The sequence below is a fragment of the Arachis ipaensis genome, chromosome B3 (assembly GCF_059453495.1).
Source record: "Arachis ipaensis isolate K30076 ecotype BB chromosome B3, ASM5945349v1, whole genome shotgun sequence".
In the NCBI taxonomy this organism is placed as follows: Eukaryota; Viridiplantae; Streptophyta; class Magnoliopsida; order Fabales; family Fabaceae; genus Arachis; species Arachis ipaensis.
The window spans coordinates 9,268,664-9,326,798 of record NC_142438.1 but is presented as its reverse complement, the minus strand read 5'-3'; the positions used below and the strand labels follow the sequence as shown (position 1 = coordinate 9,326,798).

Below are 58,135 nucleotides of genomic sequence, written 5' to 3'. Positions count from 1 at the left end.
TACTGTCATTATTGCTACCAGCATTCAGCACCGCCACTACCACACCACACTTTTTGCACTACAAGAAACACCGTTAAAATTGATGGCCAAATCGACGGCTTTGCTGTCAATAATATTAAAAATTGACGGTAAAATCGACGATTTTAGCCGTCGCTTTAAAACGTGTCGATTTTTCAAAAAATTAATAAAATTGATGGCTTTTCATGCTATCAATAAACTTTCAATAAAATCGACGGCTACCGTATTGATAATATATGTAAACCCTATTAAATTAGTATATAATTAGTCAATAAATTAACTTTTAATAAAGAAAATTAGAAATGTGAATATTATATTAAATTAGAATAGAGCTAATTAAAACGAAAATTTTAACACTAATTTTAAAGAATTTAGCCTAAGGCCCAACCCACAACCCATTAACCAAATGAGCTTCAGCTCATTTCATCCCAAACCAAGGAAACACGTTCCTGGAAAGGGAGAGCAAGGAAGAAGGTTCCAAACCCTTGAATCCATTCCAACCTCCATAACTTCCCGCTCCGAGTTCTGATCGCTGCACCGTTTACGGTCACGCGACCACCGCGTCGAGCTCTACGATTCTACCGAAACAATTTCATAGGTAAGCCACTCTATCATCCCAGTTCTTCTACCCCTTAAATTTCAAAAATCTTGAATATATACCCATGTTGAGATTTTATTGAATTTGGTACTTTAGGTTCGATCTAGCTTGCGAGGATTAGTGGACTTGGTTCGTTTGATGAGTGTGGGTATGGTAAGGATCACTAACCCTAGTTAATTTCTTGGTTTTAGTGTGTTGGATATTAAAATTGAGTGTGTATGTGTGATATATGTGCATTAGGCTTGTATATGTGTATGTTGGAGCTTGCTTGAGTACATTGGAGGCTTGGTGGAGTTTGGGAGACCTTGCCCTGGAGATTTTGAACCCTGAGGGTTGTGTTTGGTGCCTTGGTAGTATCTCGGGAAATACGTGGAAATCGGCTAAGGTATGATTTAGGTTTCGCATATTTAATATGTAATGTTCTGTGAAACCTTAGACTAGAGGACTATAGGATAGGTTGGAACGATTAAACATGTTGAATGTTAGTGTTTGTGATAATGGTTGACGACATAGATTGAGTATATGTTAGTGATTATAATTATGTTGAAATTAAAAGCCAAAGTGGTATTTGAACAAAAATTGGTTTCTTGGTAAGATTGTTTGTGCATAATTGGTGGTTGTTTATAGTCTTAATATTTAAACTGAGAATTTAGGTGTAAAATTATGTAATGTGGATGTATAATGGATGATAGAAGGGTGTAGAATTATGTTGCTGTGATATTGCATGTTAATGACTCATTTTTAAGTGTGGAATGGTTGATACTTGTATGGTGAATCAATGAAATAGGGGTTGGAAGGTTTTTGTAAAAATTTGGTTTTTGGATGAACTTCGGCAAGTCATAACTTAGCTTCTGGACCTTCGAATGATTTCAAACTTGTTTTATATGAAAATTGGATCCGTGAAGTTTATGCCGTTTGAAGAACAGATAAAAAATGTTTTAAAACGAAAAAGTTATGTGCGTCGAAAGTTTGGAGGGTAAAACTGAAAATTCTGCAGCATTCAGCACTTTGCTGATCCTGCTCAGCTTGCGTACGCGACCACTGCACACAATGCAACCAAACTCTTCGGGTTTGGGTGCTTGCGTACGCGAACATTGATTTTAAGGGGTTGCGTACACGACCACCTGCACACGACGCGACCAACCTCTTCGAGTTGGGATACTCGCATACGCGAGCAAGATTTTTTGCACGCCTACGCATACGCGTGGCCCCTGTTCCAACAAAAATAAATTTTGTGTTTTTAAGTCAATTTTCAAACTTCTAAACCTCTATTTTCATTCTTTTAGCCTTAAATTATAGTGTGAGCTCTAGTAGTTAGATGGAGATAGGGAATTGAGGTAACTTGGGGGCGAAGTAAAGTAGGAAAACTGGTGAAGTAAATATGAAAATGAGTATATTTGGAGTGTATATGATACTATGGCCTATATGATATGATTATGCAAAGATTACAATGATTATGAACATTATTTGGCATTATACACTCAATTAATCTGAGATACGAGTTTCTCTGGGTAAAGTACCGTGGCTTGCCACCACGTGTTCCAGGTCGAAACTCGATACTCTGTTGACCCTACGACATAAGATGTGACCGGGCACTCTAAATTCCCGGGAAGGTTGACCTCCATTGAGCAATTTTATATATTTGAGAAAAAGTCATGCATAGACTCTTGGGGATGCGCGTCGGGGGACAGTCCATGGTTTAGCAAATCGGACTTGTCGGGTTGGCTTGATATCCGACAGATAAGCCTCATCAGCTATAGGACAGGCATTCATCATATGCATTATGTTTGCTTTGTTTGCTATGCATTACTTGGGAGTGCCTAATTAAATACATTATGTTAACTATTATATTTACTACTTGCACTACTTGTTCTCTATTTGTGCTTGAAATTGTCTGTTTATCTGTCTTTGTAAACTCACCGGAGATGGAGGTACGGAGGAAAGGTGAAAGGGGCGCAGTAATAAATCTAAGTTAAGCTAGGCTTAGAACTCTCTAGATGACCACCCTTTTTATGGATTCTATTTAGTATTTTAAACTTTATAATTTGAGTATCGACGTTCTAAGATTGCCTTCGGCATTCCCATGACCTTATATCTTATATACGTGGCACCTTTACCATGTTGAGAATCTCCGGTTCTCATCCCATATTGTGTTGTTGTTTTTCAGATGCAGGTCGAGAGGCACCTCGCGCTAGGTGTCTGGACTTCTGAAGCGGAGTAGTTTTTGGGTTTAGTTTGATGTATAGCTTATATATAACTTAACTCTCTCCAAACAATTTGTTTATTTTGTACCTCTTAGAGGATTATGGAGAACTAGGGTTTTGCTTATATTTTGGGTTTTAATTAGGGTTATGTATATATGTATATAAATATTCTCCGACCAGCTTTAGCTTCGCAGGCTGAGTTAGGAGCTTGTTATTTTGTATCCTTGACCCTCTATTCCTACTTTCTATTTATTTACTTTAGTTTTCTTCACACGCAAGTAATCTCGTTGTCTGAGTGTTGCGCTTTTATTTTCGCGATTTTTGTTTTACCTGTTTTTCAAGGCTCCTCGTATATTATTCCTTTTCAATACTGTTATATATAAATTTTACTTTTAGAGGTCGTAATACCACACCACCTCTGATTTATGGCTTAAGCGTAAAGCTCTGTGTAGTAGTGTGTTACAATATATGTTTAAGATTTTCACATATTTAATAAAAATGACACCTTGGTTGTCGATAATATTATCTAAAATCGACGATGCTTGTGTTGATATTTGATTTATTAAAATTGAGAAATTAGCGGTCGATTTAATTATTTAATTACCGACATATTTTGTCTATTATTACATTAAAAATTGATAACATTGCCGTCGATTTTAATAGTCATATCTAGTTTCTCCTTTTACAAGATCTCCAATATATTTTTCTTCTACTTACAAATCCAATATATTTTGCTTCTACTATTAATATTTGGATCCACTCCTTGCTTCACTAGCGGAAATGTTTGGTAACCAAAGAAAATCAGCCAAAAACAGCAATACCTTGTCTTATTTAGCATTCATTAATTGTTGCGACAATTAATTAATGCTAAATAACAGGGGCAGAGCTACATACTGCGAAAGGGGGCAACGGCCCCCCTAATTTTAAGTTTTTACATGTAAATTATATGTAAATTTCAGTTTAGTCCCCCTCAAAAATTTATTTTAATATTATTTTATTGTGTAAATATTTTTAGCCCTCTCTAATGTTTCTTCTAACTCTGCTCTTGCTAAATAAGGTAAGTTCTGACTGTTTTTTTTTTTTTTTTTTGTCTAACTAGCATTACCCCTTCACTAATAACCAAAGATGCAAATGATAAGATCAGGGCTATATATATAAAACCACAAATTGAAATCTACATTCTTTAATTTCATATCGTAACAAATTAATAAGCATATACTAATTATGACACTACCAAAGTAATGCTTATAGAAATAAAAAAAGTCTTATAAGATGCAAATGAACTACTCACAATATATGCTTTTATAAATAATTTAGAATAATAATACGACAATACATTGCATTTGAACAAAGGCTTCTGGCATATCACGTAATTGTGCTAAGTTAGGGATAATACCTCGTATATATGCCTCCATTTCCTGTAGAGAATAGTAAATGACATTCAAGGTTAACCTAATCATCTTATATAAGAAACTGTTTAACATGCTCAAAGCTATTGTGGAGGAAAGCGAAATGGAAAAAATAGATCGCAAGCTTCTAAGAGACAATGCAATTAGTCTCTTATTAGCAGGAAGGGATACAATTAGTTCAGGTCTCAGTTGGTTTTTCTGGCTAGTTTCAACCCACCCTTTTGTCGAAGCCAAGATCCTTGAAGAAATCAGAGCAAACTTCATAACCAATGAAGAAAATTGGCTCATCACTTCAAGATTGGAAAATCTTAACAAGCTAGTTTACCTGCATGGAGCTTTGTGTGAAGCATTGAGACTTTTCCCTCCGGTTCCTTTCGAGCACAAATCTGCAGTTAAATCAGATATACTCCCCAGTGGGCATCGTGTTAATGCAAATACTATGGGGATTTACTCTTTATACTCAATGGGAAGAATGGAACAAATATGGGGAGAAGATTGCTTGGAGTTTAAGCCAGAAAGGTGGATTTCTGAAAAGGGAAGCATCATACACATACCATCTTACAAGTTCATAGCTTTCAATGCAGGCCCAAGAAGTTGTTTGGGTAAAAATATAACCTTTATTCAGATGAAGATCGTCGCCATTGCTTTGCTCTGCAATTTTCAGTTTGAGGTGGTGGAAGGGCATAATAATGTGTATCCATGTGTTTCTATTATTCTTCACATGAAACATGGCTTGAAGGTCAAGGTTACTAAAAGAGGTATTAATTAGATTTAGGGGAATCTACATGTTATGGATTCCATTATTGTACGGACATTATATTATCATCTTGTCATCTGTATAAGACAAATAATTGAAGAAGTAATAAGCGTATCATTTAGCTGATGTAGTTTTTCATCATGGATCTTCACAAAGTTTGTACTTATTGAATTTGAAAAACTAATTCAGGTGGAACAAACATTATTATGTAATTCAATTCAACTAGGTATTCTTTAAAAGTGGTACAATATTCAGCTTTTTATTACAATAATTTAAAAAAAATTAAAACAAACACATTTAAAAATTATGAATAAATTTATTGTCTTTTTAAAATTAAATACACATTTAAATACAATCTAAAAAAAATAAATTTTAAATTTTAAATTTTAAATTTCTGTTTGAGATTTAATATATTTAATTATTAATATATTATAATTTAAATACATATCTAAAAATCAAATTATTCAAAATTCAAAAATTTGATTTTAAAATTATAAAATAAACCTTAAACCATCAAATTATTAATTAAACCCGTACAAAACACTCAAAGAAGCAGAAAAGTCACGTTGCCAATGAGTTATACCTCAAATGGCATAGTCTCCCCATATTCAATTAAGAGGTTGTGGGTTCGAGTCTCATATCTTCAGTAAAAAAAGATTAAAAAAATAAAAAAGTAGAGAAGTCACGTTTGCCCCATGTCAAAACACTTGAAGCTGTCTTCCTCCTTCTTGGCGCTCACGCCGCCTTTCTTCTCCTCGTCGCCGTTCGTCCACGCCGAAAACTTACCTGAGGTTTGGATGGGTCTCTGACACCATTACTTTTTTTTATTATTCTGTATAAATTTTGATTTTTTTGAAATAAAAATCGAATAAAATGGCCTAAAGAGATTTTCATATATATTGCAATGTTAAATTATTTTTGCATGTGTAATTTCTGTATTTTGAAAGTGTTTTAAAAATATTTTCTATATAACTTTATAATTTTAGATGTGTTACAATTATTTTTTAATGTTTAAATTTAGATTTTAGATTTATGATTTTGGATGTATTTCAAAAATATTTTCTGTATAACTTCATAATTTTAGATGTGTTATAATTATTTTTTAATGTTTAAATTTAAATTTTAGATTTATGATTTTGGATGTGTTTTAAAAATATTTTCTGTATAACTTAATAATTTTAGATGTGTTACAATTATTTTTTAATATTTAAATTTAGATTTTAGATTTATGATTTTGGATGTGTTTCAAAAATATTTTCCGTATAACTTCATAATTTTAGATGTGTTACAATTATTTTTTAATGTTTAAATTTAAATTTTAGATTTATGATTTTGGATGTGTTTTAAAAATATTTTTTATATAACTTAATAATTTTAGATGTTTTACAATTGAAAAAAAACTACAATTAAAAATATTTTAGTTTGTGAATATAATTATATTCGACCATTTATCACTAAAAATTCGTAAAACAGATCCTCACCAATACAAAATGAGAGAGTGCTTCAGTTGGAAGGTGGTGATAGTCTTCACCAATGAAGACGAAACGGAGAATTCAGCTGTCAGCGTCCTTTTTGGTTTGGGATTCACTAATGCGTGTGAATGTTCCGTACAATAAGGAATTTAAAAAACTGTATCTGTTACGTGAAGTTACGAAAGTAAAGCAAAGTCATTGTAACCACCAATAAAGTGGGTAGGTTTTAAAATTTAAATTAAAATCTAATTATAGATATGTATGTACAAAATAGGAACATGTTACAATAAAAAATAATTAAATATTATTTAAATTTGATTAAAGGCTGATTAGTATTGTACAACTAGTATTTTTCTATGTAATTATCAATTGTTTGTTTAATATATTTGGTTTAACGTGCAGAGAGAAAAATAAAACAATTTGTCTAAAATAGAAATTATTAAGTCCACACAAATATAGACCTTGATCCATCACAACTAAGCCAAATTTTATAACAAGCCTCTAAACCAAATAAGAGAAAAGGAAGAAAAGTGGCCCAAAATCCCTTCTAGTCTATTTGGTAACCTACACTCATCACTAACAGAAACTTGATGCCTAAGCTCAAATTCAATTTAATTTATCTTGACTTTTACCGAAAGTCAAATTCTCTTTTTTCTCTTCTATTCGGTCACGTCATTCAATAAAAAAGAAAGAAGAAAATGGAAAGGACAGAAGTTATGATGTGTTGAAGAATAAAAAACTTGTTTCAAAATAAAAAAAAAAAGACTACAACTAAGAAGCTAATCACACTTCGATCAGAGCTCATAAAAAACATCTTTCCTCATTTGTACTACATACATCAAGAAACCAAGAAGAAATTCACAAAATCACAAGTATAAATCAAACAACCATGGAGAAATCAAAGTCAATTTTGGATAGCAGAAGATTCACGATTCAAATCAAAACTTGAAGACAAAGCAAAGTTCTACGATCAAGATTAAAGAAGCTTGAAGAAAAAGGATGAGAGAGAATGAGTAAGTTGCATGCAATAGATTCGGACTTCTCTCTCATCACCGACGAAGTCGCTGCAAGCTCAGAGGAAGAAGAAGAAGACAGGATGGACCTTGAACTAGCTTCAACCTTGAAAACTTCACTCTTCTATAATAAAGGTGAACGGCCAAGGATTGAAGGTAAGAGAGTAAGAACTAAGCACAGAGTTCGGTTCTCATAGCTTTCTAAGCTTGTTGAGTTCTTCTCCTTCATGGTTCTCATTTAGTAGTTTATTTTTTTCAGTTTTGTCTGTCTGAGTCTCATTGAAAAAGACAAACATAGTGAGATTTGTAAGAAAAAGTTAATAAGAGGTAAAATGCAGTAAGTTAAATTTGGAGAAAAAGCCTTAAGATGTCTCAGTTTTCTTTGTACATCTTTCTGTTTTGTTTTATGATCATGTGGAAATTTTCTTATAAGTTGGGTTAGCACTTGGCTGTTGAAAGCTAGATTGAGATCTAGTCAAATTCAAATTGGGTTAGAATCTGGATTTGTCCCATATATGATTGGGTAGATTTTAGGAAAAGATTGGTATATGTACCTTGTGAAAAAGATAGTAAAAAATTTCATCATAATTATAATGGAGACTAGATGTAGGTTATATTGCACTGAGTAGTTGAATTAGGATATTTCTGAGTGTCACTCTCTCTTCTTTGCTCTTTTACTATTTCTGTAATTCAGGAGACAAAAAGAAAAGTATCTCCTAACTCAACAGGAGCCAAAAACAAAAATATCTCCTGAATTCTCTTTATTAAAAACGAAAGTTAAACTCAGCAGAAAAGAAGACTAAGATTTAACTCCCCTTCTCTTAGTCACCGATAACAATTAGTATTTGATATTGATCATATGTAATACGAAAAATACAACTAAGTGCATCCTAAAATCAATCATAAAAATCATTCATCATTATATATAATACACACTAAAAATAAATTAAACTACACTTATATTTATATACAAATATATAAGAACAAATCTTAATAAATAATTTTAGTGTAACATATTTATAAAAAATGACTATATTATATAATTCACGTAACTGTCTACTTGTGTTGTAGTAACAATGCGAGAGACTTTAACTAGCTAATAGATTAAATAACAAAAAATATTTTAGAAGTAAAACATCAGTTTAAATAACTATCTGTTAGACATCACATTTTAACCAAAAGTTTTAAATTAATGAGTTTTATGATTTTTTTTATTATTTAATAATTCATTTTGAACTATTGTGAGACTTTATTTTTTATACTTGATATTTTAATATTCTATTGTGGTAAGTTTTTTTTTTATATATATATTTGGATAGATATATAACATTCTAAATTCATAGAATATTTAATCTATCTCATTTAAGGTATCAAGGGAATAAAATACTCTATAAATAACAAATCATCAAATCAATTACTAATAAATATTTGTATATATTTATATATACTTTTACACATTTTCAAAAGAATGTGGCAATAAGATCAAGATATATGTCAAAATTTATAAGCGTCACTACATGTGATATTATTGAGAAGTCGTCAATTATTTAATTAAATTGCGAAACAGAAGAGTTTAAGCTGTCATGCAACAATTTGGGATGTGCAGATCAGTTAATTTACCGATCCGTTATATGGGAATTCCATTAGGAACAAATTCGAAGAGGGTGGGAACATGGGATCCGATTATTAAAAAAGTGGAGGAGAGACTTAAGGATTGGAAGGAGAGGTACTTGACAAAAGCAAGAAAACTAGTGCTGATGATTAAATTGGTTCTCATCAATAATTTGTCGATGTATTGCTTGAACATGTTTAAAATTACAAAGGTAGTGGCGGCAAAGCTTATGGCATTGTGATCAAGGTTCTTTTGACTAAGTCAACCCGTGGGAGGGGAATACCAACTATGAGGTGATCTGTTGTACAAAGGCCGAAGAACTTAAGGGGTTTAGTAGTGGGAGATGTAACGCTAGAAAATATTGGTCATTTGTTTAAGTGGTGGTAGAGGTTTAATAAAGAAGAGTGTCCGTTAGGAAAGAAAGTAGTGTGTTTGTGTAATGACTTTGATGGAAGTAGTAGGCCTATTAAAAATTAATTAATAAGAAAGAATGGGGTGTATGACAGATATTGGTGGCTTGAAGCATAAGGAACCAGAGTTGTTTGAGTTATATAAAGAGGGTTTGTAGATTCAGGTTGGGGATGGGACGAAGGCTAAATTTTGGCACGATTTGTTGATGAAAGTGAAAAAACGAGAGAGATATCCAAGACTATATAGAGCAACTTCATATGGTAATTGTTCCATTTGTGACGGTGGTGTTTGGGATGGTTTCTTGTAGAGATGGAGTTAGGAGTGGAACCTAATATGTTTAATTTTATCAAAAAGTTATGATAGAGGTTAATTCCTCCTCGTGTGTTGAGTTTCTTGTGTAGTTTGTTATTTTGATAAAATTTCACACTAGAAAAAGCTAAGACTTGCTAGATTTGAAATTGTTTCTTTGGATGAATCAAAATGTGTACTGTATGGATTGGAATCAAAATCGGTGTACAAAACCTATGCAGTAGGGTGACCGCCATTATGTATGTAAGTCTATTTTGGTTTATGATTTGTAAGTGTCATTCATATAAGAATTTGTTATTATTACCAGTATCATCTAACATAAATTACATTTTATACTAATCTTATTTATTCTGTTGGTAATTAAATATAATTTCATTTAGATTATCATCATCATTTACTTCAACAACAACCTATGAAATAATCTAATCTAGTGAGATAAATATGATGAAAATGCTTAAAATAAAAAAAAATATCCAACTAACATCTTCGTTTTTGAAACCTGCCACATGAACAAGAACAACAATGAATCTAGCTAAATGGATGCATGCTTTAGGGTGTTAGTGATGATAAATTGCTACCACCTTTAGGGTTTTAGTGAGTTAAATATGTCTCTTACTATATTGTTGCAGGCTTCTACAATTTAGTTGTTTGGCCTTTTATGCTAAATGATGGTGTATGTCTTTAATTAGTAGGCTAATACAGTAATACCCAATAATCTGTATGTACTGCATAGCTCGCGGTTTAGTATAGTGTAATCCCTTAAAACATCAGAATGTAAAAAATGTTGTAGGTAACAACTATATATGCAGTCATTTACATAAATAAAAAAAAGGATAAATTTATAATAAAAATTCTTTTGGAATAATCTAAAAAAGTTTGTTTTCCAATTATTTTATATACATACAAATTTCTAAATTTCACTATTTTATTTAATAATTTTCATTAATATACACAAATAAAATTTATTATGTGAGTTGTGAGAGGCGAGTTTCAACTACTTGATTTTAAGTATTTTCTTTTACAGCATTAATGCCTATAATAATGAAGTAGGCAAAAGTTAGAATGTGTCAGTGTCACTATCTTATTGCAATTCCACATGTGTTGGAATAACATTTGGATATTAGTTAAATTAGAATTTATATTTAAATTTAAATTAGATAATTATTTTTGTGATTTTATTTTTATTTGTTTGACATCTATAAATAAGTAGTACTTTTTATTATATGCCACACACACTAAATACATAGTAAATACATAAATCCTTTTTTCTAACATGGCATATGTTATTTAAAACTATTTTGTAGATAATAAAAAATAATTTAAAATAGTTTAAAATTATTTTATTTTATATATCTTTTAATTATTATCAAAATAATTGAATAATAATAATAATAAGAGTAATAAATAAATAATTGAAAATATTATATATATAAAATTATAGATAATATTAAATTAAATAATATAACTTTAAATTATTATTGGGCATGTTCGTTATTAACTTACTATTATTAGTTCTAGACTTCTAGCATTATACAACTTTCTAATTGCTAGGTAGTATTAGGTGGTTTTTCACCTACACAATTTTTTATGCCATAATCATAATTAAGATATAAATATATATTATATTAATTATATTAAGTTATGTGTAATATGAATTATTATTTTTATATAAAAATATTTTTATATAAATAATTACCTTATTATTAATAATATTCAAGATATACGGGCGCTAAAAGTTATTCGTTATTAAAAGTGAACTTTAGAGGGTACTACTAATATACCAAATAGACTAATTATTGCTTATTGAACAGCTTCAATATAATACCTTATATGTTTGTATAAATTTATGAAAAAGTGATATTATCAAAATAAGAACAATAATATCCACTTTCTATTCATATATCTAATAAAAAAATATTATGTATATATTTTTTAAATAAGTTTAGTCTTTAAATTTTTTGTCTAAAATTAACATCATTTTTAATTTCTTTTTCAAAATTGTCTCTAATTTTATAATAAATTTTTAAAATGATCTTTCTATTAAGAAACATAATTTTTTAACAAACTTATTCCAATAAAAATAATAAGAGAAAATGACATTATCTTCTATTGTGTTAAAATAATAAAATACTAAATAATAAGAGTCACACTTTCATCTTCTATATTTTTAAAATATACACTCTCTTTACATACATACAAGAATTAATATAACATACACCTTAATCCATTTGACTAAAATATGGTTCAATTTAATAATTATAATCATATATAGACAAATAAGTAATAATTATTTGATAATTTAAAAAAAAAATACTAGCATAAAATATATATTTTTATTAATTATGGTAGTAAATTTCATTTATTTTTTAATATTTAACTTATTAAAAATATATTATTATCATAGAAAAATAATAATATAAAAATATAAAAGTATTAAAATGTAATATATTTTATTTATTTTTAGTATTTTAACATTAATAATCAAATATATTGAAAATTTTAAATTAAGCATTTTTATAACAAGTTAAAATATTGTATATTATGAAATAGTAGTAATAAATATATATATTAAAGTGATAAATAATTTTATTTTAAAAATGTTATTCGTACACCAAAATCAACTACTAAAACCAGTTACCAATGTATTTATATATAAATATATATGTGATTTAATTTATTTTTAATGTGTATTTGTATTCCAACATGTATTTTATACTGAGAGCTGATTTTAATGTATATGTAGCATAGTCATATTTTATTCAAGGCAATTCACACATTTAAAAAAATAATAGTAAACATATATATTTCAAATATGTATCCATATTATAATTTTTCATTTTTCCAAGGGCAATTGACATATTTGGAAAATACATGCTTATTATTTTTATCTTTTTATAATATAAATTATTGATCTCATTAAATAGAGTAAATTAAATAAAAAATTAATAATAATAATAATAATAATAATAATAATAATAATAATAATAATAATAATAATAAATAATAACGTACTAAAAAGAGTATTACAAAAAAGAATACTAGAAAAAAATTAAACATACTTAAAAAAATAACATATTTGATGATATATATATGTGTGTGTGTGTGTAACTAAAATTTATATATTTTTAATAGAAATAATAGTGTGTTCATATACTAATTTTGTATAGCTAGCGTTTATATGTTTTATTAGAGTTTTATAATTTAATTTAATACTCATTTATGTTAATATCTTAAACTATTAGTTTATTTGTATATTATTTTCAATTTTTTACTTACAACATATTTTGTCATTTTCTATATGTTATTTTTATTATTTTAAATAATCAGTCTCTAATAATTATAAAAAAAATGACAAATTATAAAAGTAACATATTTTTATCACGTAGGTACGGTAGTTTACATAAAAATGTGTAAAACCTACAGGATATGGCGATTTATATAAATTAGAATTAGAACCAAGATATAAATTCTTTTAGAATATTGTAATTGTATAAATATGCTTTCTAATTATTTTTAATGTGTAAATTATCCTTTTATTTATTTAAAATATTTGACCATTAATCATAAAATATGTAAAAATTTCAAATTAAATATTTTTGTAACAAGTTAAAATATTAAAATATATAAAATCTATTATAATAATGTATTTTATATTATTATTACTATTATATATAATTACAATAATTATTGAAAAGTATTTTAGTCGATTTTATTAAAGTATATGTTAGTTAATTTATATAGAAGATGAGTGTGTATATTTTAAAAATAAAAAATATTATGTATATAACAAAAAAAATTATAAAAATATATATTAATTTATTTATTTTTAATATATAATTAATTAATATATTTTTTATACTAATAATTAATGATCATACCCAACCTCCAACAACCCACTCCCTCAAAGTGACCGTACGCGTCAACCCCCAACTCCCAACCGTGGAATCCTACTCTTGGAGCTTTTGGAGAAACTTTAACAGCATCAAGGCCAGATTTACTCAGAGTCCGATCATGATATGCATGAAACCATCTTTGCATTTTGAACATGCTAGCATAACAAACTATCACATATTTACATATAAATAATAATACTCTAAAATTAAGTTAATTATCCAACTAAATATAACTAAATTAGTATAACTTAATTGATATTCATGCGCCATTAAAGAAGCCACTACTGGCAGATCTTTTCATAGACCATGAAGGCTATGGCCCCTCTAAAAATTTCATTATACAAATAATTATATATCATAGCCTATCACTAGTTTTTTTTTTTTTTTGTCAGTGACTATCACTAGTTTAGTTAGCTCAAGTTTTTTTAACTAATTTAGAAACACTATTTTCGACTCATAAGTCATATCTCTCTATTCACTCGATATATTTTATCATATTTTACTAATGATAACTAATCTATTTTATTACATATTTTATTAATTGGTTTTTGAAAATTATACACTAATAGATTTTTGAAAATTATAATAATTTTGTAGAATACAACAAGACTTGCCATCATCATAATCATTAGAATAATTGATTTGTTTTTAACTATTATTTTGTGTTTTATTAGTTTTTCAATTTAACTTTTTAGATAAAAAATATTAAAATATTCAATAAATATTAGTTTTATTGTATTTATATAAATTGATAAAAAATTTGTAAGTCACAATTTATATAATTTAAATCTTTCAAATTAAATTTTATACAATTATATTTTCTTATATCATCTTTAAGAAATTAAATAATTTTTTATCTAATTTAATTTAATATTATTTTACTGGTTTCTTTAATTGAATTTTTCTTTTGTAAGAAAAATATTCAATAAGTATTATATCAATTTTTATCATTATAATTATAATTTATTTTACATATGTTACCGTTTATATATTTAAAGAATTGCATCTAATGAGTTTGATCTTAATTTTTTAGAATTAGACAATAAAAATAATGAAAATACTAAAAATTTAGTTCTAATTCAATTAATAAATATTTTAAGTTACTCAAAACTCAAAAAATACTACTCTAAAATATTTTATAAAATTTATTTATAAAATTATTTATTTATTATCAAACTTTAAAAATAATGATATTTATAAATTTTGTTTCTATATAAATGTTATTATGTATTTCTTATATGAAAATTTTTTGCCCCCTCAGAATTTTTAAGCTCCATCACTGCACGCCACTATATTATAACTGTCTTTTGATCGACGACTTCTTTCTTCTTCTTCTTTCCACCTTAATTGTTTGTTTCGTCTCCTCCTTTTTCTCCACTTTTCTCATATTTTTCTTTTATTATTGTCGTTGTCACCAGTCACCACCACCACGCCACCACCTCCATCTCCTCTTCCTCCTCTTTCAATTCTTTTCTCATTTGTTTCTTCAATCTCCTCATTCATTTTCCTCCTCCTCCATCATCATTATTATCATCATCGTTTTTATTATTGTTATTGTTATTATCATCATCGTCTTATATATATAACAATTCAAATCCAGAATGCACCGAAATTTCTTAATGACGACGACATACAAACAAACTCAGTTCAAAACAAGTTCAGATAAAAATGTACCAAAATTAAATCCAAAATGCACTAAAATTACTAAATGATAACTCAACTTCTCATCCTTTTTTTTCATTATCATCATCATCATCATCTTCTTTTCATCCTCCTCTTTTTTTTCATCTTTCTCCTTTATTATTGTCGTCACCACCACCACCTCCTCCTCCTCCTCCTCCTCCTCCTCCTCCTCCTCCTTTCATTTGAATTTCTTCCATCTCCTCCTTCCTTTTTCTTCTCTTCCTCCTCCTCCTCCGTCATCATTATTATCATTATCGTTATCGTTATTGTCATTATCGTTGTCTTCTTTTTATATGTATAACAGTTCAAATCCAGAATGCACCGAAATTCCTTAATGATGATGACAAACAAACGAACTCAGTTTAAAACAAGTTAAGACCAGAATGTACCAAAATTCAAATTCAGAATGCACTGAACTCAAAACTCCTTCTCCTCATTCTTCTTCATTATTATCATCATCTTCTTATTTTCTTGCTCATCATCTTTTTTTTATTTTACCTTCTTATTATTCTTTTGATTTTACTCTATTAACAAGAATAAAAACAAAAAAATCAAACAAAGAAGAAGAAAAAATACAAAATGATGTCAAAACACTATGAAGAGGAGGAGAAAAAGAAAAAAAAAACGCAGCAGCAATAAAAGACGATAAAAAAATACGCGAAGAAAAAGAAAGAACACAAAAAAGAAGGAAGAGAAACACATAGCAACAACAATAAGAATAAAATACAATGAGAAGAAAACACACGAAAAAGAAGAAGGAACGCAAAAAAAAAAAAAAAAGAAACACAAAGAGGAAGAAGGAGACAGAAGAAGAAGAGAAGAACACGAGAACATTTCTGTTGTTGGAACGTGTATTTATATTCTCACCAATAAAATTAATTTTTATTAAACTTAAACTAACTTAATTAAACTTAATTACTAAAAACTTGGATATATAATATGACTGTTTTTTTTTCATATATCAATACATTATTGTACGTGGGTACTTAAAAGTGTAAGTGGAACATGAAAATGCAAAACAAAGAAAACCCACCATTTCTTCTTTCTAGAATCAATCCTATGTTTTGTCATTTCGATGCAAATTCTTGGATGGGAATGTTCCTGTTGATACCTTTAAGCTAATAACATCATTTTAGCAAATTAGTTAGGTTAGCTATGCTGAGTTAACTTTACTATATAACAGTAATCTTCCACTCCTGATTTGTAAGGTTCACCACTTAAATTTGTGTACCAAACCTTTTCTTTAATCTAAATCTCTTCTTTTTCTTTGAACTCGAGTCACAAGTTTCCCGAGTTTGAACATGGTGGGTGAGCGTCTTGTGACTCCGTTCGTGTTCCTTCATCTTCTTGACCCTAAATTCTTTCTTCTCTTTTCTTAAACAACCATGGCACACCATTAAGAGCCTCCAATTGTGGTGAATTCAGGGTCCAACAATAAAAATCCGAATTCAAATTTTTCAGTTTCTGATCTTCAAAACCTAGCTCGTTTATTATCTCAGATATCCAACCTTCAATCACATATGCCAAGAACTCAAGTCAATTCCATCTCTGACCCATCAATCCCTTATGTCTTGCATCATGGAGAAAATCCTGGCATCTCCATCATTAACGTTGTGTTAACCACTCATAATTACAACTCATGATCAAGAGTCATGACATTGGCGCTGAAAGGAAAGAACAAGCTCTGTTTTGTGGAAGTCTCCCGAAACCTCAAGAAAATGACCCCAATTTCATGGCTTGGGAGGAGTGCAATACCCATGTAGTGTCTTGGCTAACTTCCTGGATCAGTGAAGAAATTCTTCATAGTGTAATATAGAATGACAATGTTGCTGATATTTGGCGTGATCTCCAACATCGATACTATTAGGGGGACGTGTTTAGAATAGCTGAACTTGAGGAAGAGTTGTTCTCCATCAAACAAGTTGAGTTGAGCATTACTTCATACTTCACTAAATTGAAAGCTGTATGGCAAAAATTAGACATCTTTCGGCCAATTCCTCATTGTAATTGTGGAGAATCTTGTACTTGTGGACTCAGTGTTTTAGAAATTATAGAAAAGACAGCTACTTAGTTCGATTTTTAAGGGGTCTCAATGAACAATATGCTGTAGCGAAATCACAAATCATGTTAATGAACCCACTCCCAACAATTAATGATGCATTTGCACTCTTGACCCAGCAAGAACGACAATTAACCACCCTTGACATTCTTGAATCAAAAACAATTCTAGCTGCTCAATCCAGTTTTGACACCTCTCTTGGATTTCAGCATCTGGCTACTCGAGGACGAGGTAGAGGGGTTAGAGGAAAAGGTGGCCGATTTGGAAGGCCACCATCCAAAACTTGCTCCTACTGTCACAAGACTTGTCATCTTGTAGACACCTGCTACAAAAAGCATGGTTTACCACCCCATCTCAAGCAACAACAAAAGCACAACACATTAACAATGAATGTGATGATCACTGTAGAACCTAATGAAACTAGAGGTCAAATCCTTGTTCCACAATAAGAAGGTAGAAGTGCTGAGCTCTCTTTCACTCAAGATAAAAAACAAGCACTCATAGCTTTACTGCAACAATCTCCTTCTCAGTCTCTTGGTGCCACAATTAATTCTTCAGAGTCAGGTATTCTTACTCACACCCTACACATGAGCACACACATATCACACCTCTTGTCATTGAAATCATTTTATTCCAACTCTTGGATACTTGATTCAGGAGCCACTGATCATGTATGTCACACACTTACTAATTTTATCAACTACACTCATATAAAACCAATTTTGGTCAAATTACCTAATGGTTCTCATACTATCACTTCTATTTCCAAAACCATTCTTTTTTCAAATGATCTTTATCTTACAAACGTTTTATACATTACTAATTTCAATTTCAATCTTATTTCAATTTCTCAAATAACTAAAAACTTACACTGCAAAGCTTCTTTCACTGACAAGAGCTGTGAGATACAGGATTTGAATACATGGAGGACGATTGGCACAGCTGAGGAAAATGGAGGATTATACTCTTTGACTATTCAACCCAACACTAAACTGGTTCAAAATTCTGCCTCATCTCTCATTCAACAATCACAAATTCCACATACTACACATGATGGAGCATGCCGCAATGACACTTCTCTTTCCAATAGCACAATAAGTTACACTAGCAATATTAATAATCTGTGGTACCTTAGACTAGGTCATATACCAAAAGATACATTACAATTGATGCATGACATTTATCCATTTGTAGATGGTAAAGAATTTAAACAACCATGTGATGTTTGCCATTTCTCTAAACAAAAGAGACTGCCCTTTCCTGTTAGTTCTACTACATCTAATGAATTTTTTGACTTAGTGCACTTTGATATATGGGGACCAATTTCTATTCCTTCAAACAACGATTTCAAATATTTTTTTACAATAGTTGAAGATAAGAGTAGATATACATGGGTATACTTCCTCAAACTGAAATATGAAGTTTTAAATTTGGTTAAAAATTTTATTTTCTTGATAGAAACTCAATTCGGCAAAACAATAAAGGCCATTTGATCCGACAATGGTCCAGAATTTAATCTCACCTCTTTTTACCAATCTAAAGGTATCATTCATCAAACTTCATGTGTGGAAACTCCACAACAAAATGGCGTTATGGAAAGGAAGCACCAGCACATTCTTAACATTACTAGAGGTCTTATTTTTCAATCAAACCTTCACGAATGTCTTTGGCCTCATGCAATAAATCATGTTGTGCACTTGATGAATAGAATACCTAGCATTAAGCTAAAGAAGAACTCACCATTTAGCATTTTATATGGAAGGGTACCTGACATTAGCTCCTTAAAAGTGTTTGGCTGCGTTGCTTTTGCTTGTACATTGATAGCAAATAGGAAGAAGCTTGACAGTAGGGCCAGGAAATGTCTATTCCTCAGATTCAAATCAAACGCTAAAGGATACATTTTGATGGATTTAACAAATAAAAAGGTTTTCATTTCAAGGAACGTTGTGTTTTATGAGTCTAATTTTCCTCTTATCACAAAGAGCACTAACACTCAAATTGAGAACCCAAGACTTTTGAAGTCATCTTTAACCGTTTTTAACGAGATAGATCCTTTTACTATTACATCTCATGCATCACATATATATCATACACTAGACAATCTCACTCATAATCACGCACCACCACATATATAGTTCATCATCTCATGATCAAACATTAGCATCTAATACACAGTCCAATCACACACCCACACCAAATTCCTCAAATTCACTAAATCAACAAACTTTTGATCATGCATCATCATCTCCTCCTTCACAAACACCATTACCTCACACAAATACACATACAATCACAATTGAATGAGAGACTATGCAGAACAAGAAAGCCACCAAATTACTTAAAGGACTATCATTGCATGCAAACTTCATCTTCTAAAGCTACTACCAATAGTCCTTGCAGGTATCCAATTTCTGCTCACTTATCATATGATGCACTCTCACTATCTCAGAGACATTTTTCCCTCACCATATCATCTAACACTGAACCCAAGTCTTTTAAAGAAGCTGTGAAGGAAGATTGTTGGAAGAAAGCTATCAGTGATGAACTTTTGGCTCTTGAAAGCAATAGAACTTGGTCTCTCACAACTCTCCCTATTGGGAAAAAGGCAATAGGTTGCAAATGAATTTGGATCCTCTAAATTTTAAATTTTTACTTTAGAGGGTAAAGTGTGATCTTCTATTATTGAATGATTTCTCTCTCATATTTACTTTTATTCCCACTTATGAAATAAATGGTGAGAGATCACACTTTAATCTCTAAAGTGAAATTCAAAATTTAGAGAATTCAAATCCGTTGCAAATGGATCTTCAAAACAAAGTACAAGTATGATGGGACCATTGAAAGACATAAAGCAAGACTTGTTGCAAAAGGATTTACTCAAACCGCGGGTTTGACTACTTCGAGACATTCAGTCCGGTGGTTAAAATGACAACATTCAGACTCATCTTGGCTCTTGCAGCAGTAAAAGGCTGGCACCTCCACCAATTGGATGTCAATACAACATTTTTACATGGCGATTTACCCGAAGAAGTCTATATGAAAGCACCACCAGGACTACAAGTCCCTTCCAATACTGTTTGCAAACTTGAAAGGTCTCTTTATGGACTCAAACAAGCGAGCAGGCAGTGGAATTCGAAGCTCAGCTCTGTCTTCACAGCAGCGGGTTATGTGCAGTCTAGGCATGACTATTCATTGTTTACTAAACAAACTAGCAACAAATTTACAGCAGTTTTAGTGTACGTTGATGATTTCGTCATGGTTGGGGATGACATGCAAGAGATTAACAACCTGAAGACACTTCTTGACAAGAAATTCACCATCAAGGACCTTGGTCAACTCAAGTTCTTTCTTGGCATGGAAATTGCTCGAAATGGTAAGAGAATTGCTCTCTATCAATGGAAATATACCCTTGATCTCCTCAAGGATTTTGGTATGTTAACATCCAAATTCCACTCCCATGTGTTACACTTCTCAACTTACAAAGACTTCAGGCACTAGACTCGAAGATACAACCAAGTATAGGCAACTCATTGGGTGCCTCATCTACCTTACTAACACATGTCCGAACATCTCTTTCGCGGTTGGCAAACTTAGTCAATATCTAGATTGTCCTACTAATGATCATTATAGAGCTGGCATGCATCTTCTTCGCTATCTCAAAGCCTCTCCAGCAGCTGGTCTTTTCTTCAGTAGCGACTCTGACCTCTCTTTATCTGGCTACACAGATTCTGACTGGGCAACCTGTGCCGATACACGTCGTTCTATCTCTGGACAATGCTTCTTTCTTGGCACTTCCCTCATCTCTTGGAAGAGCAAGAAACAAGCCACGGTGGCTCGCTCTTCATCCCAAGCTGAATACAGGGCAATGGCCCTTGGTTCCATCGAAGGACAATGGCTTCTTTATCTCTTCAAGGACCTCAATGTCGATCATCCAAAGCCTTTCACAATGTACTGCGACAATCAATCCGCACTCTATATCGCTGCCAATCCCATCTTTCATGAGCGAACCAAACATATAGAAGTGGTTTGCCATATCACAAGGGAAAAGGTTCAAGTTGGGATACTCAAGCTACTGCCAATCTCTTCAGCTCACCAAACAACTGATGTATTCACCAAAGCTTTGCCTCTTGGACTCTTCAAGCAGATGTATTCCAAGCTTGGATTAGTGAATTTTCACTATCCAGCTTGAGGGGGGATGTTGATACCCTTAAGCTAATAACATTATTTTAGCAAATTAGTTAGGTTGGCTATGCTTTAAGTTAGCTGTAACTACCTGTAACATTATTTTAGCAAATTAGTTAGGTTAGCTATGCTGAGTTAACTTTACTATATAACAGCAACCTCCCACTCCTGATTTGTGAGGTTCACCACTTAAATTTGTGTACCAAACCTTTTCTTTAATCTGAATCTCTTCTTTTTTTTTTTTCTGAACTCGAGTCACAAGTTTCCCAAATTTGAACAGTCCCACACCTCATTACGAAACCATAAAATTTGAGACTTCAAAATACAAGCTAAGAAAGCTTGAAAACTGCACAAAGCAGTAAACCCCACCGTTTCTTACATTCTAGAATCAGTACATTTTTTTTTAAATACTAAATATATCTAAATATTTTCATTAACCAAGTTAACTAAGTTATTAAAATTTAATTTAAATTTCAGTCACATTTTTTTTTCTCTTTCTCCTTTTCTTATTCCTCCTTTAACATTGTCATTGTTGTTGTCACCACCACCACTGTCATTGTTGCTGCTGTCATTGCTACCATTGTCTTCTTCTTCGTTTTCTTCTTTTTACGTTCCTTCTTTTTTCTTTCTTTTTCAACGTCTTGTTGTTGTTGTTTAATTTTTTTCCTTGTAAATTAGATGTATCTTTTTATTGAGTGAATTGAAAAAATACAAATACCTTTTATGTTATTTTTCTATACTCAATATTTGTGTGCTATATGTATAAATTTGTGTGCTATGTTGAACAAAAATGTGTGCTATATGTTTAAATAATATTTATGTGCTATAGTAAACTAGAATTTATTTAATAATTTTTGATAAATTAATGTGAATTACTAGGCTATTAGTTTTGATTACTTGTGTTGTTTTTTTATATTCGATATATATTATTATGGTTATTTATGATGATTTTAGTTTTTTTAATTGAGTTGTTTGAAAAAATAGTGTTATTCTATAATTCTAATTTTTGTGCTATATATGTGAATTTGTATGCTATGCTGAACAAAAATGTGTATTACGCTTAAATATTTGTGTGCTATGATAAACTAGAATTTGTTTAATAATATATGTCAAATTAGTGTGAGCTATCAAGTTATTAGCTTCGATTACTTGTGTACTATGAAAATGAAGGAGACGTCTGTTGTTTCACTTTATTTAAATTACACATGTGATGTGGTATAGTGTTTACAGTATTGATGGACAACTGTATTCAAAGTTGATTTATACCTTTTACATCTAAGGGCAGCATTCTATGAACACAAAGGAGATGTGTTGAATGCACCCAGAGATTGCCACACTTTCTGTGGACCATAACCGCAAAAAAATATTGGAACTGCATGCACATCGAAATTAATAGCCACGAGCCATGATGACATACTTAAAAAGAGTGTCAACAGCACCTTTTTATGTGTGTGTGTGTGTTTTTTTTTTTTTGAAAAATAGAACTTGTAATGTAACATTAGTTTACAATAAATAGTGATCGGTTTATACACTATGAAAAAAAAGAGAAAAAATAAATGTGTAATAGAATTCAATAAAAAAATATACACATAAAGTTTGGTGTAGCAAAAATTTGTGTGCTGTATTTTAAAAATTTGTGTATTATGATTCAAAAATTTGTGTACTGTGTGTAAAATTTGTATACTATATCGATAAGCTTGTGTTACGTTCTTATTTTTGTGTACTATACTTAAAAATTTTATGTGCTATGCTTCAAAATTTGTGTGCTTTTTAATAAAAATTGTGTGTTATAAAAAATATGAAAAAGTTTGTACATATAGTCCAAGCTTTTTGAATTGTACGCTAGTGAAGCATTGGAGCCCATATCACGCGTTTTATTTTGAAAATAATTTTATTATAATTAAGCTAATCAATTAGATTTAATTACAAAAAAATTTGTATATATAGTATCACTTTTTTTTTTCTTTTTTTCATTTCCATCCCAGCCCTTAAAATGGGAACGTTCCACCACTTCGCTAAAACAGGCAAAGCTTAAAATTTTTAATTATTTATTTATTTTTATTTTGAGCATTATGATGTAGAATTGAAAAAATGGACTAAATTTATTGAACCAATCTATTTATTCGTTTAATACCTGTAAGTCTGTTTAAATTTTAAGTTAAATGGGTTGAGTTCGATTAACTCAAAAAAATGACTGGTTAAACGGATTAAATAGTAATTCGTTTTTGTTTATATTTTTTAAAAAGAAATTAATACTTTTAATCAATATATCTTTCAATCTCATTTAAAAATTCGATCCATAAATTAAAAAAGACATTGTTATTTAAGATTTTTTATTTAAACATAATTTTTTTGTTAAAATATTTTTAAAATTAAAATAAAAAGATAAATAAATTAGTCTGTTTAACCTATTAGTCTGATCATAAATGATCTAAAACGAAAAAATTATAGCTCATGAATAAAACGAACATAAATAGACCAATCTGTTTAATCTACAAATTTAGATGGACCGAATTTAGATAAGTCGGTGTGATCCGTTTGACAACCTTACTATAACACATGAATGGTTTAATTACTAGTTATTACCACTGATGAGTGAGTGATTTTTTGAAAAATTTCTGGCACGACGAAGGAAATGAGGTGGCGAGACGCCCATTTGGCAAGGGTTTGCGGAGCTTGAACGACGGAGAGGAGGGGTGGTAGGTTTAACTAAAGGAGGAGTTTGTTCAAAAAATAATATTTTTTAAGAGAATAATAGTTTTAAATTTATTATATTAATAATTAAAAATAATTTTAAATTTTATTTTTAAATCATAGAATTAATATAACATTTTATTTAAGAGCCAATTATTCAAAATGGGTGATATTACATGATTAAATAATTTTGATAATCAAGTTCAACTAAATTAGTATAATAATTTAATGACATAATAAAAATTAATTAAAAAAGAACAAATATTTGATTAAACTTAGTTACAAACCAATCATGTTTGGTAACTAATTAGCGTACCAGCCAACAACATCAACTATTAGTTTGGCTATAAACAAATCAATAAAAATATCCAAAATCAAATAAAAAGAAATATCTAAAATTTAAAAAAAAAAATCTAAAACCAAATGAAAATAAACATCTAAAATTATTGTAAAAAAAATATCCAAAATCTAACAAAAAAAAATAAAAAATCTGAACGTAATAAAAACTCTTTTTAATTATGGTAAAAAAGAATACATCACTTTTAAATATTTCTTATACTTGAATTTCAGATATTTAAAATTTAAAAATTTTAAATATTTTTTTTGAGAAGGCAAACAAAAAATAAATAAAAGAAAACTATTAAAAAAGAAGATATCATTGTAGATGTTTCTTGTACTCAAATTTTAAAGGTTTAAATTTTAGAGATATTAGATATTTTTTTGAGAATATATAATTAAAACTAAACAAAAGTAAATTATGAAAAATGAAAGTATCATTTTGAATTTTTTTATACCTACGTTTCGAATGTATAAATTTTAGAAGTATCAAATATTTTTTTTAAGAATATATCCATCGTTGTTGTTAAAGCGGTCCCTTCTTTTGCCTCACCATTTAAAAGAAATGTCCGAAAATTTCAAAAGAAAACATCCCAAATTATTATGAAAAGAATTATATATGAAACCTAGCAAAAAGAAACACATGAAACTTAATAAAAAATATCTAAAATATTAAAAAATATCTAAAGTCAAACGAAATAAAAAAATTAAAATTGTTGAGAAAAAAACTCCAAAATATAACAAAAGAAAATTAAACATCCAAAACATAAAAAAAAGAAGCGTATGAAATTTAAGAAAATAAAAGAGTTAAATATGATTTTGGTCCATAACGTATTGGTCGAAAAAAATTTTTATTCTTAACCTTTTTTCGTAAACAAAATTGTCCCTAAGATTTAAAACTAAGTTTTAAAATCATCTTTTTTATTTAAATTTTAAAATTTTGGACTAAATTATCCATAACAAAAAAATTATAAAATAAAAAAAAAGAAAAATAAGAGAAAAAGAGTGTTTTTGCTCTTGCGAAAGGGAAAGGGAAGAAGAAGAAGGGGGAAAGAAAGAAGAAGAAGAAGAAGCTGTCCACAATTTACCTCTGTCTCCGCTTTCGCCGTAAAAAATTAAAATCAAGTTAAATCTTAGGAACGATTTTAAAACCAAATTAAACCTTAAAGACAATGGCGGATCCAGAAATTTTATAAGAAGGAGGCCAAATTGAATACAAAATAAATTAAAATATAACATAATAAAAAGTCAACAAAATATAATTTATGGTATATAGGTCAAAATTAATAATTATATTATATGGAAATCAACATTCAACTACATACTTTAGGATTTTTGTATTTTTAAATTTGTTTTCGATATTTTATATAACTAAAATTATCAATTTATCATCTGAAATAAATTTTGAACCATTCTCTACTTTTTCAACATTATAATTTATACATATTAAGTTACTAATATATAAAATTTTTTTAGTGTGTTAATATATTAAAATATATTTAATCTATAATATATATATTAATTATATAATAATAATAAACTAATAGTATTAATTTTTTTTAAAAAATTGAGGACTATGGCCACCTTAGGCCCTCCTTAAATCCGCCACTGCTTAGAGACTATTTTGTATATAAAAAAAAAAAATTGGAAACGAAAAAAATTTTTGATTTATACCTTAAAGATCAAAATCGTACTTAATCCAAAATAAAACATTTAAAACTATTAAAATGAATCATCCAAAATTTAAAATAAAAAACATCCAAAATATAAAAAAAGAAATATTCAAAACCTATAAAAATACACGTTCAAAAATAAAATATTCAAAACTTAAAAAAATAAAATATTTAAAATTATTAAAATAATCATCCAAAAACTAAAAAATATAGCGGTAAGAGATGGCACAAAATGTTGCAACTTCTACGTTTTCTGGAGGGAGGTGAAGAAAAATGAGAATAGCCCATGTTTTTTTTTTATTTTAAAAACATGATTTTTTTTTGAAAAATTTGCTACTATATAGAGTTAATTTTCTATATTTTTCTGTTATTAAAATATCTTATTCACGTAACATTTTTCGTACATATATTTTTTATAATAATTATAAACGAAATAAATAATAAAATATAAAAATAAAAATATTTTTAAAACCACACGTTTAAGTATGGAATTGATTTTATTTATTTGTTTTTTCTTATAAACATCATTAGAATTAGAAAGCATCATGAGCGACCTATATAAATTTATGATCAAAGAAACCATATCATGCATATATCACACATCACTTCAAACAAAGCCCTCCAAACAAGGCCGAAACTTGATGGACTCCTTAGATTTTATTCTTATTTTTGTAGCCATTGCTTCATTCTTCTTCATCCACACTTGGAGATCTAATAGAAATAACCCCATAATTAATTTGCCCTTCTTTGGTATGCTACCATCAGTTTTATGTAATCTTTCCAATATCCATGATTATGCAACCACCGTTTTGAACCACTATGGAGGTACTTTGATGTTCAAAGGTCCCTGGCTCACAAATGTCAACTTTCTCATCACCAGTGATCCTATGAACGTGCACCACATTACGAGCAAGAACTTTGACAACTACATTAAAGGGTCTGAGTTCTATGAGATTTTTGAAATCATGGGAGATGGCATATTTAACACTGATTCCCACAAGTGGAAGCGCAGCAGGGACATACTACAATCATTGTTCAGACAAAACTCGTTTGAGAGTTTAGTTGTAAAAATAATTCATAAGAAGCTGGAGAGTTGCCTAGTTCCACTTCTCAATAATGCATCGGAATTAGGAACTATTGTGGACTTGCAAGACATCTTTCAGAGATTCACTTTTGACAACATCTGTTCCATAGTGTTGGGCTTTGATCCTAACTCTCTTCCTAACAAGCTCATCCAGTTCCCAGAGATCGCTTTCGAGAAAGCTTTCAACAAAATGGAGGATTCAATGTTCTACAGACACATTGTCCCAAGATTTTTATGGAAGCTTCAGAAATGGCTCCAAATTGGACAAGAGAAGACCTATAGTGAATGTGAGAAAATAATTGACCAATTCTTGCATCAGTGTATATCATCCACTTTCCAAGAGCAAAGCAAATTCAACTGCACTAAACATGAAAATGAACCAAAGTTTAACATGCTTAAAGCTATTGTGGAGGAAAGTGGAATGGAACAAATAGATCGCAAGTTTTTAAGAGACAATGCTATTAGTCTCTTAGCAGCAGGAAGGGATACAATTAGTTCAGGTCTCAGTTGGTTTTTCTGGCTGGTTTCAACCCATCCTCTTGTTGAAGCCAAGATCCTTGAAGAAATTAGAGCAAACTTTATACACAGGGAAGAAAATTGGCTCATCACTTCAAGGTTAGAAAATCTTAACAAGCTAGTTTATTTGCATGGAGCTTTGTGTGAAGCACTGAGACTTTTCCCTCCACTTCCTATTGAGCACAAATCTGCAGTTAAATCTGATATGCTTCCTAGTGGTGATAGTGTTAATGCAAATACTACAATACTTTACTCTTTGTACTCGATGGGAAGAATGGAACAAATATGGGGAGAAGATTGCTTGGAGTTTAAGCCAGAAAGGTGGATTTCTGACAAGGGAAGCATCATACACGTACCATCTTACAAGTTCATAGCTTTCCAAGCAGGCCCAAGAAGTTGTTTGGGTAAAAATATAAGCTTTATTCAGATGAAGATCATCGCCATTGCTTTGTTGTTGAATTTTCAGTTTGAGGTGGTGAAAGGGCATAATGTATGTCCATGTCTTTCTGTTATTCTTCACATGAAACATGGCTTGAAGGTCAAGGTTACCAAAAGAGGTATTATTAATTAGATTTAGGGGCATCTATATGGTGTGTACTCCATTGTTGTACGAACATATATATCATCTTGTTATCTTTATAAGATAAATAAGTGAAGAAGTAATAAGCATATCATCATCATCTTTTCAATGTTTGTATTTGATATTGATCATATATAATATGAAAAACAACTATCATATATTATTGGTGTAACTATCTTTTATCTACTTGTGTTGGTGGAATGACACGAGATTTTAGCCTAGATTAAGTAATAACAATGCCTTCCACATCATATTTTGATCCAAAATTTTAAATTAACGCGTTAAAGGGTCTTATATTAAGCGGCCACTCAAATGCAGATGTTAAAGCATCCTTATAAAATGACTAGTTAACGGCTATTTCGTAGACTTTGTTACGAAGAATATGGAATTTGGAGCCAAATAGAGGCATTGGTTGAGGATATGTTTGTTGACAACGTCAATTTCGATATTGACGAAAGGTACCACAACAAGGCCATTCAAGCTTGAAAGGGGATTTGAGGTTAGACGATTCACTGTCACTTTTTTTTTTGTTTGAGGCATGGTTTATGACTTGTAAATGTCATTCATATAAGAATTTGTTATTATTATAAGTATCATCTAACATAAATTACATTTTCTACTAATCTTACTTATTCTATTGGTAACTAAATATAATCTCATCTAGATTATCATCACCATTTACTTCAACAACAACACAAGAAATAATCTAATCTAGTGAGATAAATATGATGAAAATACTTAAAATAAAAAAATATCGGAATCTTTGTTTTTGAAATCTGCCACATGAACAAGAACAATGAATCTAGCTAAATGGATGCATGCTTCAGGCTCAGTGATGATAAATTGCTACCACCTTTAGGGTTTTAGTGAGTTAAATACGTCTCTTACTATATTGTTGCAGGTTTCTACATTTTAGTTGTTTGGCCTTTTATGCTAAATTATGTGTGTCGTCTTTAATTAATAGACTAATACCCAATAATCTGTACTCCGTACTCCATAGCCCGGGACTTAGTACGTAGTGTAATCCCTTAAAACATCAGAATACCAAAATGTTTAGGTAACAACTATGTATCTGTAGTAATTTACATAAATAGAGGAAAAATTTATAATAAAAATTCTTTTGGAATAATTTAAAATGTTTGTTTTCTAATTATTTTATATATATAAAAAATCCTAAATTTAACCATCTCATTTATTAGTTTCGTTAATGTACACAAATAAAACTTATTATGTGGAATGTGAGAGGCGAGTTTCAACTACTTGATGTTAAGTATCGTTTTTTGCAGCATTGATGCTTATAATAATGGAGCAGGCAAAAGTTGGAACGTGTCACTGTTTTATTGCAATTCGACATGTGTTGGAATAACATTTGAATATTAGTCAGATTAAATTTTATATTTAAATTTTTTTTTGGTGACTTATTTAAATTTAAATTAGATAACTATTTTTGTGATTTTATTTTTATTTGGTTGACATCTATAAATAATTGGTACTTTTTATTATATGCGACACACACTAAGTATATAGTAAAAACACAAGTTCTTTTCTCTAACATGACATATGTTCTTTAAAAATATTTTATAGACAATAAAAGAATAATGTAAGAGTTAAGTACTTTTATCGTCCCTAAGGTTTGAGGTCAAAATCAAAATCGTCCTTGACCTTTTTTCGTATTAAAATCATCCTCAACGTTACAAAACGTAATAAAATCGTTGTTTTGTCTATAAACGATATTTTTCGGATAATTTTACCCTTAAACAAAAATAAAAACCCTCCTTACCTTCACTACTAACTTCTGCATCATCATCATCATCGCTGCGCAGCTCTCTCCCTCTCCCTCTCTCTCCCTCTCCCTTCATCGTCATCACCACTGCCACCATAACCATCATACCTTCTTCCTCTCTAAATCACTATTACCCACCCACAAACTAAATTCAGCAATTTTAGCAACAACAACACACTTTTAACAATAGCAACAACAAAATGAATCAACAACAACAACATCTACAAAAAAAATCAACAGAAATTTCAGATTTAACAACAGGTCAGCAATCATCAACCACAACTTCAGATCCAAAATCAGCAACAACAGAAATTAAAAAAAAAATAAAAAGAAAGAAATGATGTTTATGTTCTTAAAAAAAAAAGGAAGAACGACACTCAGTGCGAGAACCTACTGCCACCAACCTCTGGCTGCCGCCGTCCTCAGTGCGCCGGTTCTACCCTCCTTCTGCCTCCCCTTCTTTTCTTCTTCCTCTTCCTTCATACTGCCACCCACTGTCGCCGTTCGTCGAAAGCCAGCAGCCACAACAAGCGTCGCCTCTCCCTTCCCAAAACACGTCACAGCGCCACCATGTCGAGGGATTCGAAGTTGAAGACGACGAACTCGAAGACACTTCTATCGATCCCACCACTTTCCGCTCTCCACCTTCCCAACCTCTCACAACTGACCTCACTCCTCCTACCCCCATCGATCCCCAACCCGATCCCAAAGCCGCATCCTCCGATCTCCCGAAACTGCCTCCCACCACCTTCAATTTCTGGATGAGGATGAATTCGAAGGCTTCCCCATTGAACGTCCCTCCTCCGATCACAATGCTTTTCAGGCCACTCATTTCCACTTTCTCTATCACCCATCCCGATGCCAAGCCTCCCCGGAGTTCTCTTTCTCTCTCAACTTTAATTAGAGGTAATTTGGTGAGGGAGAGTAGCTAGGAATCTGGGAGAAAGAAAGAGAGAAAGAGACTCGGTGATGATGATAAAGGGGGTTGGGGTTAGTGGGGAACGGGAGGGTTTTTTTTAAGGACAAAATCGTTTGAAAAACGTTATTTATGGACAAAAGGACGATTTTATAACGTTTTGTAACGTTGAGGATGATTTTAACACAAAAAAAAGGTTGGAGACAATTTTATAGACGAAAAAAGTACTTAACGCTTAATTTAAAATAATCTAAAATTATTTTATTTTATATTTTTTAATTATTATCAAAATAATTAAGTAATATTAATAGTGAATAATTAAAATATTATATATATATATATATATATATATATATATATATATATATATATATATTATAGACGATATCAAATTAAATAACATAACTTTAAATTATTCTCTCTCTAACATTACGCATGTTAATTATTATTAGTTCTAGAATTCTAACATTATACAACTTTCTAATTTGTTAGGTAGTATTAGGTGATTCTTCCCACACAATTTTTTATGCCATAATCATAACTAAAATATAAACATATATTATGTTAAATATATTAAGTTATTTATAATATTAATTATTATTTTTATATAAAAATATCGTTAACATTAATAATATTCAAGATATGTGGGTGCTAAAAATTATCTATTATTAAAAGTGTTCTATGGACGATTCAAGCAAGCTCTATGGTATAGTCAAATTAACAAATATTTAATTGATCATATATATATATATATATATATAAAAGGTAATTCAAATATTTTTATCATTTCTTTGTATATGGACGTCTATCTTATCTACAAAAAAAATACAATGAGACAATGATCAAAGACTTCAAAAAAGAGATGAAGCATACATTTAATTTGATATGGTTGACTTAAGATTGGTGCATTATATTCTTGATAATGAGGTAAATCAAAATAAAAATATATTTTTTTTGTAAAAGAAATATACTCAAAATTTATTGAAAAGTTTAAGATGAGTAATTGTAAAGCAGTGTCAATTTCTCTAGTCCATAATGAGAAATTACAAAAAAAAACAAAAAAAAAGATGAATCTAAAGATATAGATACTTCATAATACAGAAGTTTTATTGGAAACATATTTTAGTAGGATTAAGTACAATTTTAGTCCCTAAGATATAGGCCGAACATTTTATTTGTCCCAACCTTACTCCACCCATTCAACCAACACATAAACAATAAAAACCGAATTCCAAAAACAATTCACATAACCAAGTCTTATAATCTTAAAATTCACAATTCTTCTCCAAAGTGATCAACCTCAATTACAAATTCATGAAATTAACAAAATTCTCCAATCAAACAATAAGCAGCACTCAATAACAAGGTAAAAATTAGGATAAATTACTAATGAAATCCATGAATCTTGAAGCAAATTTAATGCAGAAATTAAGAGTATCAAAATATCTTACCAGTAGGGATGAGGGAGACGGTGGGCAAAAGCGGGACAACAACCACGACAGAGATGGTGGGTAGAGACAGAGTAAAGAGGCAAGTGGCAAAGATGCTGAAAGACGAACGCGTTGTTGCATATCACACTTTACCACAACGATAGCGTGCATGGTTGATTTCCGTTTCCTTGATGAGGGTTTCGGCGGGAAAACCCCAAGCTGACACCGAAGATGGAATCAACACGAACACCGACAAAAATGGCGGCACAGTTTCGATGGACATCGATGAAGTCGTTCCTCTACGAGCTAAGAGATCTGTGATACCTTCATCCCATGACTCGAACAAGCTGGTGTTTGTGGTGCATGTGAGCAGGAACGGCACATTGTTTGAGGAAAGGGAGAGGGAGAGGATGATTAAAAAGGCGTATAGAGAGAAGATGACGGAGTTGAAGATGAAATGACGACACACAAGCTAAGGGTAAAATCATCTTTAAAAAATTTTTCTCAAATGATGATTTTAAAACCAAGTTAAACCTTAGAAACGAATTCAAATGCAAAAAAAGTTTGAGATGAATAAAATTTCTGACATATATCTTAGGGACCAAAATCGTACTTAACCCATTTTATTATCTAACCACCACAAAATTGGACATTATGTATGCAACAAGTTTACTATCAAAATTCATGCAAAAACCAAGTCAAAAGCACTATGGATCTGCAAAAAGAATCTTAAGATATCACAAGGCACAAAGGGATATGACATTCACTACAAATCTACTGAAGATCTAAAACTATTTGGATATATTGATAGTGTTTGGACAAACTCAATTGATGACATCAAAAGCACTTCTATATATATATATATATATATATATATATATATATATATATATATTTACACTAGGATTTGGAGTATTCTCTTGGGTATCAAAGAAACAAGAAACTGTGGCTTAATAATCTGTTGAAGTCGAAAGCTACCAGTCAAGCAATATGACTAAGGAAAATATTTAAAGATATAGGAAAACAACAAGAAGACCCAACAATTATATTGTGTGGCAGCAAATTAGCAATAGCAATGACAATCAATCGAGTTCATCAAATTAAAGTTGAATCAAGTATATAGCTAGCTATCAAGTATTATTTTATATGACAAATTATATTGGAAAGAAAAGATAAAGATTGAGTATTACAATACAGATGAGCAACTAACTTACATCTTCACTAAATCGCTCCCAAAATCACAGTTTGAACAATTTTAAGAGATGTTTGAAGTTACACAAATGTACATCAAAGATGAGTATTAATTATGTTACACATTTGTGAAAATATCGAGATTTTTATGATAATATTTTGTAAAAATAAATATCTAGATATTATATTAAAAAATTTTAAAAATACATAAATAATTCAAGTCTAGAAATATCTAAGATAATAACTAAAAATATTTAAGATAATATATATCTAAGAGAATATCTAGTACCTAAAAATAGGGTAAATCACATAAATAAAATTATTTAGCTCAAAATTACACAAATATCTTAAACCAGAATTAGTTACATGCCAAATCAAATTGATTTGATTTATGCTATTTACATGTAAATCAAATCAAATTTATTTAATTTACCATGAATGTGTTGCACAATTAGTAGTAAATAAAAATCAAGTTGGTTCGATTTATCATGTATGTGTTACACAAGTAGTTGATTCGATTTACGAAATATCCCCATTTGAATTCAAGTAAAATATAAAAAAATCAAACAAATAAGAATATAAATTCAAATTTTGTGGTTTAGTTTAAATTCCAAAAGATATATATTTTTATAAACTTATGAATTTAAAATAGAACAATAAATAATTTCTAAAAATTTATTAAAAATGTCTTTTAACTCTTTAGCATATAAAGAATCATTACCAAAACTTTTAATGTTAAAAAAGTTATTATAAAGTGTAGTCCTCCAAAATAGTATACGAGTTAGAACTTAGAATTTTTCAGAGTCAGAAGTAACAGATAGTTATACAATAGAAAAAGACCAACTATATTTATACAATATGTAATTTAAAAAATAATTAAAAAATTATATCAATTAAATTATCATGTAATTTGTGAAATTTAAGTGTAGAACAAACGCTTTGATGATATTATGTGTTACTTTTGATTCTAAAAAATTCAAGTGTAGAATAGAAGTAATGCATAACGTCATCAAGGTGTTGATAGATCTTTCATTATTTTTGTGCGGTTAAAGCAATGAGTGCCCTTATTGTATCTAGGAGCTCTACAACACTTACAACAGATAACGGCAGTTTCAGAGCTCAACAGCGGCAGTTCTCCAACCACTCCAATATATCTAAACATTTCTATATTTTGAATTAAACAGAATTGATCACTAAATAATAAACATTAATTTTTTTATGTAAAACTTCATTCATCTATATTGATAATTTTTTAAAAAAAAAGAAAATAATTAGCGTACTTGCTTGTTGATAAATTGGATTGCTCTTGGAAAAGGCAATTAATATTGTTAGTTTTTTTTTTTTTTTGCTTTGTTTTGTTTTAGCAGTGGATTTTACATGATTGGGATGATGACCATTGTGTAAAAATATTTTAAAAAATGTCAATTTGCAATTTTGAATAATGTTAAACAAGGAACTATTAGTGACGGTTTTAGAAAACCGTTGGAATAATTACTACAAACCAAAATTTTGTTATGGATTCCTTTTGTGGCGGTTCATAACCATTGCTATATTCAAAAATAAAACTACTTACCCTTTGACGGCGGTTTTGTATAATCTATCCCAGTAATTTGTGCATATCCTTTTGCAACAACAAGCCAAGTCTTATGATTTTGAATAGATTTATCAAGATTGAGTTTAGTCTTGTATAACTATTTGACTCCAATAACATCTTTATTTGAAGGGCGATCTACCAACTTTTGTGTGTTATTCTTTTTAATAATCTTGATTTCTTCTTCTATTGTATTTTTCTATTCTTCTTGCTTTTCTGCTTCTTCAAAGTTTTAGGCTCAATCTTGGCAAAATTAGATGTTTCGTATACATCTTGTAGAGGTCTAATTTTTTTTTTTGGAGGAAAATCAATGGTTGCTCTACTGTTGGAGTAGTTGTACTTGTTTTTTCACGTTCTTGTTCTTCTAGTCTTGTAGGTGGTTGTTGTGATACTTCAATGCTTTTTTTCTCGACTTTTTCATCTTCCTAGTTCTATGAAATATATTCATCGAACTCCACGTCTCGACTGATTATCAGTTTATTTGTTTGCAAGTTATACACATGATATCCCTTTGGTTGTACACTATATTCAAGAAAGATTTATTTCTCTGTCTTCTCATCGAGATAATTTTTTGTGAGAATGTGGACATAACATAGACATTCAAAAACTCTTAGATGTTTTGTAGAAGGCATTCGTCCACTCCATACTTTAATTGGAGTTTTATTTTCTACTACTTTTGTGGGATAATGATTTAGAAGGTATACTACTACTGTGTATATAGTTTCTGCCCAAAAGATGTTTGATAGATTTTTCTCCTTAAGGATCAAGCGTGCCGTCTCTATCATAATTCTATTTTTTCTCTCATATACTCCATTTTACTCAGGAGCATATCCAACTGTGAGTTGATGTTCGACAGTCGACACTCTCTTCTTCACAAAATTTATTAAATTTTTTGGAAGTGTATTCAGTTCCTCTGTTACTACGAAGTACGTTGATACTACAACCACTTTACTACTCCATGTATTGCTTGAATTTCTTGAAAATGCCAAAACCTCTGATATTTCATGTAGGAAATATACCTAAGTCATCTTAGTATAATCATCAATGAAGAGAATGAAGTACCTATTGTTATTGAGTGATAGTGTTTTCATCGGTCCACAGACATCATTGTAAACTAATTCAAGTATCTCCTTAGCTCACTAAACTCTTCTAAAAAGAAAATGGTTGAAAATATTGTTTTTCAAGGAAACACCTTTATAAGATTGATTAATCTCTGTAATATTTGATAGATTCCTCATTAGTTGCTTATGGTGTAGCAATTTTAATCCATAAAAATGAAAATGACCAAAGCTTCGATGCCACAATCATGAATAATCTTCTTGTGCATTTAATAAAGTTTCCATGATGTAATTCCATCTTAGCGAAAAACTTTTATTTTTCATCTTTACTATTGCTAGAAGTGTTTTAGTTTTTTTAGTCACTTATGGTGCATAAATCTTCTTAAAAGTATACTACATACACTACAAGATTTTTGTTTATTTGTGGAGGTTTTTTTTCCTATTTGTGGAGGTTTATAACCCCCACCAAATGGTTTGTGGGAGTTTCCAAAACCCCCAAAATTTGAGGTGCCACGAGGTCTTTTGTGGGGGTTTTTAAAAACCTCCACAATCTATTCAGTGGGGGTTTTATGTGTGTTTAGTGGGGGTTTTATATTATACTTTTGTGGCAATTTTAAATCACTTTTGTGACGGTTTAAAATCCCCATAAATTAATTTTTTAATTTAACAAAAATTAACTATTTTGTGAGATTTTTAAACCTCCACAAATCCTATAATTATTTATTTATTTTTAATTTCAAATCATTCATTAATCCCAACTCATTTACATATTCTCAAATTAAAAATTTATTTTTTAATATCAAAATTTAAAAACTAAATCTTTTATAACACAATTCCTCAATAATATAAGACATAACTCTATATATAAAAAAATTCTCAATATCAATAGTTCCAAACATAATTCCATATGGTATTGTTCTACATAACTATTACTGTTTTTCTTTAAAAAGTAAAAATATTCAATATTTTAATATCATCTAATTACATAAAAATCTCAAATATTTGTCCTCGGATGTCCGTTGCTATCACCAACTGATCTCCTAGCATCAAAGGGAGTAGTAGGCTCGCTTTCAGCATCATTAGCCTATATGTAAACATAAGATGTTATTAGTAATTTCAGTAAAGTTAAGCATCAAGATAATTCGATATAAAATCCTTACAACTCAATTTTAAAGAGCATCTAAACCTAGTATAAGAAAATAGAAAACTGCAGCTGTACGATTGAAGAGGCAGAAACATGCGGATATGCTTGGTTGCTTACTACAAAATGATATCATTATCCTGAAATAGGATCAGAGACAACTTGCACTAATTTATGACCAAATTGATATAATTAAGTAATTGCCTAATAACTAATTATTGCAACTATTTTGTCAATTGGTGCCGAACTCCTGAAATTCGGCTAATTATTATTATATCGTGAGTTACCACTGATAATGAAACAAGTTGGTAAAATAATGTAACAACTTTAACATAACACTCCCTTTTCTATAATTAGAATTAATGATATGAACATATTCAATTTCAATAATTAGACTCCATTATTAATGAGTATTATTCCATCTAAACTTATATTCCTAACAAATGAATTTATTATAAAGTTACCTCGCGGGCAGAAAAGAAGCCAACAAGTGCTTCGGGAATTCCTCCTTCCTTCATCATTAGATATGCTTTCATCATATCAAATGATTGCTGTAACTTAGACTCTAGACTAATGACCTTTTGCTGTGAATTATGTAAGTCGGACTCCAAATTATTGATCTTTTCCTGTAAAATTGCAGCAGTAGTAGGTGAAGAAGATACAGCTGAATTAGTGGAGATGGTCATCCCATTAAGCCGAGTTTTCACATTCCTAAAGGTATTTGTAGGCGCTGCTCCCATGCCCATGCAACGAACTCTCCCAGAGTGTTCAGGCCCCAAAACTTTACCAACAGCATCATTAGGGGACACCTCAAATTGTGTATTTGACTGTGTCATATTCAGCTCAATTTGTTCCTATTTAAAAGTAGTAAATAGAAACTATTCAATTTAAAAGTAACAACACATGTAATCAATGGCATTACAGATTATGATTATTCTAATGTTCCTAGACCATTATCACAACTAAAAATTTAAAATGAAAAGTGAAGTGAAGTGAACCACTTTCCTATAATCATTATATATCTCAATCCACAAGCAACTACACTCAAATCCCATTTTCACATGATCACATACAAATAAAATAAGATAAGACAGCAAAGGTTTATAAAACACTTACCACTATAGTTAATGCCTTGTTATTTACAAAAGACCCATCCTTCCTCTTATGCGTTTCAATGTACATTATTCCTCTACTAGGCTTCTTTCCCGTTTCCAAGTACTAAAAAAGAAGGAATAAAGAGTTAAACAATTAACATATATAATGCAAGTAAAATCACACATGTACCAAGTGTGTGTATATATATACCATCTCATGTCGCCTCCGAGAGTTGGATTTAGATCCACAAGTGTGAGGAATGGTTTGCTTGCTTCGATTTTCCTTATTTTTCATGCAAAGCTCCTAAAAATAAATATAATAACTTTAATTAATAATTTTTTTAATTAAAGTAGAACAATAACTAAATGAATTGTTTAGTGTCTTACAATTGTAGACGGTTTTAGTCGATAATTGACAAAACAAGCCCATTGATCTCTTGGAACATCATCAGGCACATTGTTCACCAATGCTTCTCTTCTCATGGTTGGATCATAGAACTCATTTCACAATCTTTGCCTATATGTTGCCCACTTCTTTGCAATACTTTGAATGCAATACCTGTAGGCAATCTTTTCTGTGCTTGTAAAATAGAAGTGGGGCTTCAAACAAAAAATAAATAAATAAATAAATAATTACTTGAACTAATAGAAGTTTCAAATAAAATGGATTTTACCTTTATCATTGTATCAAAGCACTCATCCTTGAAAGACTTAGGTATGCCACCATTTTCTTGTCCTGACCACTTTTCAAAGCTAATTGGAAAGATACGTGCATTAGTTGCTAATATACCACAATAACCAGCAAGTAAACCTTGTGCTTCACCATATATCGCACCCTCTTCGTCAACCTCTACAATTACACTGTCTCCCCTAAGTAAGTTGCAAACATCCTTGACTTTGATCTTAGCCTTCTTCTTCACATTTGTAGAGTCTTAAGAAAAATAAGAATGATTTAAATGATAACAGTGTATAATATTTGTTACAAATAGAAGCAGTGATTGGAAAAAGACATTAGAACCCTGGGGTATGGGAGAAATGAATACAGGAAACAAGTAATTAAAAAATAAATAAATAAAAGAATAGTGTTATAATAAACTAGCTAATAAGTGACTCTTCAAGTTCCCCGAAGCATATATACATGCTGTTACAATGTTGCTACAATCCCATTATTTTCCATAATATATAAATCTCAAATAATAGCCAAAAGAAAATAAAATAAAATAAAATAAAAGCCATCATCATAATCTGAGGCGTGAGTGAGTGGTAAGTGAAATTTTTTAGTGAAATTGGGAGGTTTACATCTCAAAAAGAGGCAGTTATCATCATTTACCATTTTAAGTTATGAGGATTTTTTAAAGTTTTCCTATCTATTAAAATTAATATTGTGAATCAGTTGCCTCTACACTAGTTATGCAATATAAATTAATACCAATTATCTCCACATTCCAAGCAGATGAAGACTTTGAATTAGAACAACGTGTGGCTCCATCAGATGAAATGGAATTTGCAGCGGCTTGAGAAGGAGTCTCACTAGCCTCTACATTAGTGGTATCTTCAGATGCTGCTGGTGCTGGAGGTTGAAGTGAACGAGAAGCATTGTTGTTTTCCCTCTCATCTACAAACTTCAATGGATTTTTTATGCGTTTTTCCCTTGGCATGACTGCATATTAACAAACACAAAACTGTTAAGCACACAAGATAATTAGACATTATACTAACTTGTTACGAGAGACATAAAAATCATGAGTCTCCATTGATTCTCACTCGTTTCTTAACTTGTTACAAAAAATTGTTATTAAGTTACAAGTTTTTTATGAATAAAGTTACAAAATTGACAAATGTTACAAATTTTCTCTCAGAATTGAGAATAGTAAAAAATCCTCTACATTTTAAGTTCGAGCATAAGTATAAATCAGCATATAAGAATTGTGACAGCAAAGCAACTACACAACCTGCTCAAAATTTATATATCAAGCAGGTAATATTCACATTTAATTCACAAAAATGTATGTCCAATATCTAATATTAAAATACTTTTATACCTTTATGAATAAGACTAGTCTGTTATTACAAAAGCATGACAGTAAAATCAGCAAAAATAATCAAGTGCTTCATTATAGTTAGAACAATTAGTGTATTAGAAAATAACTTTGAGCATTTGTGATGTCAGACAAAAATGTCAAGAAAATGCCATGTGAAATGTAAACTACTAACCTCCCATTTACAGTAATTAACTCCCTTCATTTACTAATTATTAAACATCAGGTCTTTAAGTTAATATAGATCCATACAAAATAACAAGACATTCAAATAGATAAATAGACGCAGACAAGTGCAAGATTATTTATTATCCCTTCATTACTAAAGAATGCACAAGATAAATCCTTTCCATAATTCTCTGGACATTCAAGCAGGAGAAATTACAAATTATAATAACATAATAACTTAAATGCATTAATTGTTAATATAACCAAGTTCAAAATATACATGTTTAATTTATTTAATAAAAAATTGATTCTCCTTTTCTTTGTTTGACAGTGATACTATGCAAGAAACTTTCACTAAAGGTAACATTTTATTAAAGAAAGGAGCCATATACTTAATTAGTAAATACTAAATAGTAATTAGTAAATAGTAAATAACTAACATTTTATTAAAGAAAGGAGCCAGAAAACAATAAAAGTGACGGTGACATGCATCCAGCTAAATGGAAAGTGCTATCATTATTATTATTATTATTATTATTATTAAATAGAAAGTGTTATCACTCTCTAATCTCTAATTGCACGTTGCCACTCTGTATGTGATGGTGTGGTCTTAAACCAAAATTTGGACAATTTCAGCCAGCAATCCAGCATTATAAACTGTAGTAATGGAAAATAGTAATCAATTTTTTTTTATACTTTGGGAAATTTGTTTAACTCGTTAAAAAATGCAGTATCTTGTCAAGCCATGAAAATTGTGGTTGCTGAAGATTTGTTTAACTCACTGAAAAATGTAGTATCATGGACGGTGCAAGTATCACTTATTAGAAAATTGAATCCAAGTATGAGTATGAGTACTGCTTCTGGATGTTGGGCTCTCCCCTCCTGATACACAATACATTCCCCATGATTATTTAGGAAACATAATGAATTCGGAAGGTGCAACACTATAAATCAGTTTGAGCTAAGAATGACAAGAGGTGGTACAGAAGCAATAAGCAGCCTGAACTCTGAAGAATAGTGAACTATAACCCAGGGGCATGACATATAAACCAAAAATAAGGAACAAAAGAGCTTGAAATAAAAAGCTATTTTTGTTGAAGCAATTTTCAACTTTAACTCAATTGAAATGAAAGCATAATAAATCAGTATCACTGAACTCTTTAGCAAAACTAATTACTATAAGACATGAAAGAAAAAAACACATCAAAAGGCAGCTTCAAACCTTATAAAGGAAAATATATGAATAATGGAAACTGAAAAGCAACTAGTCATTTAGCTCTTGCACTTTAATTGGTATTTGCAAGTTCTTTTAGGGAAAAAAATCATTACTATTTGGTAAAATATATTCAGGGAATTTCTCTTATATCTCTGCTTTGTATAAATTAAAAGAGATTCAGTTTAATTTTTTACCCTTTCAAGATTATATATGTTACTATATATTTGAAGCTAAGTGATTTATTGAATATTCACTTTGTGATGGATTCTATTAGGCAATAAGAGAAGTTAGGTTGCAATGGCTTCTCCAAACATTAACAACAATAATGCTTTAGAAGGAGAAACAAAACCTAAGATTCAGGAAATATTAATTAACATTCCAGAAATATTTTGAACCATTGGTGCTTGATGAATGTTGCATTTACAAGGTTCCTTCTCATCTATTCAAGTTGAACGAGGAAGCTTACACACCAAAGTTCATCTCAATAGGCCCTATTCACAGCAAAGATTCAAAACTGAGACAAGAGAATCAGAAACAAAGGTACAGCGACTAAATAACTCACAGGCTTCAGCTTTGAAGAGATACAGAACAATCTATCTTGAACACGAAAAGAAAACTATAAGAGACTCTTATTCAAAAATGTTATTTGAGTTTATGTTTTGTTACATCATAGAAAAATGAATAATGGGCATGTTTTAATTTATGTTGGTATAGGATCCTGGAACAGCTCCTGCCAAAAGAATATGGACTTCTGTGGATACTGAAACTGAGATATTTGTCAGCACAAAAGATCAGATTTATTTATTTACTTATTTATTTATTTTTATTTTTTTTCCTGCTTTTTTTCTGTTGTAAGAGTTAGATTGATTGGCAGAAACTAACTAGCAAGGAGGAATTATCTGATTGAGACAAAAGGGCAAGGCATCTTAATCTTGCTAATAAGCTTTCAGAAATCACCAAAAAAAAAGAGATCAATTTTTAGTTTTTAACTTTTACTTTTTTTTCTTTCCTTCTCTTCTAAAGAAGCCACAGAGCTAATTCAAAAGCCACCTATTGGATCATTTGATGTTATGTCAATAAAAGAGCTTAGTTTTTAAATGCTGCTTATTATATTATATATCCAATACTCAATCTATAAGATGATCAATTAAGAGAAGAGATAATCTAGAATTATCCATTTGCAAAACAGCTAATTAAGAAATTAAATTCAAATAATTGGAAGGAAAAAACAAAGGTTCACACTTCACACTCATATATGAAGTTAGGATGAGTCATTCCACACAATTATCATGGTCCGTGAAGGACTCCATGTAATTATGTAAAGCAATAGCAGATAATTGAGCCCAAAGGACCTACCACCACGTGCCCTCACCTAACATTAACTTATCAACCTAAGTTCTAGTCTTGCAATGGATTTCGTTCAACTGAATACAATTTGTGAATAAAGAACGAAAGAGCAAAATTAAAAAATGAAAAGACATAAAAATAAGTTATATTTTCAGCAACAAAATTAAAAGAAATTTAACCGGAAAAACAAAAAAATTGCAGCGAACATAAAATATATTAATCGAAGACAAAGTACCACACAATGCAAAAAAAATATATATTAATATAAATAAATTAACGATTTCTTAAAGTTCGATTAAGAAACCATTAACCAAATGAACCAATTCAACGGTATAAAGAAAAATAAGAAACAAAATCCACAATGCAATTTATTGTTAACAAAGAAGAAATATCAACAAATTAATAGGGAAGAAGAAGAAAAAGAAGTACCAGCAGCAGTTCAAAAGAGAAATTGGAGTGACAGAAAGCGGCGTTGAAGAAGAAGAAGCTCGGAAGTGGTAACGGCGTCGGAAGAAGAAAAAACAGTACCAGCAGCAGTTCAAAGGGAAGGTCTCTGCTGCAACGGATATGGCAGTGGTAACGGCGTCGGCGTCGGCGGCGGCGGCGGCGGAAACGGCAGCCGGAATGGCGGCGAAAATGGAGGTGAAAAACCTAGGGTTTCATAGCCACTCTCTCAGCTAACTTGACGCTTCTCATTTTGGAGAAAGAGAAAATGAGCTTTGTTTTGAAATTATGAATTTTAATGAATTATAAGTGGAGGTTTTTTAAATTGTCATAAATAAAATGCATTGTGGAAGTTTTTAAAAACCTTTACTAAAATACTCCCTCAAATAAACATTAATCTTGTAGTGATAGATCGCAAGTTTTTAACATGCTTAAAAGGAAAAACTTTAACATGCTTAAAGCTCTTGTGGAGGAAATTGGAATGGAACATATAGATCGCAAGTTTTTAAGAGACAATGCTCTTAGTCTCTTAGCAGCAGGAAGGGATGCAATTAGTTCAGGTCTCAGTTGGTTTTACTGGCTAGTTTCAAACCCATCCTCTTATTGAAGCCAATATCCTTGAAGAAATCAGAGCAAACTTTATACACAAGCTAGTTACCTGCATGGAGCTTTGTGTGAAGCATTGAGACTTTTCCCTCCAATTCCTTTTGAGCACAAATCTGCAGTTAAATCTGATATACTCCCCAGTGGGGATCGTGTTAATACAAATACTATGGTATTTATTGTCAATATTCAATGGGAAGAGTAGAACAAACATGGGGACAAGATTGCTTGGAGTTTAAGCCAGAAAGATGGATTTCTGAGAAGGGAAGAAAGATACACATACCATCTTACAAGTTCATAGCTTTTCAAGCAGGCCCAAGAAGTTGTTTGGGTAAAAACATAAGCTTTGTTCAGATGAAGATCATCGCCACTGCTTTGCTGTGGAATTTTCAATTCGAGGTGGCGAAAGGGGATAATGTGTCTCCATGTCTTTCCGTTGTTCTTCACATGAAACATGGCTTGAAGGTCAAGGTTACTAAAAGAGGTATTATTAATTAGATTTAGCATTTAGGGGAATCTATATATATGGTATGGACTCCACTATTGTACGGACATTATATATCATCTTGTCATCTGTATAGGATAAATAAGTGAAGAAGTAATTAGCATATCATCAGCTGATGCATGTATTGACTATATTCATCATCTTTTCAATGTCTGTAATTGATATGGATCATATATAATATGAAAATAATTATATTATATAATTAGCGTAATTGTCTACCTGTTTTGCAAAAATGATTTTATGAAATAGTTTGAAGTTGGTTTAGTGTTTATAAATTTGGATGTTGCGACAAAAATAGTTTTGATAATGAAAGAGTAATTTAAACAAATAATTCGAAAAATTTGATAATTATATTATGAGAAAATTACACTTCCGTCTCTTATGAGATGTTAAAATGATATTCTTCTCCTTTCTATTTTATAAATGTACATTTTCCTCCTTTCTAATTTTTAAAAAACCTCATATTTAAATTTTTTGTGTTAACTAATGTTAATTTTATCCATTTTTTAAGAAAAAATAAATTATTTTTTAAAAAAATACCCATTAATAAAAATTTTATTTTTTATCATTAAATTTTGCTTACCAAAATATTCTTAATAAATTATTCTTTTATTGATTAAATTGTATTTTCTAAAAAATTTAATAATTATATAATTTTTTTTAAAAAAATATCCTTCAATAATTTTTTAATTTATTAAATTATAATTTTACCAAAATTTTTGTTAACAATTTTTTTATATTTTACTATTAATTTTTTGATATCTATATATATTATTTTAACATTAAATAAAAAATTTTAGTAAGATTCTTTTTTAATATCAATATATATTAATTGTTATATATATTAACAGTGGTAAGATTTTTTATTTAATGTTAAAATAATATATATTGATATCAAAAAATTAATAGTAAAATATAAAAATAATGATTAACAAAAATTTTAGTAAAATCATAATTTAATAATTAAAAAATTATTAAAGGGTAAGTATTTTAGAAAAAAAATAATTTAATTATTAGTTTTTTCAAAAGTATTTTAATAAAAATATAATTTAATTAATAAAAAAATAATTTATTAGAAAAACATTTTGGTAAGCAAAATTTAGTGATAAAAAATAAAATTTTTGCTAATGGGTATTTTTTCAAAAAAATAATTTATTTTTTCTTAAAAAATGGATAAAGTTAATATTAGTTAACACAAAAAATTTATAAAGTGGATTAAAAAGGATATTTTTCAAAAATTAGAAAGGAAAAAAATGTACATTTATAAAATAGAGGGAAGAAGAGTGTCATTTTAGTATCTCGCAGAAAAAGCGGTGAAATTTTCTCTTATATTATTGATAGTTTAAAAGAGAGTACAAAGACTAATAAAAAGAGTGTGTTAGCGCACTTGATTACAATAAATTCTATCATGATCTATTTATAAGTTTCTCAAATTGCTTCATCAATACTTCTAGATATTTTTAGATATTAGATATTATCTTAGATATATACGATCTTAAATATTTTTAGTTATTATCCTAGATATTTCTAGACTTGAATTATTTATGTATTTTTAAAATTTTTAATATAATATTTAGATAAAAATAAATATCATAAAAATTTAGATATTTTTACAAATGTGTAACGTACTTCTTTTGATGTAAATTTGTGTAACTTCAAATATTTTTTGAAATCGTTTAAACTTTGATTTTGGGAGCGCCTTATTGAAGAAGTTAATTAGTTGTTCATCTGTGGTGCAATACTCAATCTATATCTTTTATCTCCAATAAAACTTTTCGTGTAAAATAATATTTGATAGCTATATACTTAGTTCTACTATCACTACAAGAAAAACGCTTAATACCGTCGGAAGTTAGTGACAGATTTATCAACTGCTTTGGCAATAAATTCGTCAATCGGGTAAACAAGTTACATCGGATTCGGTTTCCAACAATAAATTCACTGATAATAATTGGAGGGGGAAAAAAGAAAAATTGGCGCGATCATTATTGTTGGATTTAGGGACAAAAAAATTCGACGATAAGGTAATTAAATGAAATATACCATTTTAGTCACAGGCGACGCATAAATCTGCGGGTAAAATTGACCATAAATTCAAATTTGCAAATCCTTCTCCTCCATTTTTGCAACATCATTAACCTTACTTGTGTCCCCTTTCTCTTTCTCTCTTTCTGTCAACCCCCATCGCCACCATTTGCTATCGTTTCGTTGGTAACCGCCACCATCACTCACTCTCATCGCTAGTCACTGTCACTGCCTCAACATTGCCACGTCATGCACCGCGCTCGTTCAACAGCGTCGGCGCCTCCTGCTCCATTCTCGTTCATCATCACTACGACCTCCTCCAATCGATCTTCCCTCGTCATCGCCGTGTCTAACGAAATCGTCAACGTAACACCACCAGCAGCATCATCGCCGCCTCCAGCAGAGTCTTCGCTGCCTCCCGCAGCTTCATCATCGCCACCTCGTCATGGTATCCTTTGTTAAAAAACATGTAATGAGCTTATTAACTTTGTTAATACTAGCTGTTTCACTCGATTTTTGGTAGCCTTGACAGGATATCTTGACAGGATGTCGAATCGAGCTTGTCTCAAGATTTTAAATATCAGGGAGCAGATACAACTCCTCTGAAAAAGAGTGGGCTCGACCTGAGAATTACTTAGCGTTCATGTCAAAATATATGAGTTGCTTGAATAGTGGCAAATAATAAAGAATTGCAATAAAGTAGATAAAATTTTAAATTAAAGTTGAAATTGAAAGAAAACAAATTTCTTGAAGAACAGAAGTAAAAAATAGAATGCGTAAAGCAAATAAATGAAAAGAAACGAAAAAAGAAAATAAAATAAAAACAAATAAAAATGGACTTCCAACACTTACATGTACTTGTGCTCCATGTTCTTTCATTGCATCACGGAGACTGAAAATTTTAGCGAAGACTTATGTGTGATAATCTAGTGTTTTTGAAGAAGTCTTAAAACTCTTTTAAGTTTCTACTATTTATAAATCATGAAAATAGTGTTACCATGGAGCATATTGTCCATGATCTTACTTCTTCTTTTTTCTCAGTCATGACCTTGTCTTGACCATGAAGAATTTTGACTCCTAAATTTTGACACTCACATCTTTCTTGATCTTCAAGCCTCACGTTTCTTTAGCATACTCTTCAATTTCCGCACCTATATTCTCTACTCAACTTGAAGGTCGAATAGCAAGTCTTAGTGATCAAGAAAAGGTAATAACTCCCTTTTGACTTCGACGCTCTTTGTACCATCTTTTTTGACTTCAGCTTACCTGTTTCTACTTTTGTTGTCGAAACACCGCTTCTGTTGTCGAAACCATTAGCAGTCAAAACGCTCTCTTATTGAAAAAAAAAATTCATTTTTTGTACCAACACTAACTTTGATGAATCCTTAGTGTATTCAATTGTTAGACACTTTAAGATCAAATTTGGATACTAAACTAATTAGTATCTTTTCTATTATCTTTTTATTTAGCAAATGATTTCCAAACTTTCATTTCAGTTATTGAGTTCATTAATATTGTATAGTAATTTTTTATTTTTTTATAATTTTTTGTTTTCATATTTCTATATGATTTTCTTAGAGATTGGAAAAAGATTGTATGTACCTTTATGTCAGCTCAGTACCACTGCTCCAAATTTTTTCATAATTCCTTGGTTGACAATATTTCTTCTATCTTTGAGAAATTTATCTTGGTCACAGTTTGTTGGAGAAAGTATAAAGTAATATAATTTTTTTGTTGTTCTTCCTTTAATTTCTTTATTTCTATAGCGGAAAAGGTTGGTTGATTTTTTAGTATAGTGAACTCTTTGTGGACAACCTTCCACCAGTTTTGTGTTTATAGAAAAGTTTTTATTTGAGAATGTCAATTTTCATAATTGTCTTTTGAATAATCTAGGTATGAGAATACTTATAGTTGCATTGAGATAATCATGGTTATAGAAAATTTTGTTAGAGTGAGTTATAATATGATGAATATGTATAATTGAGAAGCTATCAAAAAATATTCTATGCCCAATAAATGATGGATCAAACATAGCTCAAGTACCACCGATAGTTTTATGAAATATAGTTTGAAGTTGATTTCGTGTATTATGGACTTAAATATTGTAGCAAAAATAGTAACAATAGTTTTGATAAAGAAATAACTTAGATAAATGGTTAGACAAATTTGATACTTACATTATTAATAATTTAAAAGGGATTAAGATCTTTTAAAATAAAAAAATTGATTTAAGTGAGAAGTTAATCACTCTTAAATTAAGATAATAAAACATATATTTTATGGAAGTTACAAAATTAATTATAATTAACTATTTATTTTATTATTTTATCAATTTTCTCATTTTAGAGGATTCAAATTCGTTAGAAAAAAGAGTACAAAAATTAATGAGACTTGAGTGTGTTAGCTCACTTGATTATAATGAGTTCTATCATGACCTATTTATAGACTCTTAAAATTGGCTAATCAATACTTCTAGATATTTTTAAGTATTAGATATTATTTTAGATATTTTTAAATATTATTTTTTATATTTTTAGTAATTGAATTATTTATTTATTTTTTTAGATTTTTCTAATCATCTTATTTAGATAATTATTCTTATAAAATATGATTATAAAAATTTAGATATTTCTATAAATGTGTAGTATAATTAATATGCAGGAATAATGTGACAAACTAACAAACTTTAACAAATGATAGATTATATAACATGCGAGAGACTTTAACTATAGATTAAATAACTGAAAATATTTTAGAAATGATAAATCAGTCTAAAGCTGATTATGAGTTTATGAATTTAAATAATTAGATTAAGACCTGTGTAAAAAGTTGTATTTATTATTATTATTATTATTATTACAAATTTAAAAGTATTATATTGAACTAATTTATTTGATTGAATAATCGACTCATTTGTCTAATATCATTAAATTTAAAAAATAATTTTATTTTTTATTGGTATAAATATTTTTTATAAATGAATCACATAAATTTAAAAATAATTGGAATAAAAAATGCAAAAAATATAATATAAAATTATAAATAAATTTTATTAATCATGACATATATTTGAATGTATATATATATACATAGTAAATGTAGATGTTATCTATTGTTTCTATTTTTACTTTAAATCTCCTAATAATAAAAACACGCAAAATAAACAATTTCATTAAAGAATTAATTTTTTATAGCCAGCTTTATTAATTTTGGCTTTTTTAATTATTTTTTATTCTACTCTTTTTTCTTTCTTTCTCCTAACACCGTGCATTCTTAACATGACTACAATTTCAGTTCAAGTATTTAGTCCATTTTATTTGTTATTCTCGTTAGCCACTCTAGCTAACTTTTATATCATAAATTTTAACTACTAAATTTTAAACCCTTCAAACATTAGAAAAACTAATTTTAATATTAAAAAATTAAATGTTAAATAATACAAAGATTTTTCTATTAATAATTGGCATGTGCATGATCATCCTATCCTCTGGCACTCCTCTGATTGATGAGCAGTACTTGTTAACTGTGAAAATGCATATCCACCATAAAATTTTGGAAGCAACCTCTCAAGATATGTGGAATAACTGGAACCGGTAGATCTCATTTAGACTATTTATTTAATTTAAATAAATAGTAACATTATTTTAGTTGGTATTATTTCCACATCATAATTAATGAGCTCGTATACGGAAACATTTCAGGTGAGGTTGCCATTTCAGTCCGTCAGTGTCTAAAAAGCATTTAAATTTAACTTAAAAATATTTCAATGATTTATGACGTGAACACAATGTATGTGGGGCTTTAATTGGTTGGATAAGTGAGCATTTTTTATACTAGTGAAAGTCAAATTTGCCCCAACGGTTGTGCATTTTTTATTGGGCAATGCTAGGGCCAGCAACTTTTGTGATTAGTAGCCATCAAATAGCCATCAATGATGATCTAATGGTGTGAGATTAATGTGAGATTTCATCCAATGACTCACCTTTTTCTGTTGGTTATATGCTGGCCAAAATTCACCAAAACTGCTGGCCCCCTAGACTTTTCCTTTTTTATTAGTAGTACAAAACACTTTTTTTTATAAGTAAATTTTTTTACTATAAAATATGAATGACGTTTTAATTTTTATAATTAAAAAATTATTTTTATTATATATTACTATTACAATAGTATAAAACATTAAAATATCAAATATTTTTACATTTCACATTAAAATCACTGATATAAAAAAGTTTAGCCACGAAATATTGTACAAATGCAGTCGTTTAAGCATAATTATATAGTTGTACTAATCATATTAAGAAGTTGCACACAAGTAGGAAATGCATCATTAATATTGGTTTAAATGCGTCGCCACACCTTTCAGAGCCAATGGCACCATTTCAATGACGGCCGACCAATGACACAACCAATTTTGGTTCCAATTTCGGTGACAATAAACAAGTGCGTTTCACACAACGGCAGCCAATTTTGCGAGCCTCATCATCAAGGCAAGCAGGATTCCAGCTAACAGACCTCACCTCGCCGTTTATGCACTCAATGGTGAAAAAATTTGTGTTTTTATATTTTGTTTGATGATGAATTAAAATAATTATAAAAATCTAATTAATTTTTATTTTTTTATTCAAAAAATTTGAAAAAAATACAATAATAAAAAATATAATTATAAAAAATTTATAAAAATAATAAAAATTTATTGTAGTTAGTTGAGGATGGTTAAATGATGTATAAAAATATTTTTACTTTGATAGAAAATCAATTAAATTTTGTCACTTGTATAATTATATTGATAAAATAATTAAAAATAATATAAAATTTTAATTAAATTAAAATCAAATATTAAAAAAATAAATTTTATTTTTAATTTTAAATCATTATTTATAATAAATAGTTCCAAAAAAAGCGTTAATATAAATCACTTTTAATTTCAAATCACTCTTTGCAGTTAGTATAAATGAAATCAGGCTACTAGACAATTTAAAAAAGCGTTTACATTGTGATTTAGATTAATAAAAAATATTAAATGTATAGTAAAATCCACTATTAAAATTAGTTATTAATATAAAATATATATTAAAATATAAAATATATATTAAAAATAAATTAAATAAAATATACATTTATACATAAATACACAATAATAAATTGTATTGATTAATTTCAGTATATAAATAATATATTTTTTTTAAATTAATACAATAATTTCAATAAAATTAAATTATATCTTTGTTAAGTCGGTTAAAATCATATTGCAAATATTTTTTTAATGTAAACAGATATACATATATTTTTTGGGATTATATAAACGAATAAATAATAAAATACAAACATACAAATATTTTAAAACACGTTTTTTTTGGTGACTAAAACACGTTTAAGTATCGTATTTATTTATTTTATTTATTTTTTCTTTCTGTAGTATTATCTTCATGGTTAGAAAGATTATGTGCCTATATAAATTTATGATCAAAGAAACCACATCATGCATATATCAGACATCACTCAAAACAAGCCCTCGAAAAATAAGGCCAAATCTTGATGGACTCCTTAGATTTAATTGTTATTTTTTTAGCCATTGTCTCATTCTTCTTCATCCACACATGGCTGTCCAACAGAAATAACCTCGTAATTGATTGGCCCTTCTTTGGTATGCTACCAGCACTTTTATGTAATCTATCCAATATCCATGATTATGCAACCACTATTTTGAAGCACTATCAAGGTACTTTCCTGTTCAAAGGTCCCTGGCTCACAAACCTTGACTTTCTCATCACCGTTGACCCTATGAACGTGCACCACATTACCAGCAAGAACTTTGACAACTACATTAAAGGGCCTAAGTTCTATGAGATTTTTGAAATCATGGGAGATGGCATCTTTAACATCGATTCCGACAAATGGAAGCGCAACAGGGACACACTGCACTCGTTGTTCAAACAAAACTCGTTTGAGAGTTCGTTTGTGAAAACCATTCATAAGAAGCTGGAGAGTTGCCTAGTTCCACTTCTCAATGATGCATCGGAACTTGGAACCATTGTGGACTTGCAAGACATTTTTCAGAGATTCACCTTTGACAACATCTGCTCCATAGTGCTGGGCTTTGATCCTAACTCCCTTCCTAACAAGCTCATGGATGAGTTCCCGGAAAACGCTTTTGAGACAGCTTTCAACAAGATGGAAGATGGAATGTTCTACAGACACATTGCCCCAAGATTTTTGTGGAAGCTTCAAAAGTGGCTCCAAATTGGACAAGAGAAGAGCTACGGTGAATGTCGAAAAATAATTGACCAATTCTTGCATCAATTTATATCATCCACATTCCAAGAGCAAAACAAATTCAACTACACCAAAGATGATGATGAATCGAAATTTAACATGCTTAAAGCTCTTGTAATGGAAAGTGGAATGGAAACAATAGAGCCCAAGTTTCTAAGAGACAATGCACTTAATCTCTTAGCAGCAGGAAGGGATGCAATCAGTGCAAGTCTCAGTTGGTTTTTTTGGCTGGTTTCAACCCACCCTCTTGTTGAAGCCAAGATTCTTGAAGAATTTAGAGCAAACCTGATAACCAAGGAAGAAAATTGGGTCATCACTTCAAGGTTAGAAATTCTTAACAAGCTAGTTTATCTGCATGGAGCTTTATGTGAAGCATTGAGACTTTTCCCTCCACTTCCTTTTGAACACAAATGTGCAGTTAAATCTGATATACTTCCTAGTGGGCATCGTGTTAATGCAAATACTATGATACTTTACTCTTTGTACTCAATGGGAAGAATGGAACAAATATGGGGAGAAGATTGCTTGGAGTTTAAGCCAGAAAGGTGGATTTCTGAAAAGGGAAGCATCATACACGTACCATCTTACAAGTTCATAGCTTTCAATGGAGGCCCAAGAAGTTGTTTGGGTAAAAATATAAGCTTTATTCAGATGAAGATCATCGCCATTGCTTTGCTGTTGAATTTTCAGTTTGAGGTGGTGAAAGGGCATAATGTGTGCCCATGTCTTTCTGTTATTCTTCACATGAAACATGGCTTGAAGGTCAAGGTTACTAAAAGAGGTATTATTAATTAGATTTAGGGGCATCTTCTGTAATCTATATGATATGGATTCCATTATTGTACGAACACTATATTTATATATCATCTTGTCATATGTATAAGATATATAATTAAGTGAAGAAGGAATAAGCATATCATCAGCTGATGTATTTCTTCATCATCTTTACAGAAATTGTATTTGATATTGATATTGATATTGGTATATGAGAAAGTATAGGGGAATAATGATGATTATAAACGATGTGAACAATGAATTTAAAAAGGAAAGTAAATTAAAAAATAAAAATGAGATTCTTAATTAATTATTTAATTTTAAATTTTAAAATTTGAAAAAGAGGAGTGCTAGGGGCAGCAGGTTTTGTAATTTGTAGCTATCAATTAATTATTATTAGTGTTTTTAGTGGGGTGAGATTATATCCAATAGTGTGGAATTATTCGTTTTTCTTTTATTGGTTAAGTACTGACCAAATTTTAATAAAAGTACTGATTTTCCAAATTTTCTCTTTAAAAAATTAGGATTAACAATTAAATACATTCACACTATGCCTAAAACTCGGCATCGGTTTCGGAGACAGCCATTTCGATGCATCATAACGCCACCGTTTAACCGCCCGTGCACGCCGCCACAGCCTCATCCCACACTGATGTCCGTGCCCGTGTTGACGCTACCGCACCACCACACCAATATAGGTGCAGTCTAACAGTGCAATGTTGTCCCTCCGCAGCTCGTGCAGACAGCCGTGAAGAGAACAATCCCATTCAATTGGCTTAACGTAATTATAAGTTATCACATCTCTTATTTTCGCACTCTTTCCTACAACATCTAGGCAATAAAATTAGCAGAAAACATATATATTTTTTATCAAACTCATATAACATATTCTTATTGCTCATAGTTAATTTAAAGAAAGTAATCTTTTATGAAGCTGACTTCTATAATTTTTTTTTATTAAAATTTTTACATTTGTTACCGTTCAAATAATTTCAAAAACTATTATACTTTACAAATCTATCTCTATAAATCTTTAATTTTTTGCATGCGGATGTTCATTTTATATACGAAATAGATGATTGTTCTTATTGTAAATCTATTATTAATTTTATTTTATATAAAAAAAAGATGGATGTTCATTTTACATATAAAAAAGATAATAATATTTTACATACAAATTTATTATTATATTTTATTTTACATATAAAAAAGATGAATATTCATTTTATATATAAAATAGATGATTGTTCTTGTTGCAAATCCAATGAAGAACTAGTGGAGTAACAATGGCGCTGATAAAATTTTTAACAGCATCAGATAGTTAAAAAGTTGAAAAAGTAAGATAAAATAATTTTTTGTTACTTGATTGAGGTGGTTTTTTTTTTTTTTTAGTGGACCAAAATATAGACCAATTATTCACGTTTGTTTAAATTTTCATTTATCTAGCTAGCGAAACCGTGGTTATATATAATATGAAAAATAACTATCATATATATTATTGGTGTGACTATCTTCTATCTACTTGTGTTGGTGGAATACACAAGTAGATTAAGTAAGAATGCCTTCGAGATCATATTTTGATTCAAAATTTTAAATTAATGAGTTTATGCATATGGGTCCTTTATATTATATATTTTTTCACTTAATCCATTTTCAACCGTTGTAAGACTTCATTTCTTATATTTATATTTTAACATTTTGTTATGGTAAATTTTTTCTATATTTGGATATATAACCGTTTAGAATATGTAATTTTGTTTATAGAATATTTAATCTATTTCATTTAATAACACTAAATCTAAATCAAACATCATATATATAATAACCGAATTTGGATCTTTTAAATTTTAGATCTTCATTTTAAAAGATAAAGTAAAATTTTTTATCATTGAATATTTTTTCTTTCATGTTTTTTCTTGATTCCACCTATGAAATAAATGGTGATAGATCATACTCTATCCTCTAAAAGTAAAATTCAAAATTTAAAAGATCCAAATTTATAATAACCTATTGTTTCACATAATTTTGAAAAAGCATGGCAATAAGATCAAGACATATATATGTCATACTTTAAAGGGTCACTATAAGTTTCCACTAGAGGCCATTTTTTTCAGAAAGGAAAAAGTTTAAGAACAAACAATTTTAATTTATATTAGACATCATTACTTTTAGTTACCAATTCAATACTTTTAGTCCATTAGTTTAATATTATATTTTTAATCAACAATTTTAAATAATATTTATATTAGTCCTATAATACTGATGTTTTAAAAAATAAAAGCCATTGCAAAAAAAAAAAAATAGTTTGTTACAAAAAGAAACGAATAGAAAATAGGCTATGGTGGGATAGATGTCGCTTACAAAAATGTGGCCTAATTTGCAGAAGTGTAGAGTTTGTATTTATGAATGTCCCTTAAGGCACGCTTTTGAAGTGCGACAACAGAGCTACTTTAAAGTATCAGCTGCGTAGCTTATGATTGAGGAAAAAAAGTTTCTGAGGTGTTTAACATGAAGGTAATTGTTATGATGTTTAAAAATATTTGTTTAATCTATTAAAAAATAAAAAATTAATATTTAATTTTAAAAATATAAAAATAAATTATTATTAAATAATTAAATTTTATCATAAAAATTAAATTAGACAAAAATTAAACACCAAATCATAAATACCATAAAATTCACTTTACATCAAATATAACAGAGGCAATTGATAGAAGCATGTATGTTCCAGCAGCATCAACGGTTTTCTTGTCTTAGATCTATCTGTGGATTGTGATTGCCAATGCTTCTACATACTTCCCCCATTATGCAATTGCTGTATGCATGTCTATATCAAATATTATTAATAATACGAAAATGTTTTAGCTAAAATTGGGGTCAAAGATAGTTATAATTTGTTTATTTGTATTTAATCATTACTGTTAAAATAAATATATAAAATATTAAATATTATATATATAAAAATAAAATTATATATATTAAATTAAATAAAATAATTTTAAATTACTGTCTCCATATATAACATTCTATCAAAAAGGATAAGAGAAGAAAAAATCAAATTAATTAAGCATGCATGGGAATTCATCGTTCCTTTGTCCGTTATCGGGAGCAGGATGGCCAGATATATGCATGCTCTTCAATCATAAAATCTTTTAAAGCCAACAACTTCTGAAGATATTAAATATGTGGGGTGGGTCATGCATGATTGAATATCATTATGACTTGGTTATTTAAATGAGCAAGTGACATTTCCATGCAGTAGGGACGACAAAGCCTTTGCGACTTTGCGTCCCATCCATTACCGCCGTACCACAAACTCATTAAAAAAACTTGGTGGCTTAGCCAAGTGTGAATCAATTTGAGCTGATAGAACGGCAAATTTATTTATCTGTTTAAATAAGTATTAAAAAATTTAAATTTTATTTTTTTATGTAGTCATATATTAATTAATAATAAATATTTAAATATTAAATTTATGACAAACTAATTTTTTATATATCGGATCTAAGAATATTGGCGACAATAAATAAAAACTAGGGCAAAAAACCCTAATAAGCCAACGTTGAAAATGTGTAACGTAAATACGCCAAACTGAAAATCGTTTCAGCAATAATCCAGAACCTAATTTTATGTAATTCGAACCAGGTCGGTTCGAACTACAAACCTTAGTAATTCGAACCAGGGTGGTTCGAATTAGGAGGAGAGTAGCTTTGAATGTAATTCGAACCAAAGTGGTTCGAACTCCCACCAAAATATTCTTCATAAATCGAACCAGGTTGGTTCGAACCTTGACTGGACATAGTTCGAACCAGGTAGGTTCGAATTATAGAGAGAGATCCGGCCTGAGTAATTCGAACCGGGCTGGTTCGAATTACACAAACCATAATTCGAACCGGGCCGGTTCGAATTAGTGGGAGATAGACCTCTATATAACCGTTCTAAGCGTGAGTTGGTCTCATTAGACCAGTAAGATGGCTAGTGAGGAGAGTTTTGTTGTTCTGGTTCACCACAGAGGATCCATTAAGAGGAAAACT

At 29.7% G+C, this 58,135-nt stretch overlaps 1 protein-coding gene and 4 pseudogenes across 3 annotated transcripts; 4 read left to right on the top strand and 1 right to left on the bottom strand.

Annotated features, from left to right (window-relative positions):
* Window positions 1-4,254: 4,254 nt before the first annotated feature.
* On the top strand, window positions 4,255-20,061 carry LOC107632238 (alkane hydroxylase MAH1 pseudogene; annotated as a pseudogene).
* Window positions 20,062-26,936: 6,875 nt separating this feature from the next.
* Window positions 26,937-28,494, top strand: LOC107632239 (alkane hydroxylase MAH1 pseudogene; annotated as a pseudogene).
* Window positions 28,495-37,383: 8,889 nt separating this feature from the next.
* LOC107632240 (uncharacterized) lies at window positions 37,384-42,122 on the bottom strand. Of its 2 annotated transcripts, none has more exons than XM_088509771.1 (7): window positions 41,697-42,122; window positions 40,137-40,367; window positions 39,382-39,638; window positions 38,898-39,011; window positions 38,730-38,831; window positions 38,078-38,467; window positions 37,384-37,556 (listed from the first exon to the last, which is right to left on the bottom strand). In XM_088509771.1, the coding sequence occupies exons 2-7, from the start codon at window positions 40,363-40,365 to the stop codon at window positions 37,467-37,469; spliced, it is 1,182 nt and encodes a 393-aa protein (XP_088365897.1). In that variant the 5' UTR covers window positions 40,366-40,367; window positions 41,697-42,122; the 3' UTR covers window positions 37,384-37,466. The 2 variants fall into 2 exon arrangements, with proteins under 2 accessions (XP_088365897.1, XP_088365898.1); XM_088509772.1 differs by having other exon boundaries at window positions 38,919-39,011.
* Window positions 42,123-44,044: 1,922 nt separating this feature from the next.
* LOC148569784 (alkane hydroxylase MAH1 pseudogene) lies at window positions 44,045-45,022 on the top strand (annotated as a pseudogene).
* A 7,536-nt stretch (window positions 45,023-52,558) lies between these two features.
* LOC107634066 (alkane hydroxylase MAH1 pseudogene) lies at window positions 52,559-54,170 on the top strand (annotated as a pseudogene). The gene has a single exon (XR_015907574.1). The product of XR_015907574.1 is annotated as an alkane hydroxylase MAH1 pseudogene (transcript).
* The last annotated feature ends 3,965 nt before the right edge of the window (window positions 54,171-58,135 follow it).

Excerpts from the sequence above, each read along its gene's own strand:
- LOC107632240 (XM_088509771.1), bottom strand. The coding sequence starts at position 40,365 with ATGCCAAGGGAAAAACGCATAAAAAATCCATTGAAGTTTGTAGATGAG. Across the intron at positions 39,639-40,136 it reads TTGGAATGTGGAGATAATTG|ACTCTACAAATGTGAAGAAG; the intron begins GTATTAATTTAT and ends ATTTTTCTTAAG. Across the intron at positions 38,468-38,729 it reads ACAAGGCATTAACTATAGTG|GAACAAATTGAGCTGAATAT; the intron begins GTAAGTGTTTTA and ends ACTTTTAAATAG.